Below are 61,946 nucleotides of genomic sequence, written 5' to 3' on the forward strand. Positions count from 1 at the left end.
ATGGTATGTTGTATATACTTAATATGTACTTGAAGAGTGGTCTCTCTCTCTCTCAGTGAGAAGAACCATTGCCCTTCCTATGCTGTATGGAACCCAGTGTCAACAGTCCATATGACACTCCCCTGTAGGGATCCAGCACAGTATGAACGCCAGTTTTAGCCCATCTGTCAGGTTAGGGAACTTAGCAATACTAGACAGACCTTGGGAGCAGATGTTTGTATAAATGAGCCCAGATATAGCCTTCCATCAACCCACTCTTTGCTCAATCCCTTGGAGCAATTTTCTTACAGTAGCAAGAGGAAAAAAGCATGAGGCAGATTGCCATGTTCTTCCAAACCCTGAGATCCTTCTCCCAGGAAAGCCATGGGCAAGTATTCATCTAAGACGAGTGTTTGCATCCTCTGACTGGGTCCATTCAGAGAAGTCCACCAATAGAACTTTTGCTAAAGTGAAGCAATGCCAAGCAAGGAGGTACTCAGAATACTGTCCTGACAAAGGAATTTGGATCACACAGCCACATAATAAGCAGGTCATCTCTTTATGAATTTGAACAAACTCAAATCATGCTTGTATCTTTATGCATATTCACAGCTATTCTATTTTCTTTAGTGCCAACTATAATTGTAACTGGACACCAGACCCTAGTAGGCCCTCAGACCTAAACACAACCAATTCCAGGATGGAAATACCATCCAGGTCTTAAAAATCAGCACATGAACAGCACTACCTGCCAAGAAAGAAAGAAAGAAAGAAAGAAAGAAAGAAAGAAAGAAAGAAAGAAAGAAAGAAAGAAAGAAAGAAAGAAAGAGAAAGAAAGAAAGGAAAGACAAGACAAGACAGACCTAATCCATCAAAGTCCATAATTCTTGTAAAGTCTCTAAGTGTACTAACCTTGCTTTTGGGGTTCTGTAGTTCTGCTTCTGGATAACTGTTCTTCTTAACTGAAGTATGTCAACCCAGGATGTGGTTTTGTGCTTAAAAGCTCACCCTGAGAAAGGCTTGGGGCTACACTGGGACCCCAAACACCCAGTGTGGTTGCTGGCTGACTAAAAGACAGATCTGAGAGTTCCTAGGTCAGCTAGGTACTGCCTGCTGACTCTGGATACCAGAGTTTACAGAAAGAGCAAGGCCACTAAACAGAAGCACAGGAAAGCACCCTAATCAGATTGAGACTGAACCGTAGGCACTGGAGGCTTTCAAAACAGCTCCGAATTCAGCTCCAGTCCTGGAACTTCCAGATATGCCAAAGCCTTTTCATCTGTTTGTCCATAAAACAAAGATATTACAAAGGGGCTCTGATGCAAATATTGGAGCCATGGAAACGCCCTGTGACATACCTGTTGTTTGAACCCAATAGACTTAAGATGTCTCATCTTTCTAAGAGCCATGATGGCTACTGCTAGGCTAATAGTATAAATAAATAAATAAATAAATAAATAAATAAATAAATAAATATGCTAACTCTGGTTCAGGGTCTTACACTCACAGTACTTCACCACTGAGGCCTTTCTCTGAGGATTGCCAGAATATTGGCTGTCTGTTGCCTGTGACACCCAGTACCAGGCTCTTCTTTCAGACCACCCTCCAGACCTGTTTGAGGAACCATCAATCCTGATAACCTCTTGTCTGATGATTCCCTGCAGGTGAATCATCCATGGCTGTCAACTAGATGAAATATAAAACCAGGTATGTGGGAGCTGCAGAGGTTGCTTCCTTTGCTTTGTTTTAGGCCCTCTGTGTTCTATACAGGGATGGATTTCCTCTCATGAGATTATGTTTGGAGGAACCCATACACATACATACTGCTTCCCCAGCTCAGAGACCAGCACTTGGCAAAACTTTCTAGCTATCCCTCTCTGAAGTCACTACAGATCCTCCAGTCCTCTGTAAAGGCTATTCATTGAAGTATCTGAGAGATTGAGCTGAACCCTGAGTCTACCACCAATTTCCCCTTGTTTGAGACCAGTGATACCATCTGGGTCAAGCAAGTAGTCAAAGCGGCATTGGAACCAACCGGGCTCTCCACTCCTACAGCTGTAAAGGTTGCTGGCATTATACCCTGAATACACCATCCCAGGTCAAGATAGTGAAAGCTTTCTTGATGCTAAGTGGTCTGTCTCCAAATCATATACCCATTACAATTAGGGCTTTAACAAGCCCCAGACCCTTCACTCCAACCCTCCCACCTCTACCTCTTCTTGAGTCTGGTGTTTTGGGTAATAGTATCGAATCATGGATCAACCCACTTCTCCCTCAGGCCTGGACCTAGGAACTGAGAAAGACAGTTATAGGGGAGATGAGAGCTAACATGTACCAATAACCCATATTCCATTCTGACCTTTGCTCATGGATGCCCACTGTAAGTGTTTAGTATTAAAAGTTTTCTGACTTAGACAACAGTTAGATTCTCCTGCAGAAATGGTTCTACAAAGTTGAAGAGGCTTAGACTTACTTCTTGTGAGAAAAGGAAGACTATGTATGGCTTTGGAGAAACCTGTTATCTATGCTGATGAGTTAGAAGTAATTTTAAGAAGTCTTGCCATGGTTGGGAAGAACCTCAAAAAGAAAGAAAGACCTAAATCAAATAACTGGTGCCAGTCTCTGTTCTCTTGGCTCCCCTGGCTAACTACTTTGCTATCAGCACTGGCTGGGCCTTTAATTCTTATTCTCATTAAATTAATGGTAGGACCTTACATCTTAAACTATGTGGCCAATTGGCAGTGAGTCCATGATTTGACTCAATCACTAAGACCAGTGAGGAATGTAACTGGCCCCTAGACCTTAATAGGCTCTCAGATCTTAGCACAAAGGACTACATGATGGAAGTATCATTCAAGCCGTAAAAGTCAGCACATAGTCAGCACCACATAGCTAAACAAAACCAAAGACCTAGTCCATCAAAGTCTACAGTTCTAGGAAAGTCTCTAAATGTACTAATCTTGTTTTTTGGCTTCTGTAGTTCTGTTTCTGGCTAACCGTTCTCATTAACTGATGTATGTTACCCAGGGTATGGTTTTGTGCTTGCTCACTATGAGAAAGGCTTGGGCCTATACTGGGATCCCAAACACCCAAGGTAGTCTCCATCTAGCTAATAAAAGCGATTGGCTTAAACTAGCTTCTGAGTAGCTTTCTCTGGTGGGTACCCCATCACACTGCTCAGCAGGCTTTAGAGTAGACAACAGAATCTACTCTAGCTCACTTACAAGGAGACAGATTCAGTGCAGGATATCAGAGAGGAGGTTAGAGAGGTCGGCACCAAACCAGGCCTCCAGGTACAACTCTGAGGAACAAACAGAGCTGGCAAGCTGGCTGCTGCCATTGGGAATGCTCTCGGATCAAAAGGCTATCATCAACCCACAGAAACTCAGAAGAAGGAACACACCCATTTCTGCCATCCAGCTTCCTGGAGACCCACAAGGCCACAACATATGTCACCAAGCCCGAATCTGAGTCTTTAGTAGAATAGAGGCTACATGCAGAGGCCTTGGCTTACTGAGCAAGAGGTCACTCAGAGAGGAAGTTGAGTTATTTTTAAAATAGGCACTTTTCAGTATTTGCCTCAGAATTCATTTTAAATTGTGTGTTTGTGAATACATGTGTGTCTCTGCACACACTTCTAGCATAACTAGCAAAAATGGAAGACAGGAGTGTGTCAAAGTGGGGTCTGGATTTTGTGTTTGTTCTGTTTTCTATAACTCTCTCCCCTGACACCTATCAATTGTTTGCTCATTTTTACTTCCAATCTCTATTCAGTTTTTTGTTTTGTTTTTTTGTTTTTTCCAGACAGGGTTTCTCTGTGTAGCCCTGGCTGTCCTGGAACTCACTCTGTAGACCAGGCTGGCCTCATACTCAGAAATCCACCTGCCTCTGCCTCCCAAGTGCTGGGATTAACCTGCCTTTGCCTCCCAAGTGCTGGGATTAAAGGCGTGCGCCACCACCGCCCGGCCCAATCCCTATTCAAACGGTGCTTTCCCATGAGGTTTTCTACTCCCATTTGGGTTAAGAGCATGTCCCAGTCCCTACCAAGCCCCCTCATCTGTTTCCATACTTCTCTAAGTACTTCTTACCCTCTGACATTATTTCCTGTTGATTGTTCTACCTAAAATTAATCTGAGGACAGGGGCCTTTACCTGCCGGGTTCTCTCACACATCCCCAGTGAATCTTTTAGAGGCCAATGTGTGTCAGGCGCTGAAACAACAGCACTGAGACATGAGCCTTATGTATGCAGAGCATGTAAGGAGCTCATAACTCTTCCTATAAATTCTAGTATTTGTATTACCCCATCCATATTGTGTAAAACAACAAATGTTTATTCATGTCTAATAGGTCTAACTGATTACCTCAGAGATCTTGGGGCTTCCCAAAACACCATCTGTTGCTTCCAGGCTAAAAGGAAATCAAGCTCCTCCTATTCCACAGTGCTGCCATTATAAGGCTCCCAAATTCTCTGCAAAAACAGAGACAGGATGGAAAGTGACCCAGGAGACTATGGGGCCAGCACTGAACATGGCATGCATGCATTCCTTCTATAGTCCATTGGCCAGAGCACCACCACAGTTCCCTGCCTAATTCAGGGGAGGGAGATAATCTAGTTACAGCCCATGAAGCAAAGGCTGCCAGTCTGGACAGCACTATTGCAGTTTAGCCAAGGGAAAATTTCAAGGACATTTTCCAAGAGCATATCATTCCCAGAGAAAGTGTTGACATGTGGAACCAGGAAAATCTGAATTCAAAATTTAGGTCACCCTGAACTATGTGACCTTAGTGGTTATTCGAGCTCTCTGACCTACATTCCAACTCTGACCAACCGAAATTGCTAAGGAGTTCAACTAACTTGAATTCAGAAACTTGTATTGAATGTGTGCGACCTTAAGTGCAATATGTAGAACACAGGGACATTTAGCAAATGCTAACAATTAGGAAGAGGGGAGGGAGGAGACAAAAGGGAACAGAAGCAGTAAAGGAATGAAGCTATGAACATAGACACAATAAAGGTGGGCTAGCAAATACACCTAAAGGCTTTGAATAGACATAGATACTGTGCACAGGCATGAGAGAGCAGGTGTGTCCCAGAAATCACAAGAATTCTAGTAGTGCATTTACATAATAAAATTAGTTTCCTGGAAATCACTCAGTCCAGAAAAATGAGAAACAAAGAAACTCTAATGTGCTCAGGAGCTGTGTCCTGAAAACATAAGAAGCCACCGGCATCGTAAAGCTCGCTATGCATTCAGCTCACTCTACAGACAGCATTTGGGGGTCTGTAGAGCAACAACTCTGGATAGCTAGTGATAGGGAGGGTTGGCTGCAGTCACTGCCATCTAGGTTCGGTGAGCCAGGCCAGAGCCACAGGTGTGCTGGATGAAAGGGTGTGTGTGTGATACTCAGTTCAAAGACAGTTGGCAAAACCGTTAGTGATTAGAAATAAATGAGGGCGTCTAGGATGATACTCCCAGATACTTATTTTGGGCAGCCAGGCAACAATGATACCTTGGATGTGGGGAGCAAAGAAAACCCAAGTGCCCGTTAACCACTTTGCGGGCTCCACAATTGCTCTTCATATTGCTCTTTATTCACCAAAATCTAATGTTCTAAATAGGCTCCCAAGACAATTCCCTGCAGACCATCACTTTGTGATATAATCTTTTCTTTTCCTTCTAAAAGAATTGTGTGTGTTTTTGCAACTCTTGGCCACTGGCACTTTCGAATCAAGCAATGGTTTCCTTGTCTCCACGATCTTTGCAGGTTGTGTTTCTCACAGCCTTCTCTATTGCACGTGCCATCTTCTGTCAGCTCACAGCAATCCACTCCAGATCCCTGCTGAGAATGTTAGGTAAGTATCCAGACAGCAAAGCACAGGCAGAGATAAGCTGTATGAACACCCCCACCCAAAGGTCAGCCCAAAAGCCACAGAAAGGGGAACCCAAGATAAATATAGCATCCATGTTTAGGCAAAGTAGGTTGCGTTATCACACTTCCCAGAGGCATGGAAAAATATCACCTCAAATATTTACATGAGTTTTGGGGAAGAAGAAAGCCTCAGACCAGTGGTTTCTTTTTTCTTCTGGCTTAAATATTAGGATCTCCACTAGAAAAAGAGGTCAGTTGATCTGTACAGGGTCCCTTCCTAAGCATACAGCTATTCAAAAAGCCAGAATTGTATCCAGAAAGCTCCCCAGGAACTTTAAAAGAGAGAATAAGATGACCGTGAAAACTGACTGATATACGACATAAAGACAAAATCCCTGTTCAAAACTCAAGGTGAAACAAGCAGGCAGGAGTGCCAAGACATAAACCTTTGTCTTTCATTTGTGGACTCTTTTTTTTGACATGTTTTATTTGCTAATTAATGTCATGCTAAGAAAAAACACAATTTTAAAATATAAATGTGAAAATTCCTGCTCTCCCTTATATTTTCCAGTGCTGACATTACCTCTTAGTGTAAGAGTGTTCATATATGGGATTGGCAAAATGAGACAGTCCCTAACTGTAGCTTGTAAACATACACACATTTTTCTTATTAGAACAATGGAAACACAGCTTTTTAAAATATATATTTCGCTGGGCAGTGGTGGCGCACTCCTTTAATCCCAGCACTTGGGAGGCAGAGGCAGGCAGATTTCTGAGTTCGAGGCCAGCCTGGTCTACAGAGTGAGTTCCAGGACAGCCAGGGCTACACAGAGAAACCCTGTCTCAAAAAATAAAATATATATTTCATCCATTAACAATGTTTAAATTCTACCAAGGAATAAGAAATAGCTGAAGGTTAAAGCAACCTCTCCTTCCCCTTCCTCCTGATTGACCAGACTGACTGTTGAGCTAACATAAGGAGTAGAAGTGACACAGGAAGGAGTGATCTTCGTGGCGGCACTTCTCAGAATAGCATTGTCTTCTTTATGCAAGAAATGCAAGTTCCATTTTGAGTGGAAAGCACAGCTTCTTGGGGCTGTCAGTCATCCGTGTTATACCAACCTTAAACCTGCTTTGAATCCCAACGCCCTATGGAAGATGTGTCTATCTGGACATCAGAGGACATCTGTACTATCACTTTTCTCACCGGTGTGGTGAAGTCCCAGAAAGGAATAACTTACAGGATTTTAGCTCATGATTCCAGAGGATGCCATTCACTGTGGCAGGGAAGGCACAAGAGGTCCCAGTGTGGCAGTGGAAATGGAGGCAGCCTGCTCACATGTAGACAGATTGGAAAGGAGAAAAGAAAGATGCCAGCACTCTGCCAGCCCTCTTCCTTTGTCTTTTTATTCAGTTGTGTTTCCATTAAGAAAAGTGTGAAACCTTCCAGTAGACTTTTGTTTGTTTGGCTAGCTGGTTTTGTTTTGTTTTTAATGTAGTAGTAGTAGTAGTAGTAGTTGTTGTTGTTGATGATGATGATGATGATGATGATGATGATGATGATGATGGTGATGATGATGATGAGGATGATGAGGATGATGAGGATGATTTTCGAGACAAGTTCTCACTATGTAGCTCCAGCTGTCCTAAAACACACTATGTAGACCAGGCTGGTCTGGAACTCATGGAGATCTGCCTGCCTTTGCCTCCTGAGTGTGTATGGCACTATACCCAGTTATTCAGTAGGTTTTTAATAAATCTTGTTATATTGCTCAAAATCAATTCAAGCTAATTCTCACCCCAGCCCAGCAGCATCCAGCTTACAGGTGCCTCTCTTCCCACCCCACATTCCCCCTGGGGAACTCTGCAAAGCCCTGGTTCAGACCTAGCTTTCCTCCTTCCTTCAAACCCTCTCTGTCCTCTCTTTTGGCCTATTCCTATTTCTTTGTGTCCACCTCCAGTATCAAGGAACCCTTTCTGCTGGGGCTCCAGTGACCACAGTGGGATGGAACTCAGGTGGATGCTTCACAGTATCCTTCCTGTCCTCCATTATGATCCCTCCCAGTTCCACCTTCAACTCTGTAATAACAGTTGTCTCTCCTCCTACCCCAACTCCATTCACTGGAGATTCCCACTCTTATGCAGACCTAGGGTCCTCCTAACCCTTTCAGCTCTGCCTCTCCAGATTATTCTGTGTCTTATTGCAACCTAACCCTTGCAATCTACTTGTAGAACCCCTTCTATACCACACCCACACTCCCGAGGGACCCTGTCTCTAGATGTGAGCAGAATCCCTTTAGATTCTTCCTCAACCCCATCTCAGCATTTCTTCCTAGCACATTGCTGCTATTCCTGTCTGCCATCCCCTGGCCTACAGAAGCACCTATACCATGGAGTCCACATCTACCACACATTCCTAAGATCCAGAGAGGACAACAGAAACAAAGGATCGAAATGCCCATGAACTTGGCAGGATGCTATCCCAGCACTCAGGAGGCAAAAGCAGGCAGATCTCTGTGAGTTCAAGGCCAGTCTAGTCTACATAGTGAGTTCCAGGATGTTCAGAGCTACATAATGAGACCTTGACTCAAAAAAACAAACAAACATCTCCCCTAAAAAATAAAAAAAAAAAAAAAAAAGAACACTCAGCCGGGCGGTGGTGGCGCACGTCTTTAATCCCAGCACTTGGGAGGCAGAGGCAGGCGGATTTCTGAGTTCGAGGCCAGCCTGGTCTACCGAGTGAGTTCCAGGACAGCCAAGGCTATACAGAGAAACCCTGTCTCAAAAAACAAACAAACAAACAAAGAACACTCATACAACGAAGACAAGACCAGATATTAACATCTAGAATCACCTTAATCATCCTAACTCCAGATGCTTAGACTCCAGTGCAAAAACACAAACATTAACTCCCTAGACACTATGCTTCCACTAGAATGCAGTGCACTCACTACAAGAGTAAGCCCTGAGAAATGTAAAATAACTAAAGCATAAGGCAAGGACTTCTAAAAGCAACTATAAGTATGTTCAAGGGCTGTAAAGAGTATAAATTTCCTTAATGAAGTCTGAAAATACAAACAGTGGGATGAAATGATAAAAAACAGTCCATGTCATGAAAGTAGAATTTGACAAAGAAATAGAATCAATGGAAAAAAACCTAAGCTGAAATAAAACTGGAAATGAAAAATTTAGGAAGTCTAACAAAAAACTCAGAGATAAATGTCACCAACAGTACAAGACATGGAAGACAGAATCTCAGGCATAGACAATGAGGCAGAAGAGATGGAAAGTTTAGTCAAGAAAATGTTAAACTAAAAAATCCAGGCACAAATTACCAAGAAAAAAATTATGAATAATAGACATAGAGAAAGGAGAAAAAACCAAGATCAAAGGGACAGAAAATATTTCCAACAAAATCACAAAATAAAATCTCCTGGGCCTGCGGTGGTGGCGCACGCCTTTAATCCCAGCACTTGGGAGGCAGAGACAGGCGGATTTCTGAGTTCGAGGCCAGCCTGGTCTACAGAGTGAGTTCCAGGACAGCCAGGACTACACAGAGAAACCCTGTCTCGAAAAACCAAAATAAATAAATAAATAAATAAATAAATAAATAAATAAATAATAAAAAAAAATCTCTTGGACCTAAAAAAGGAGGTTCTCACCAAAATACAAGAAGCATACAGAATACTAAGTAGACAAGACCAGAAGAAAAATTCCCCATGACACATAATAATCAAAACACCAGACATACACAACAAAGAATATTAAAAGCACCAAAAAAACCTCATCAAAATAACAGTTGATTTCTCAGAGAAAAATTTGAAATATAAAAGAGCTTGGGGCAATGCCTTTCAAGTACTGAAAGACTAAGACAGCCAACCTAAGTAATATACCCAGCAAAAATATCTGCTGTGATTAAAAATTTCTCTACAACATAAATAGCCTATAAAAGATTACATCCTGCAAACCAAACCTAAAGAAAATACAGGAGTCATTATTTCAAGCTGAAGAGATGAATATGCATAACAGAGAGACAGAGGAATGAAATACAAAGATATAATTATTGAAACATAAAAATACCACTGAGAATACAAACAACAATACCAAAAAAGTTAATAACATGAAGCCCACAACTACTATGCACATTTCAGTAGTAATTTCAAATATCAATGGCTTCAAGTCTCCAGCCAAAAGACACACACTGACAGAATGGATTAAGAAACAAAATCCATCTATCTGTTGTCTCATGAAACAACGTTAGTTTAAAAGAGAGATACCAGCTTAGAGAACGTGATGGATAAAAGTTTCCAATCAGAGATGTGTCAAAGGGTGGGAGAGACCCAAAGGCCCACCTACCACAGTGTGGCCTGCCCACAGCTGAAGCCATTACAATGTATAAATATGCAGTAAAGAGATGGGAGAGAAAGAGAAGAGGAAAGATTTGAGCACTATGATCAGAGGCGGAATTGAAGAGGTAAAGGTAGAAAGAACTAGCCTGATGTGAGTAGCCAGCCCTGCCACCTGAGACCAAGGGGAAGTCTTGGCCCATGTTGCTGATGTCTGGTCTGTGGCTGTGCAGCAGCAGGGACTGGGTCTATGTCCATGACTCATATTACCACCAAAGGCCATGCAGACATCCCTGATCTGGGCTGCCTCCTGAAACCATGTTAATGTTCAAGGGCTGTGCAGAAGAGCTGACCCTGCCCTTCACTGGATGAGACACTCTGGAGAGGAAAGGCAGCAGATAACGGAAAGACATCCCATACTACTGGAGTGTAGAATTAACAACGTGAAAATGAACATTTTACCCAAAGCTATTTACAGATTCAAGGCAATTTAAATCCAAATCCCATCTCATTCTTCACACAGAATAAAAAAGGAAAAATGTCCTAAAATTTATATGGAACAATGGAAGACCTCAGACAGAGATAGAAGTAAGTTCCTATTGCTGAAGATATGCTTTTCTTCAGATACAGGGCTTAGAGGCCCTTGACCTGTAACTAACCTGAATGCCCCATCTCTGAGGACTAGCATTCATGGTATGAGAAGGCACCATGTAAACTTCCAAAGGTGGAAGACAACCAACAGTCCTATTCAGCTATGACCAGCATGGCACAATATTCTACGGGTGCAGCACTGGCACACATACGTTGGCAGTAATCAACAGCTCTGTCATTGGACTTGAGACATATTCAACAAGAGAGATATCATGCTTGGTACTGAAAACCTAGCTAACCACTTAATAGAAGTGAGATCATGGTTCTCAAATGAAAATCTCCAACAACTGATTTACTAGTCTGCATAATCCCTCCACTAACCTTGAACTATTTGTCTTTTATACCCAAGGATAAGTGTAGTCTTTACTCCTCATCCAGGAAACTTCTCTTTGGACAGATGGAGAGCTCTACAGAAAACCACAACCAATCAAAATGCAGCATTGTGGAGTCCGATCCCAGTGAATACATCTGCAAAATACTCCCACACCTAAGGCTCAAAGAACATGTCAGAAACTGGGGCAGAAAGATTTTAAGAGCCAGAGGATCGGGGGCTTTGTCATTGATTGTGTTTCCTACTAGTATCAGAAGCTGCACCCATAAAGTCTCACCAACTTGACTACCCAAGCATGATCTGAACAAAGATGACACCAATAGACATGCCAAATTAAATGAAAAAAAGCTCAGAAGGCCTTAATCCTACATAAAGAACTATAGGCAACTGAGTAAAGCTTAGAGCAAAGAGATGGTGCTCCCCAGGGAAGAGCACACTAATTGTCCAGTGCTAAATTATCAGCCCTGAAAACATGCATACGAGTAACATTATAAGGAATAGACAGGCTATATGTAGGAATATACATGTATATACAAATATATACATACATGCAATAACAATAAAGAGAGTATGAATTTAAAGGAGAGTAGGGAGGGGTATGTGGGTGGGTTTTGAGGGAGGAAAGGGAAGAGAGAAATGTTTAAATTATAATATCAAAAATAAACAATAACAAAAAGGACATGTCAAACTTGAGGAAAGATAACTATTTTAAGTGTTGGCACATTTCACAAAATTACTCCAAATTTTAAAACAAAAGAAGAGGTGTAAGCAAAGGAAAAACAGAAAAATTCACAATTATGGTAAGAAATTTTACCACAATTTTCTAAGTAATTGATTGAAAAAACCTAAAAACAGGATATTTGAAATGCCATACATAACAGAAGATAATATGATTGACAATGAAATTTAGCACCAATACTTAATCTATATTGCTCTAAAGAAAATACAAGATATTTAGAAAATCTGGCTTGTGCTAGTTTATAAAGCAAACTTCAATAAATTTATAAACTGAAATTGTAAAATGTGTTCTCAGACCACAGTAGAATTGAACTAGAGATCAATAATAAAAGGAATTTTTTCTAAGAGTTATAAAATATAACAACATGCCATTGACCAGAAAGGAAATCTGAATGAAATTTAAATATTTTGAAGAAAATGAACATAGAACTATGACATGGTGTTCCATGTAGTTATTAACCAAGCTACAGCCTTTGCCTGGTAAAGCAACATGCTACCAGCCCCTCCCAGCTCCCTTTTTTTTCCACCCAGCTTAGTTCCAAGATAGGCTGCCACCAGCCCTAACCTGAGACCTTTGAATCCACAGATAAAAGACAGACACAACTTGTCACATTACGGCTTGCTTCCCATGGCACAATTGCTGGACACAGATAACTCCTACCTGGAAAGGCATGCCTTTACCAATTTATTACCTCCACTTCTCCTCCTGCCCTAAACTTGGTGGCTTGTTCCACCAACCCCTGACAAACATCTTTGGCTACCCACCTATAGAGGAGGCCACAGGCCCTAGCTTCCCCCAAGCCCTTACATGATAGCTGTGTCCTTCTTCTTCCAAAGCATGGCAGAGAAAGCCCCTTTCCTTCCTTGCATCTCCCTTTTCCTCCTGGGACCCATAAGTCCCACTTGTATCCTGCACCCAGCAATTGCACCGACCCCCCTGCCTTCTTTATTGACAAATCAAGAGCCAACTGGGGAAATGATGTTAACAACAGAACCTCCCCTTATAACATGTCAAAACAGATGTTGCAGTTTCAAGCCACACTTAGATGAAATGTATAGCATAAACATATATGTTAGAAAAAATGAATTTAAAAAAACAAAGACAAAAATGTCTCTATATGAAGTTCTTTAAACACAAATTAAATTTTAAAAGGAAGAATTAAGAAAACAACAAAGATCAGATATTAATCAAACAGAAAATAGAAACACAGTATCAAAAACCTACAAAGCCAAAGGTTCTATGAGGGAGCTAATTCAATCCGTGAGTCTCTGCAGAGACAGGTAGGAGGCAAAGGGAGGGTTGACATGATTGATTATCAACTAGGAAAGGAAAGGAGAATCCCTGCTGTGTGTCCTCTGAGATGCTACGGACATAACAGACACTGGGGACACTGCAGGAAAGTATAAACTGTGTTGTGATTTGGAAACACAGTCAAGCAAATTCCAGGAAGTACACAATTTACCAAACCTACACAAAAAGAAATAAGGTATCTGAATAAACCCATATTACTTTCAAAACTCAATTGTAATAAATCATCTTCCTACCTCCACACCAAGAAAATTAAAAGTTAGTTAGCTTAAATAGTAAAATCACCCAAATATTTAAGGGATAAGCAACACTCATTTTATAAAAACTCTTCAAGAGAATACAAAAAAGTCTGATTTATGAGACCACTATCATTTTGATACAGAAATTAATAAAGAAAGAATTGCAGGTTTGTCTTTCTTGTGGACACAAATGCCAAAACCCAAAACCAAACTTGTAAGCCAAGGTTAATAGACATATCACATACAAGCTGAATGTAGAGTTGACCTCACATTTATGATTTGCCAGGTTGACAAAGAAAAAGAGGGAGAGAGAAAGGGAGAGAGAGGGAGAGGGAAAGCCATGTAGTTACAATGTAAATGCAAAGCTGCTGTTAACAAAAACTCAATATCCATTATTTAGGACAAACTCTTAGTGAACTCAAAAACAGAAGTCTATGTACTTAATCTGATGGAAAACATTTATCAAAGTGCTGTGCTCTGGCTGTGAAATGCTTCTCACTGGCCCAGGTCTTCAGACATTTGTCCCCAGTGCTAGCATGTTTCGGAGAGGATGTGGAAACCTTTGATATAGGTGACACGGCTAAGTGAGGTGAGTCACTTGTGGGTCAGATCTTTGAAGACTGTAACCCAAACCCCAGACTGAAGCTCTCTGCTACCCAAACGCACACTATAGTAATCAAGGTCTGCCAGCCAAGCCAAGGCCAACCTGCTTGACCAACAAGACGTGCATCCACTTAACTTCTCCACCATGAATTTACTTCTGTTGGGTGTCTAGTCTCAGCAAGAGAAAGGTTACTGATTTAAAAGCCTCAGGTTGATGAGACGCTCAGGCTGGGAAAATTGACTGATAACATCTGTGGGCTGTTAGTCTGCTGATAGGAACGGATGTCCAGCATCACGAACAGCCCTGGAACTGACCTGCAGGCGAAGCTTCCATCCCAGCCCTGTTCTGCACTATAAAACCCCTGTGCCACTTGCACGCAGTCTCTACTCCCACATAGACTGTGGCTCTTCAGTTATTCTGATTGAGGGACCAGTTCTGCTTCTGGAAATGTCTGTTTCCTTTTTTCTTCTAAGTTTCTTCCACCAATTCCAATCTAATAGTTACTAATAACACTCAACATTCTCTATTGAAGAAAACTATAACTGAACTCAGTACAGAAAAAAGTTTACTCAAGTGAGTGAAGAGTATCTGCCAACAACACTTCCAGAAAACATTATATATAATGGTGGGATATAAGTGCTTTCCCTGTGAGGCCAAGAGGATGCCATTCAACACCAGGCTGAAGTTCAACCTCAGGGTGATAGTCAGAGGAAAAAGGGATTTAAGTATTTAAAAAGTAACAAATAAAATTGGCAGTATTCCCAAGTAATAGAACTGTGCATGCAACAAATTTAAAAGAACCCAGGTCGTAGAATGAATCAAATTTCTGCAAGTTCAATAATGCTGATAAAACTATCCATGGCCTGAGCTCAGTATTTCCATTTTGAACAAACCTCAGGAACGGCATATATAGCTTGATCAGGCTAGCCCTTCTTGTCCTGGAAATACTTTTATTCCTGCCCATTGTGTTAAAGCTTATCTTTAACAACATGTTGGCAGGCAAAGTGCATGGCTTAAGCCTGAAAATGGACCTCCAGACAGAGTTATTAAATTAATAGGCTGGCAAGCCAAGGACAGGTAAGATTCTGTGCAGAGCCTTACCAACCTAATACAGAAGTGCATTGCTTTTGACAATGCATATTCTATGACAGGTAAGGAAGGTATTCTTGTCAGAATGACCTAAGACAGACTCAGTCTTGTTAACAAAATAAAAAAGAGGGAGAGGTGGAGAGCCTTTGGGGCTGCTTGGCAAGAAGCTGAAATGGCCAAGGACAAGGAAAGGGGCTGCTTTGCAGGAATATTTTTTAAGAAAGAAAGAAAGAAAGAAAGAAAGAAAGAAAGAAAGAAAGAAAGAAAGAAAGAAGAAAAAAACAAAATTTCTGCAAGTTTGGCTACATAAAGTGCCCAAATCAGGGCTTCTTAAGCTTTATTTACTTGTTATCCCAGGTAGTAGGTATATAAACTAAATATCCAACATTTATTGGTAATAAATTATAAAAATAAAGAAACTTATTTTTAAACAATTCTTTTATATATATGTTATTTTATCGTTTACTAAAGATGAAAGCAAATTTGAGATAGGTGTGTTCGTTTTACTTGAAGAATTACCTCTTGGCTGAATGTTTATGTGTGTGTGTGTGTGTGTGTGTGTGTGTGTGTGTGTGTGTGTGTGTTCAGTATTTTTCAGAGGCTGTGCATTTTTATTTTTATTTTTATTTTCTGTTTTTTTAAGCCTACAGCACCTGGAATTTCCAGCAGTCTCCCATCCAAGTACTAACCAGGCCCGACCCTCCTTAGCTTCTGAGATCAGACAAGATTAGGCACATTCAAGGTGGTATAGACATAGACTTTTCAGAGCTTGTTAATAATTTTATAATCACCAGTGAGAGGATACTGCTTCACATAACTATGACATCCAAAATGTCAGAAGTATTTTGGTACCACTTCAGAAACTGGAAATCCTGTACTGATTCAAAGCAGAAATTTATTCAACAAATCAGTAACTCAAACAGCCATTTTAAAAATATGTATTGATTTCTGGAGGCCATGTCCATACACAGGGGGACCAGCAGGGGTTGCTGCCATCCTTCCACTCTGTGGGTTTCAGAAATCAAATTCAGCTCTTTAGACTGACCATAAACACCTCTCTACAGAGCCATTTGACAGTCTCTTTAAAGAGCTTTTTAAAAAAATAAATCAAACTTCCCAACATAGTACAATCCAAGTATGTGCTAATCTGACACATGCTGAGGAGGCTGGTAGGAAAATGCTCAGTCTTTGTTTTCTATAATTAAACCATTATACGTACAGTAAGAATACTGAACTTAAAATACATAAAAAGTCTGAGCTTCAGGGAGAGCTTGCTGGTGCTGGATGGAGTGGTGGCATACACACAGGTTATATGTTCAGTACCAAGGCCACCAGGAAGCCCCATCATAAAACAAGGGTGACCACTGCCAGAAATGCTCTGTATCTGTCACGTTTGTTTTATTTTGAGTTGATTTGGAGTCAGCATACATTCAAAAACATTTTGCTGTTGCCAAAGTTCTCACAATGCCCACAAACAGTTTCATGATCCTGTCTGAAGCTGTGGTGCAAATTCTATGCACTAAATATAAATAAACATGTTCACTTATGATACACACAAAAATTAGCTATAATGACATTTTAGATATCTGGAGACAAGCTGAGAATATCCTCATGACCTTTGGAGTATACAAAGTTTATGAATGGGGTTGTGAAAATCCCTAGCCATGGACTGAAAGACTGTGTAATGGTTTGTACATGCTCAGCTCAGGAGTAGGTGTGTCACTGTGGGTGTGGACTTTAAAACTCTCATCCTAGTTGCCTGGAAGCCAATATTCTGCTAGCAGCCTTCAGATGAAAATGTAGAACTCTCAGCAATCCACTCACATAGTAATTTAAAGGGGGAAAACAGCAGAGAAAGACAAAATGAAATGTCTATTTCCCCCTTAATTTCTCAAATGCAACTGGTAATTGTGTGCATTCTCTAGGGGAAAATGGTACCCTTAGAGTTTTTCATATACACATACATTCCATTTCTTACCTCTGCTCCATAAAGGATGCTCTATGAATTCCAACCCACACCTGGCTTTCTCTCTCCCAGCAGCTGAGATGGTCTTGCCCTTTTACGTATGTGTAGCTTCACTTCACCATTAATGATGTTATCGTAACCATCCCACAACCATGATCATGTATGATACTTACGTGCTCAGACGGTGATGAATGACAGCCATTTTTTTTTATAGAACCATTTTCCTTAAGGTAATTTCCCCAACGCCAAAATGTGGTGTTGAGAGCATGTGATTTTTTTAAAACCCCAAAGGTTTCACTTTGGCAGTAGGGCAGGAAACTAATTAACAGTTAAATACCTGCACTCCTACTTCCTTCTTCTGATTCAAGACACACTCAACTGTTTTAGAAGAGCAGTTTCCCAGATTTCTCCTTGAAGCTGTGACTGGCTACAGTACAGCCAAGAGCAAGAGGAAAGGGCTACCTGTGAGCAAATGCCTGCCTCAGTCTCACCCTGTGTGGCGTTCATGCAGCTGTGGCTGACTCTACTGGTTGTGCGTGAGTAAATGGCTCAATATGGGGATAGAGTGGGTCGGGCAGCATCCCTCTCCACTGTGGGCCTGGCTCCCTCTTGAGTTTCAGCTCCTCCGTTTCCCCATGTGAGGCTGTGTTCCCCAACTTTACAGTACAGCTCAGAATGTCCTCTCCTGTGCCCAAAGAAAGTAGTTACAGGTTGAAAAAAAATCCTTCAATGGACAGAGGAAGAAACTGTAACAATGGCAATAAAGTTTCACTTGCTTTTTTTTTTTTCTTTAACAAATACTTTATGAAGCACAGAAAGTGAATCGTACTTGCTTGTTCGAACTCTTATTCAAATGAGAAGTATATTCTAATCCCTTGTGGACAGGCTAGACCCTGGTCTTGTGTCTACAATGACAAGGGATCTACATAGAGGACCTGCACATTAGTGAGAGCCAGGAGCAGGACTGGGTGCCTTAAGAACAGGTAGGGAAATCAGGAAGGAGAGGTGCCTAGAGCAGACTTGTCGCTGCCCATAGATATGCGTGCATTCCTGTCAGTTCATGCCTACAAAGGGTTTGCTTTTGACTAAGTTTTAAATATTAGAATTAAATGTGGGTCCATCTATTGAAAAAATTCTTAGAGCCATTTATGCACAGTATTATACACAACGCTGAGGACAGTGGGCCCTTTTGTGCCACAAAGGTCAGCTACAGAAGAGCACTCAGAAAAGCCAGTGCACAAGAAACAGCTGGGAAACACAATTCTAGTAAAAAAAAAAAAAATCCCAGTGGATGACACAGACAGATAATTATCTACATACAAGTCAGCTGATAAATAGCTCCTGAAACTCAGGGACTAAGCAGCAGATGGGGCAAGGCCCATCAGAAACAGAAGCATATCCAAACATGGCACCTAAGAATGCAGGAGAGAGGAGAAAAGAGGAAGGGAGGGGAGGACAGGACAGGACAGGACAGGACAGGACAGGACAGGACAGGACAGGACAGGACAGGTGTCCACATGGTGCACTGTAGGCTAAGGTTAGAGTTTGGATTCAAATCTGTTACCACCTACTAGCCACTTAACTAGCTTCCTTTTTTTCTTTATTGAAAACAGGTTCTTTTCTCACATATATTCTGATCATGGTTTCCCTCCCTCTACTCTTTCCACTTCCTCCCTACCTCCCCTATCATGTGAATCTACTCTCTTTCTGACTCATTAGAAAAAATGGGCTTCTGAGAGATAATAACAAAAAATATAACAAATAAGATAATACAAAAACTATCACATCGAAGTTGAACAAAACAAACCAATGGAAGAAAAGAGTCTAAGAATGGCGTAAGAATGAGACCCCGCTGTTCTCATGCTTAGGAGTCTCATTAAAAACACCAACCTGGAAGACTTAATATATACTCAGAGGACCTGGTGCAGATCCATGCAGGCCCTGCGCTTGCTGCTTCAGTCTGTGAGTTCCAATGACCTCTGCTTATGTTGGTTTAGAGATCCTTGTTTTCTTGGTGTTCTCCATCCCCACTGGCTCTTACACCCTTTCTGCTTCCTTTCCTGCAGGGTTCCTGAGCTCCCTCTCTCTCTCTCTCTCTCTCTCTCTCTCTCTCTCTCTCTCTCTCTCTCTCTCTCTCTCTCTCTGCATAATGTCAGGCTGTGGGTCTCTGGTTTGTTCCCGTCTACTGCATGAGGAACATCTCTGATGATGGCTGAACAATGTGCTAATCTACCAGTACAACAGAATATCATTAGCAGTCAGTCACTACATTTCTATTTAGTTTTTTAACATTTGTAATATTTGGTTTTCAACCACTGAGCTCTCTAGTCTCTGGCTCTTGGTCACTCAAGCAGTGCCGGGTATGGGTTCCATCTCAGAGTGAACCTTAAGTCCAATCACTTACTGGTCGGTTACTCCCACAAGTTTTGTGCCACCGTTGCCCTAGCATATCTTGCCATCGAGACACTGTTGTAGATCAGAAGGTTTGTGGCTGGACTAATTCATGTTTCTTCTTTTGGTAGTGTGCAGAGTATCTTCCTATACCAAAGACACAAGAATAGGAATAAGGGCTCTGTGTAGGCACCAACTCAACTTCTCCATGTTCAGTGAGTTATATAGGTCATCAATGGGGCCTTGCTGCCAGTTTGTGAAGAGAAAACTATAGTCTTGTCAATGGTCTGGCTTGTTTGAGGATTCCCATGAGTCCTCTTTGACCAACAACTCCATTAGATGTTACCCAGTTCCAGTAGTGGAAGCTTTGCTTGGTGACAAGAGATGGCCCATGGGGCTCTGTCTCCCCATTGTTTGGTGCTTTCATTTAGACCTCCTCCATATATGTATATATTTTAGGAAGTTCCTACTGTATTGTTTCCATACTACCCCTCAAATACCCCTTTATTTTAGCTGTTTTTCCCTATGTTCCCTCACTCAACTCCCTCCTCTCCCTCCCCATGTGATCCTCCCATTCTAGTCTCTCTCCATCCATCCATAATTATACATTCTATTTCTCTTTCCTAATGAGATCTATCTGTTCCCTCTAGTCTCTTATCCTCTATTCCAACCCTCTGTGGTTCTAGAGATTATAACTTGGTTATCATTGACTTAACAGCTAATATCCACGTATTAGTGACTACATACCATGCATGTCTTTCTGGATCTGGGTTACCTCACTCAGGATGATCTTTTCTAGTTCCATCCATTTGACTGCAAATCCATAATGTGATTTTTCTGTTTTGGTTTGGTTTTGGTTTTTTTGTTTTTAGATGCTGAGTAATATTCCATTGTGTAAATGTATCACATTTTCTCTATTCATTCTTCTGTTGAGAGATATCTAGATTGTTTTCTGGCTATTATGAATATAGTAGCAGTGAACATAGTTGAGTATCTTTGTGGTACACTTAAGGGTACTTTGGATATGCCCAAGAGGAGTATAACTGGATCTTACGGTAGATCAATCTCATCTTCCTAAGGAACTGCCACACTGATTTCCATTGTGGCTGTACGAGTTTGTACTCCCACCAGCAGTGGAGGAGGAGTCTTCTGCTTATTTAAGATCCTCGACAGCATAAACTGCCACTTGAGTTATTGATCTTAGCCATTCTGACAGGCATAAGATGAAATCTCAAAGTAGTTTTGATTTTCATTTCTTCATTGGCTAAGGATGTTCAACAATTAAGTTTAACCAGCCTTCTTATCTATAATATGGAACTTAAATTAGAGTGTTTCTGACAAGACTACATGGGATGACATGTAAATGCATACCAACTAGAAACCCCCAAATACAAAAGTCATAGTAACCGTGATATGTAGGTAACAGTGACTAATTATTTGGTTTCAATTTAAAAAGAAAAACGGATTTAAACTGCTCTTCTATCATTTCCAATAGACAGGGATGAGGTGTCCCTCACTCACAGCTGGATTTTTATTGTATTTTCCAACCTTTCTCTGGATAATTTATAAATTAATAACCTGCGGAGCTCTGCCTGCTTTCTTTCGTCATCACTCATTTCTCCAACCTGACCTATTTCTACGATTATAACCCTAGGGTTTTGTCTTTCTGGGTTTTGGGAAGGGTTTTGTTTTTAAATGATTCATTACTCAAGAAAGCTTACAACTCTCCCATTGCTGAGCAGGCCTCACAGTCTAGAGCAGGCTTTATGAACGAGCAGCAAGCACACACAATTCAGATAATCCTGGATAAACATATTGAAAGAAGTTAACCTTTGCCATCACCATGCTGGGGTATTTCCTGTCTTCTCCATGGAAGACTCTCTCTGCCAGAATACTCTGTCTCAAGTTCTGACTTCACCACACTCCTTGGACTCTTTCTATAGTTCCCACGTGGCTTCTATAAGAAAAGAATGGCCCTGCAGTCTTCCCCAACCATGTCTCTCCCAGAACTCCTCACCCTCCAGAGCTGCTCAGTCCACCTCAGGATACCAATGTCATTCCTTTACTCCTGTGACCTTCTTGACTTGACCACCCTCTCTGTGTTCTCATGCCAGGCGCAGTGCCAGCCTTCACGTGCATGATTCCTGTGTTCTTGGTCATAATTTCTTTCAAGTATTGTCCATGGTATACCCACCTCCTCAGCAAACACACACACACACACACACACATTGAGCTGGCTAGCCTATGTGTCTTTTTATTGTTACTTACTTTCCTCCAGAATTATACTTTTTTTATCGGACAGTAACATTTTAAAATTTATCTTTAAAGTTCATGGGAATGTCTTCACAAATATAAACATTTGACAAACAATTGTCAACATTTTTATAAATGAATTCTTAATGACAAGTAGTAAAATGGGTACAGAAACATTATCTTTTCAAATAGGAAAAAAGTCCTTACTCAGTGCTCTTATCTTTAACTCTTAGTGTGTGTGTGTGTTTGTTTGTTTTCCAGCCCCTGTCGATGGACAACATGGTGAGTCCTTCCTTCTGCTTTGGGAGTTCTTGGTAAGAGTTTCTCCCCGACATCAAACATTTACTACTCAGGCCAACAGGGACTTGAAAGTGACGTCCATATCCCCCAACCTGTCCCCCATTCCCCCCACCCCGCCCCCATCTCTCCCACCCCACCCCCCATCTCCCCTGGGCACCTTTCCAAACCAGAGCAACTTCATGTTGCCCTCCAGCACTTCCTGGGTTACATGTTGAATGCACAGGCTGGCTGGGTCTTTCTGAGACCCTGAATTCTATTGACAATGGACCTCACTTAGCAATGAAAAATCATCTTTGTCTCTGCTGGTAAATGTGAAGGGCTCAGGATGGAATCCTGTCTAATCCTTCAACTAGGCAAACTGTAAAACATTAGAGATGCCAAGAGTAACACTGTTTCCTTTGCTGTCTTAAGAGTAAAATTCCCCAGGAAGTGCAGGAGGAGTAAGAGAGTATGCAGTGTAGAGGAATACTAGAACAAGGTGAATAAATATGTATGCACACACATACACGCATTTGTATATAGCACAGAACTTATTACATGTGCTTTAAAATAGTAACAGAGGCTAAATCACACCTGAGACGCTGAAAACTCCTAAGTCACACAGTCAGAGTAGGTCTTAGAATAGCTGTCTTTCACTAGAGTGAGGTGACTAATGATTTATTCCATCCACAAGGCAGAGCGCCTTAGTAGGCCCCAATCTGGCATTCAGAGTCTGGATGGTTCCTGGAGCTGCTGGTCCCCAGTCCATGATGAAAGTTTGGAATACTGGCTCTGCTGTCAGGGATGGACACAGCCAGCAGCTACAAGGCAGATCGACTCAGAGGGAGGGCCAGGAGAGCAAGGGCAAGATAATCTTCCTTCTGAAAAGAACTTTTTTTTTTTTTTTTTTGCAAATTTTATTCTCCTCTGTTTTCCCATACACATCACTCCTTTGCTTTCTTTTCCTCCTCTTCTTCTCTCCCTTTCCTCCTTCCTGTCTCCTCCTCTTCTTTCTCCTTTTTCTCTCCCATAAAATTGAATTTGTACTTCTCATATATTCTTGATTGTGTGAAATCCAAACCCTTAGTCTCATCACAGAAGACTAGAAGAAAACCACAATGCTAGTCTACATGTTAACCTTAAATGTATTCTTCTCAATTAAACTAGCTCTTTTGAATACTAATATGAAAGAAGTTTGTGGTTTCTTTATTGTGGAAATGGCATATGTCATTTTTTTAAAGTCTTGAAACCATAGAAGAAAGTGTTTCTTTAAAGGTTTGTCCATTCACAATTCAGGCAACCAGTTATTAAGAACTCTGTGCCAAATTCCTCGCTGTGTATTATGATAGTGACAACATAAAATAATGAAACAGAACTCTCTTTACTCTAAAAAAAAAATGCCTGTAAATAAAAAGTAGACATAATCAGAGTTCATGGTGGCCACTATCATAAACATAACTCTTAAGTGTACATGAGAAAGACCCGAGAATGAAAATAACCTAACCTGCATATAGAATACAATATATTTTCTAGGCTAACAATTATGGTACATAAAAGTAGACATTTTTAGAGGCTTCTTCCTTAGTTAAAAAGGAATAACTAAGAGAATTTTAAGAAACGAATATTATGATGAACTGGGGAATGTCTGATACAAATGAAAAATATTAAGTGAATGTTCTGACTCTGGACATATACAATTTTTCTGTGTTAGCTTTAGTTTTTGCTTTCTCAAGAAAATCAATAAAGGTTTAAGCTGGATGTGTTTTGGCCAACTTTGAGATTTATTTATAAAACATAATGTGAAACTCTACAACAAAACACAAAGTAAAATGTTATGAAAACTTTCCAAGAATGAGATAGCATAAATCTGTCTAAAATACAAATGAAACCAAAGATGTGGACTGAATAAAAGGGGAGGAAAAAACCAAAAAAACAAAATTGGGAGGTCAGAATCATTGGGCAATCGACAGGAAACAACTAATGAGTGTGGATTATTAGGTTTTCCCCTCTGGGCTTCTCCTCAGAGTCTCTTTGTGGAAAGTCTTCCATGTAGAAAAGATGATTCCTTCCCCTGCTTAGAGTATTATATTTTACCAATATATAAATACATCTCTGTATTTTTATCAGCAGCATTTTATTTTGTCCTGGAATAGATGGAGCCATAGTGTCTAATTTTTAATATGCTCATCTCTTTACTTGTCAGGTATTATCTCTTCTAACAAATCACAAGCTTCCTGAAATCACGAACGATGGATGCCTAATTTAGCAATGTGTTCCACTATGTCGCCTTATGATCAAATAACTGCCCAAATACTTGGTAAATCAAAAATGAGTATTGAGCACGTGAGAGACTTTAAAAGGTTAGTCCAGTCTAGTGCCTGGTATGAGTAGGGTTAGTAGTTAACTTTAGAATCAAGTGTAATCCTCAAACTACCAACTTATTCTTCTGCCTACAAAAGATGATACTTTTGCACTCCCTGTAGAGACGCCTATATAATCACACAGAAATTCTTGAAGTAGACTGGCAATGCTAGCCTCTTCTTTGTTCTCTTAATCAAAAGAGCAACTGACTTGCAAATTAGAAAAAAAAAATAAGACATCTCTCTATTTAAAATTTAAAATTGTACCACAGACCCTTCTTGTAAAGGAGAGACAGATGCAACAGTCCAGCGGAACGGCAAACACAGTGCTGCTCTTCACCATGAAATACTGAGGCTGGGATCAAGTAACAACAAAAGTCGATAGCAGACACATGTGGGAGAAGTTTAGACAGGCTCAAACTGTCATTCGTAAGTCTAAGACACAGTGGTCAGCTTTGAATGGTCATTACTCAACTCTACAGTTGGAAGCCCAGGTTTCCATTTGCCTTTATCTCACTGAACAATCTATCCCACCTTCATAATGCCATTTTCTTTTAGTTTTTGTTTTTTTATTGGATATTTTATTTACATTTCAGATGTTATCCCCTTACCCCATTTCTCCCCCACCCAGGAACCTCCATCCAATCCCCCCTCCTCCTGCTTCTATGAGGATGTGCCCCCAACCATCCCCCCACTCCCACCTCCCCACCCTCGAGTTCTCCCACACATGGCATCCAACCTTCATGGGACCAAGAATCTCCTCTCCCACCTATGCTAGACAAGGCCATCCTCCCCTACATATACAGCTGGAGCCATGGGTCTTTCCCTATGTGCTCCCAGGCTGGTGGTTTAGACGCTGGGAGATCTCATTGGTTGGTATTGTAGCTCTCCTCATGGGGCCACAAACACTTACAGCTCCTTCAGCTCCTTCTCCCTAACTCCTCCATTGGGAAACCCTTGATCAGTTCAATAGTTAGCTGTGAGCATCTGCATCTGAATATGTCAGACTATGACAGACCTCTAAGAAGACAGCTATATCAGGGTCCTGTCAGCATGCACTTCCTGCCATCCACATCAGCATCTACTTTTGGTGACTGCACATGGGATGGATACCCAGGTGGAATGGACTCCAGATGGCCCCTCCTTCAGTTTCTGTCCCACACTTTGTCTCCATATTTGCTCCCTTGAGTATTTTGTTACTCCTTCTAAGAAAAACCAAAGAACCCACACTTGGTCTTCCTTCTTCATGAGCTTCATGTGGTCTGTGAGTTGAATCTTGGGAATTTCAAGCTTCTGGGCTAATAACCAATTATCAGTGAGTAAATACCATGTGTGTTCTTTTGTGATTGGGTTACCTCACTCAGGATGATAATTTCTAGTTCCATCCTTTACCTAAGAATTTCTCTACTTCATTGTTTTTAATAGCTGAGTAATATTCCATTGTGTAAATGTACCACATTTTTTGTATCCATGCCTCTGTTGAAGGATATCTGGGTTCTTTCCAGCTTCTGACTATTATTATAAATAAGGCTGCTATGAACATAGTGGAGCATATGTCCTTGTTATATGTTGGAGGTCTTCTAGGTATATGCCTAGGAGTGGTATAGCTGGGTCCTCAGGTAATGCTATGTCCAATTTTCTGAGGAACTGCCAGACTGATTTCCAGAGTGCTTGCACCATCTTGCAATCCTACCAACAATGGAAGAGTGTTCCTCTTTCTCCACATCCTCGCCAGCATCTACTATCACCTGAGTTTTTGATCTTAGCCATTCTGACTGGTGTGAGGTGGAATCTCAGGGTTGTTTTGATTTGCATTTCCCTGATGACCAAGGATGATGAACATTTCTTTAGGTGCTTCTCGGCCATTCAAGTTTCCTCAGTTGAGAATTCTTTGTTTAGCTTTGTACCCCATTTTTAATAGGATTATTTGGTTGTCTGGAGTCTAATTTCTTGAGTTCTTTGTATGTATTGGATAGTAACCCTCTATCAGATGTGGGATTGGTAAAGATCTTTTCCCAATCTGTTGGTTGCCGTTTTGTCCTATTGACAGTGTCCTTTGCCTTACAGAAAATTTGCAATTTTATGAGGTCCCATTTGTCAATTCTTGATCTTACAGCATAAACCATTGATGTTCTGTTCAGGAACTTTTCCCCCATGCCTAGGTATTCGAGGGTCTTCCCCACTTTCCCTTCTATTAGTTTCAGTGTATCTGGTTTAATGTGAAGGTCCTTTATCCACTTGGACTTGAGCTTTGTACAAGGAGATAAGAATGGATCATTTGCATTCTTCTACATGTTGTCCTCCAGTTGAACCAGCACCGTTTGTTGAAAATGCTGTCCTTTATCCACTGAACAGTTTTAGCTCCTTTGTCAAAGATCAAGTGACCTAGGTGTGTGGGTTCATTTCTGGGTCTTCAATTCTATTCCATTGATCTACTTCCCTGTTTCTGTAACAATACCATGCAGTTTTTATCACTATTGCTCTGTAGTACAGTTTGAGGTCAGGGACAGTGATTCCCCCAGAACTTCTTTTATTGTTGAGAATAGTTTTTGCTATTCTGGGTTTTTTGTTATTCCAAATGAATTTGAGAATTTCTCTTTCTAACTCTGTGAAGAATTGAGTTGGGATTTTAATGGGGATTGCACTGAATCTGTAGATTGCTTTTGGCAAGATGTCCATCTTTACTATATTAATCCTGCCAATCAATGAGCATGGGAGATCTTTCTGATCTTCTGAGATCTTCTTCGGTTTCTTTCTTCAAAAACTTGAAGTTCTTGTCATACAGATCTTCACTTGCTTGGTTAGATGCACACCAAGGTATTTTATATTATTTGTGACTATTGTGAAGGGTGTCACTTCCCTAATTCTTTCTCAGTCTGTTTATCTTTCAAGTAGAGGAAGGCTACTGATTTGTTTGAGTTGATTTTATAACCAGCCACTTTGCTGAAGTTTTTATCTGGTTTAGGAGTTCTCTGGTGGAAGTTTTGGGGTCACTTAAATATGCTATAATATCACCTGAAAATAGAAATATTTTGACTTCTTCCTTTCCTATTGGTATCCCTTTGACTTCTTTTTGTTGTCTAATTGTCCTAGCTAGGACTTCCAGTACTATATTGAATAGGTAGGGAGAGAGTGGGTAGCCTTGTCTAGTCCCTGATTTTAGAGGGATTGCTTCAAGTTTCTTTTCATTTATTTTGATGTTGGCTACTAGTTTGCTGTATATTGCTTTTACTATGTTTAGGTATGGGCCTTGAATTCCTGGTCTTTCCAAGACTTTTACCATGAAGGGATGTTGAATTTTGTTAAATGCGTTCTCAGCATCTAGTGAGATGATAATGTGGTTTTTTTTCTTTGAGTTTGTTTATATAGTGGATTACATTGATGGATTTCTGAATATTGAGCCATCCCTGCATTCCTGGGATAAAGCCTACTTGATCATGATGGATGATTGTTTTGATGTGTTCTTGGATTCGGTTTTTGAGAATTTTATTGAGTATTTTTGCAAAGATATTCATTAGGGAGATTGGTCTGAAGTTCTCTTTTTTTGTTGCATCTTTGTGAGGTTTAGATAGGAGCGTGATCGTGGCTTCATAGAACAAATTGGGTAGTGTTCCTTCTGTTTCTATTTTGTTGAATAGTTTGAAGAGAAGTGGTATTAGGTCTTCCTTTAAGGTCTGATAGAATTCTATACTAAAACCATCTGATCCTGGTCTCTTTTTTTGGTGGGGAGACTTTTAATGACTGCTGCTATTTCTTTATGGGTTATGGGATTATTTAGATGGTCTATCTGCTCCTGATTTACCTTTAGTACCTGGTATCTGTCTAGGAAATTGTCCATTTCATCCAGATTTTCCAGTTTTGTTGAGTATAAGCTTTTGTAGTAGGATCTGATGATTTTTTGAATTTCCTCAGTTTCTGTTGTTATGTCTTCCTTTTCTAATTTTATTAATTTGAATACTGTCTCTGTGCCCTCTGGTTAGTCTGGCTAAGGGTTTATCTGTCTTGTTGATTTTCTCAAAGAACCAGCTCCTGGTTTTGTTGATACTTTGTATAGTTCTTTTTGTTTCTACTTGGTTGATTTCAGCTCCAAGTTTGATTATTTCCTGCTGTCTAATTCTCTTGGGTGTATTTGGTTCTTTTTGTTCTAGAGCTCTCAGGTGTGCTGTCAAGTTGCTAGTGTATGCTCTCTCCAGTTTCTTTTTGTAGACACTTAGAGCTATGAGTTTTCTCCTTAGCACCGCTTTTATAGTGTCCCATAAGTTTTGGTATATCAAGCCTTCATTTTCATTAAATTCTAAAAAGTCTTTAATTTCTTTATTTCTTCCTTGACCAAGTCATCATTAAGTAGAGAATTGTTCAGTTTCCATGTGTTTGTGGACTTTCCATTGTTTTTCTTATTATTGAAGACCAGCCTTAGTCCATGGTGATCTGATAGGATGCAAGGGATTTTTTTCAATATTTTTGTATATGTTTAGGCCTGCTTTGTGACCAATTATATGGTCTATTTTGGAGAAGGTACCATGAGGTGCTGAGAAAAGGGTATATTCTTTTGTTTTAGGATGAAATGTTCTATAGATATCTATTAAATCCATTTGATTCATAACTTCCATTAATTCCACTGTGTCTCTGTTTAGTTTCTATTTCCATGATCTATCCGTTGCTGAGAGTGGGATGTTGAAATGCCCCACTATTATTGTGTGAGGTACAATGTGTGCTTTGAGTTTTAGTAAAGTTTCTTTTATGAATGTGGGTGCCCTTGCATTTGAAGCATAGATGTTCAGAATTGAGAGTTCATCTTGGTAGATTTTTCCTTTTCAAGAATGAAGTGTCCCTCCTTATCTTTTTTGATAACTTTTGGTTGAAAGTCGATTTTATTCTAAATTAGAATGGCTACTCCAGCTTGTTTCTTGGGACCATTTGCTTGGAAAATTATTTTCCAGCCCTTTACTCTGAGGTAGTGTCTGTCTTTGCCACTGAGGTGCATTTCCTGTATGCAGCAAAATTCTGGGTCCTGTTTACATATCCAGCCTGTAACTCTATGTCTTTTTATTAGGGAATTGAGTCCATTGATGTTAAGAGATATTAAGGAAAAGTGATTATTTCTTTCTGTTATTTTAGTTATTAGAGGTATAATTATGTTTGTGTAACTATCTTCTTTTGGGGTTGTTGGAAGATTACTTTCTTGCTTTTTCAATTTTGTAGTTTCTCTCCTTGTGTTGGAGTTTTCCATCTATTATCCTTTGTAGGGATGGATTTGTGGGGAGATATTGTGTAAATTTGGTTTTATCATGGAATATCTTGGTTTCTCTATCTATAGTGATTGAGAGTTTTGCTGGGTATAGTAATCTGGTCTGGCATTTGTGTTCTCTTAGGGTCTGTATGATATCAGTCCAGGATCTTCTGACTTTTATAGTCTCTGGTGAGAAGTCTGGTGTAATTCTAATAGGCCTGCCTTTATATGTTACTTGGCCTTTTCCCCTTACAGCTTTTAGTATTTTTTCTTTGTTTTGTGCATTTGATGTTTTGATTATTATGTGACAGGAGGTATTTCTTTTCTGGTCCAGTCTATTTGGAGTTCTGTAGGCTTCTTGTATGTTCATCAGCATCTCTTTCTTTAGGTTAGGAAAGTTTTCCTCTATAATTTTGTTGAAGATATTTACTGGCCCTTTAAGTTAGGAATCTTCACTTTCATCTATACCTATTATCCTTAGGTTTGCTCTTCTCATTGTGTCCTGGATTTCATGAATGTTTTGGGTTAGGAGCTTTTTGCATTTTGCATTCTCTTTGACAGTTGTGTCAATGTTTTGGTATCTTCTGCACATGAGATTCTCTCTTCTATCTCTTGTCTTCCATTGGTGATGCTTGCATCTATGACTCCTGATCTCTTTCCTAGGTTTTCTATCTCCAGGGTAGATTTCTTTTAGATTTCTTTATTGTTTCTACTTCCATTTTTAGATTCTGGATGGTTTTTTTTTAATTATTTCACCTGTTTGGTTGTGTTTTCTTGCAATTCTTTAAGGGATTTTTGTGTTTCCTCTTTAAGGGCTTCCACCTGTTTACCTGTGTTCTCCAGTATTTCTTTTTTTTTTTTTTAATATGGACTCAGTATGGAATTATTATTCTTTAAGGAGTATGTGTTCTTTTATTTTTTTTAAGATTTTATTTATTTATTTTATATAGGTGAGTACACTGTAGTTGTCTTCAGACACACCAGAAGAGGGCATCGAATCCCATTATAGATGGTTGTGAGCCACCATGTGGTTGCTGGGAATTGAACTCAGGACCTTTGGAAGAGCAGTCAGTGCTCTTAACCACTGAGTTATCTCTCCAGCCCCCTCCTGTATTTCTTTAAGGAAGTTGTTTATGTCCTTCTTGAAGTCCTCTATCATCCTCATGAGAACTGATTTTAATTCTGAGTCCTGTTGATGGGGTGTCAAGGGCTTGCTATGGTGGGAGAACTGGGTTCTGATGATGCCAAGTAACCTTGGTTTCTGTTGCTTATATTCTTGTGCTTGCCTTTTGCCAACTGGTTAACTCTAGTGCTACCTGCACTCAGTCTCTGACTGGAGATTGTCTTTCCAGTTATCTTGCTTGTGTCAGAACTCCTCAGAGTCCAGATGTCTCTGTGATCCTGTGATTCTGTGATTCTGTGATCCTGTGATTCTGTGATCCTGTGATCCTGTGATCCTGTGATCCTGTGATCCTGTGATCCTGTGATCCTGGATGGAAGAGCTCCTGGGACTCAAGCTTCCTCTGGGATCCTAAAATCCTGCTGCTCTGAGTGCAGTGGTTCCTCCACTGCTCTGAGTGCAGTGGTTCCTCCGCTGCTCTAAGTGCAGTGGTTCCACACTGGGCAGTGGTGGCTCATGCCTCTAATCCCAGCACTTGGGAGGCAGAGGCAGGCAGATCTCTATGAGTTCAAGGCTGGCCTGATCTACAAAATGTTCCAGGGCAGCTGGGGCGAAGCTAAATTCCACACCACCAGTATAATCTGAAAAACCCTTTTTTTATCTGGGCTGCTACCCAAGAGTGCTACCCATAATCAAAATGGATCTTCTTACAGCAATCAAGACAATCCAGACAGCTCTCCAGGTAAAGTTCCCTACTCAGGAGATTCTAATTTGTGGCAGGTTAACATTAAAGCAAAGAGGAATTAGCACACATTTGTCTCAGTCCTTCCTCATTTCCGATTTCCTGGGTCAGAGTGGTCTTGGATAGTTGAGGATCCAAAGTAGTACCAGGAAGCCTCCCCCTTCTTCCCATAGCTAGCCACCCAGTCATGTGAATGTCTAGTTCCCCTAGGGACCAGCAGGTGACTGTCCATTTCTTATTCTGACACAAATAATGATGGTGGATTTTCTAGTTGTTTATATCATCCTCTACGAAACAAAGCAGTTAAGTGCATTGATCTCTCAAGCTTTTCTAGTGTAAAGCCTGATGATAAAATTATTTATTATCTTAGGGAAAATGCAAAATTGTGATTTTAACAATTCCGAAATTCTTTGAGGGTTTATGAATGACAAGATGGCAAAGGAAGAAGAAATTATTTTATCTAGGACCTATTCTCAGAGCAGGCTTACTAACCACACAGTGTTACAGTGAGTCCTGCTGGAACTGCCTCCAGAAATTGTCTTGCTCCTTGCCATCCCTGGGGAATCACTCTTCCCTGTGGGTGGTGAGTGCTCCTGGATGACATGCAGTCTTCAGCCTTCAATGAGCCCCTGGGTGGGTGAGGGCAGGGGTGGGGCACACATGGGGACAAGGTGACACAGGAGGACATGAGGGGATGGACATGAGACAAGGGAGGGGGAAGAAACACTGTGCTCTTGGGAACTGTCCAAAGCCAGCTCTCTCTCTCTTTCTCTCTCTCTCTCTCTCTCTCTCTCTCTCTCTCTCTCTCTCTCTCTCCCCAACCCCACAGGGCTCTTCTAGATTGGAAACTGTGGGGACCTCTGTTACAGACTCATTTTCTCTTCCTCAGAAACTGCACCCCGATCCGTGGTGTCCCTTCAGCCTCCATGGACCACTTTCTTTCGAGGAGAGACAGTCATTCTGACTTGTAATGGATTTGGATTACCCCAGAAAACAAAATGGTACCAGAAAAACAAAACACTGAGGCAAACCCAAGGTGTTTTGGTGGATAAAGCACCTACTTTACCAGTCCGTGTGTCTGGAGAGTATTGGTGCCAAGCCGACAGCTTACCTCCAAGCATGCCCGTGAACTTAGTCTTTTATGAAGAAGGTGAGACAGAAGTGAAAGAACTGAAGCTTCAGATACCATTTCTGTCCAATTTTCCCTGTAGATTATATTACTACTTAACACAAACAACTCATGAACAAGCCATTCTATTTTATACAACGGTTACAGAGAGATTAAAAATTCCTATAGAGAACCAGATATGGCACAGAATTAGCTTAAATTTAAACATAAAAATTAATAAAATTTAAACATTCTGAGGTAAAGTCTACTCAGCCTAGTAGTCAGTGACTTCAGCTAGTGCATACAGAAGGTCATAACTGTCAGTAACAGCTAACTGAGTTCTAAATACACTCACTCCGATCCCTGTGGTCCTTAAAGTCTAGCGTGAATCAGAAAGCTTGGGCAGCTTTGTGACCACACAGAGACTTGGGAGCCACCCTGTATTTATGGACTCAAATCTTGAAATTATTGAGCCCCAAGAATATGTAGTGTTTATAAACTGCTCATGTAAATGAAATTTGAGAAGCAATTTATTTGAATGCTTCTTGAATCCATTTTGTTTATTAAGAATAGTGTCATAAGGACTTGTGCTTGTTCGTGCACACCAACACGCCTCTGTGTGTGTGTGTGTGTGTGTGTGTGTGTGTGTGAATGTTAGATAGATAGAAATAAATGGATTGATTTTTATGGGTACACAAAGAGAGGAAGGGGGAGAAAAGGTAGGAAGGCAAGATGGAGGGGGAGAAAAGGAAGGAGGCATATTTTCTTTTGGTCTTGAAGCCCTCTGTTTTAAAGTTGAAGTAGTATCAGCCTTCTGAAAAAAGCCTTTGATTTTGTGAGCAAGAAAACACACTATTAACTAGGAAAGGAAAAAAGTAATGCTCTTTGACCTCATGATTCCCTTGAACATTTCCTACCAAAGCTCATAAATCTACACACCCCAAAATAAAGGGCACTCAATTGAACAGGAGACCTCATTAAATGATCTTGAGAGTATTGAGAGAAAATTGTGGCTTCTGAAAATTTAGCTGCAGTGATGGTTCAACTAGAGGGTGCACTGGTGAAACGAGAGGTGAGCCTGCAAGTAGATATGAGTCATTAAAATCCCCTAAGAGGGAAAGACATACAGAAACTCTGGTATACCAACATGGGAGAAGGAACTCAAAGATTGTTCACAATGATGCGGGGAGCTTTTTAACTTACCTTCTGCTGTCCAGGATTTCTCAAAGTACAGGTGTTTATTTTAAGCTCAGAAAGAGAATTAATGCTTTCTCCACTCCCACTTCCTTAAAAAGTAAAGCCGACTTAGAACGGCAATGATAAGGAGAACCAGGAAAGTGAACCAAGTGGTAGGTCTGGTGTGTTCCAAGTGGTGGGTCTGGTATGTTCCAAGTGGTGGGCCTGGTGTGTTCACAGCTTTCCTGATACTGCGAGCTCCACCTCCTGTGTTCGAAGGAGACTCTGTGGTTCTGAGGTGCCATGGAAAGGAACACATAGCCCCAAAGACCCTGACATTTTACAAGAATGATCAAGCTCTGGAATTATCTCGTCCAAGTTCTGAGCTCTATATTCGTCATGTAAATCTGCAGGACAACGATGAATACAAATGCACTCACAAGAAGCCGTGGTCTTGGGGAAACATCATTTCTTCCAATATGGTCAAAGTTCAAGTCCAAGGTATGACTTTAATTATTCTGGACAGGTTAATCAGAGGCAGGCTGCCTATGGTTGTAAAGGTAGAATAGGAAGAAAGGGTGGGCTGCCAGTCCATTGAACAGAAGCACAAACAGTCTTTGGGTGGAAGGACGTTGATAATCAAAAGCAGCATCTCCCTCTAGCCAGCACCTGGGGAGTGGTACCACTCCATACATTGGCCCTAAGGATGAAAGTGGGTTTTCTGCAGAGTACTTACCTGCTCAGTGAACAATTGTGATCCTTTCTAGAGTTATTCCCACACCCTGTGCTGATGGTCAGACCTCCTCAACCCATAGATGGAAGCCCAGTGACCCTGACCTGTCAGACCCAGCTCCCTGCACAGAGGTCAGATGTCCAGCTCCAGTTCTGTTTCTTCAGAAACTACCAGGCTCTGGGGTCAGGCTGCAGCAGCTCCTCAGAGTTTCACATTCCTGCCATATGGACTGAAGATTCAATGTGGTACCAGTGCAAGGCAGAAACAAAGAATTCCCAAGTTGGAAAACAAAGTATCGAGTTCAAAATTCCAGTGCAGAGTAAGTATCATTCTGAGATTTTTCAAGGCATGGCAGCTATTCAGAAGCATACACCAGTTTGGGTTACTAGTCTCTATAGAAAGTATTATCTCATGCCTGTGGAAGTTGTATGAGAGAAAATATTCAGCTGTTGCAGATATCCCTGATGAGCTTAGAACCAAGAAAGAAAAACAAGACAACAACAAAAAACATGTTCGTTTTTTGTTTTTTTTTTTTTCTTTCGGTGCCTTTAGATAAAAGTATTTCTGGTCTCAGTCTGACATAAGTTTACCTTCCAGTGCTATGGTCCTAAACTGTGGACTATGAGGTGTTGTGTGTAGCTTTTGTTACTCACCATAACTCCAGGAATGGGGCTCGATACCAGCTCCCATCCAGCTTCCCTTGAATCCACAGATAAAACACACACACATACAACAGTTGTTCGTTTTCAACTTGCCTTTTGGGCACAATTGCTAGGCATTATTAAACTCCTGTTGCTAACATGTCCTTATCAATATTTTTAGCTCAGAACCTCCCACCTGCCCTAAATTTTAGTTGCTCTATTAAATCTAGTCCCTGCGAAACATCCCTGACCACTTGCCTGTGGGAGCAGCCTGTGTAGCCACTCCATTTTGAGATCTCACATGACCTATCAACTTTTCTCCATCAGAAGCATGGTGAACTCTGTCTCTCTTCCCTTGCATCTGTCTCTTTCCTCCAGGGACTCAGAAGTCCTGCCTATTTCTTCCACCCAGTAATTGTCCCGTGGGTTTTTTACTGACAGATCAAGAACCAGCTGGGGAACAGGGCAACATCAGAACCATCCCTACAATGGGGTCAGCCCTCAAACTGGGCTGAGTGTTCTGCTCAGCCAAAAAGACAGGTTTCCAGAACACGAGGTGCCTAATGCAGACTGCTTTAGGACAAGTAAGCCAAAAGATGAAGTCTTGGGGAATAAGCAGATCCATCTTGATGCCCTTAGAAATGGTGTTGCACAGACTACCACTTTTTCCTAAGGCTCAAAAATAAGATAGCTTTCTTAAGCGTGGTCGTTAGCCATTGGCTTTGCCTGACTGAATTTGGTCCATCTCACAGGAAATCTAGTTGAGCATAGTAGGTGACACATAGTCTAGAACACCCAGATCCTGGGTGTGGAGGGAAGGGAAGTGAGAGCATTACCTATGAATTTGCTCCCTTTGCTAAGAAACCAATCTGACTGATGAAATTCTATCAGTCGACTCTTCTGTTGTAAGAAATGGGTGCTCCTATGGCTACTGATTTAAAGATGAACAGTTCAGAGAGGAAAGAGAAGGCATTATCCAACAGTCGCATTGCAGTTATTCCTAGCACAGTCTTTCCTTCAACCTAACTGCTGAACCACACACATTCCCATCCTCTATATTTTGTTCTTCAGGACTGGAGAATAATCCAAAAAGGCACTGTCCTAAGACAGTATGCCTAGAACTTGTGGGGAAAAAAAAGGCTTGGGGATCCCGCGGTTCCTCCTGCCATGCTGTGGGTAGTCGGCTGGGAACCGCTCTGGGTTTCTCCAGCTGGAAGTTGGGCCCGGCTGTTCATTAACTAAAAGTCTCTCCCTGGCTCCTCACGGTTCCTCATAGCGGCGCAGCCCTAACACACGAGGAAGCCCTTGGGTTTCCAAAACCGGTTTATTCACATGGCGGATCGTGGACGGATCTGGATGCATACCCCTCAAACCCAGGATCGACCTAAGTTAAAAGGGGAGGGGAGAAGGGGGGAGGGGCTGGGGAGGAATGTTTAATCGGCTCCACCTCTGGCCTTCAGGTACCTCATTAGTATGTAAATCTCTCTAGGGCCTGTTAGCGCCCTCCACTTGTGTACATGACTGAAGGGTGGAGGTGGAATGGAGATTAGACCTTGTGTTAGGCCCAACAAGAACTGTTCCCAGGATGGACAATCCTTCCTTGTGAGTCGATCCTGGACTTACTCTCTTTGCTCGTCTGACAGGTACACTAGAGAAGTTAAGAGGTGACAACTCAAGGCCAGCTTATTACTCATGACAGTAGTTCATTTCCAGTCAAACGCTACTGGCACTGTACTCAAGACCACCATGTTTGATGCCAAGTCTCCTGTTTCCCTCCTCCACTTTTCCTCAGTGTTGAGCCCTGGGTAACAGCTCTGGGATTATCAGGATAAGGTGGGCGTAAGGTCAAGTTGGGCAGAAAATCCTGTAGTCCTGCTCCACATCCTTGACAAGGCCCTCAGGAATGTGGGGCCTTGTCTGCTGGCAGAAAACAGTCTCCACTGTCTTCTCACTTCCCAGAGACAAGCCTAACGTTACTCTAGGGCCCTTCCCACATGGTAAAACAGGTTTTGTCTTTCTACCCCTCACCCATGAGCATGCCATTGCCAAAAGTCCCACACGTCATTCTTATTCATTTAGGAGCTTTTGCGGACTTCCAAACACGCATCGTCCCAGCCTCACAGTCGGTGTTTGAAGGGCAGTTGCTGTTACTCAACTGCTCAATAAAAGGAGTCCCAGGACCCCTCAAATTCTCCTGGTATAAAAGGGAAATGCCGAATAAAGAAACAAAGATTCTTAAGTCCTCAGAAGCAGAACTCAAGATCTCCAAAGTGAACATCGGTGACGCCGGGGAGTATTACTGTGAGGCTAACAACAGCCGCCGAAGTTTTGTCAGCAAGGCAGTTCCCATCACCGTAAAAGGTGTGTGTTGCCAGGTATCATCTGAGGAATGGATTTCCCACATTGCACATGGAGACTCTTAAGGAGGACTTGAGACAGTCAAGTAGACGTAGATGTTGTCAGTTACCAATAATTCCATGTTCTGAACAACCTGCCAAGCATTAGGAAAGACTTAGAAATAGACAGAACAAGCTGAGGGCAGTGGGAATTCTCAGAACATCAGGTGGAGGAAAATGCTCAGTGATTAGGAACACACCCTTTGCAAATTACAAATTCTCCTCGGTTAGAATGAAATGGCTCTTATGAAGGAGGACCAGATGGGATGCTAGTAGTGTGTCTGGGGAAATGCCTCCTGGCATCTTACTGTAACCTGATTCTCAGGGACCCACCCTGGCCACACTACGTGTCTTCAAACCCCAGTAGGTCGCTTACTCCCACCCTTGGTCTCCTACAGTGAGATGCTATGGAGAATGCAGTAGAGCTTCACCAAGAGGCTGAAGGCCTCTGCCTCTGGCTCAACATCTGTCTGTTAGTTTTAACATGAGACTGAAATCCTAAGGCTCTTGAACCTCAACACATCTCTCTGTTCTCTGAGCACTTGCAAAATTATTCCCATGTCCAGGCAATGGAGCAAGGAGAAGCTATTGTCCATCAGAAGTAAGCAACTGCCAGAAGTCATATACAGGGTCAGGTTGCATACTCCTAACAGGCTACAGTTACCATCCATAGAGGCTCCTCCTGCTCAGCTTCTAATACTCTGATAGAATGGATGGTTCTGAGTACCTGGAAGAAGGTAGTACTGGAGGAGAGCATCCTGCAAGAGTACATTAAATTTAGAAGGTTAAAGATCCTGGAGCAAAGCACTGAAGCTACCCTAAGTAGAGAAATGGAGAACAGAGACTGACACAGAGGCTTAAAACTCTGGAGAGGAAGTGGGTCACAAAGGACCAAAGAGCTGACTGAGGAAAGGGTGTCAGTCCTGTGGCAGTAGAATACAAACTTCTCCCCTGAAGGTACCATCTCTGTAAAGTGGAGGAGAGTTGGCTAACAAGGGGAGTCAGGAGGGACAAGGCAAATTGGAAAGAAACAAATAAAAGACCAACATGGAAGTCAGGAGATTGTTGGTGTCCAGTCTGGGTGATTGAGCTATCCCAAGATCTGGTAGAATGGAGACCAAGCATTTGCATTAGAACAAAATGGAAGTAACTGTCAACCCACTTTCTCTCCTCCAGTTCCAGTATCTCAACCAGTTCTCAACCTAAGCACCGGCAGGACCCGGGCCCATGAGGGAGACTTGATGACACTTCATTGTCAATCCCAGAGGGGCTCTCCATACATCCTGTATGAGTTTTACTATGAGAATGTCTCCCTGGGGAACAGCTCTACACTCTCCGGAGGAGGAGCATCCTTCAATTTCTCTATGAGCACAGAGCGATCTGGAAACTACTACTGCACAGCAGACAATGGCCTGGGAGCCCAGCGCAGTGAGGCTATGTGGATCTCTGTCTTGGGTAAGTCCTGGGTTCCTGCTGATACCCACTGCTATACAGATTTCCCTCTCACCAAACCCCTTTGAAAGTTTGCCCCCAACCTTTATTTCCTACCATAATCACCACAGCCCTGTTCTAGGCTCGCTCCCTTCTCAGCCAAACTCATTGTCTGTGCTTATCCATCCCTTGATAGGCTCAGAAACGCCATAGCCTTTAATAAATGTGTGTGGTCATCTCATGCTGTCTCCTTGTGCCCTCTCTCTTTTGCCCCTGTTTCTTGGTTCTCCTTTCTTGCTTCTCCTGCCCTCCTCTCATGGCCCAGTTCACTCTGATGGCCATATGCAGCCCACTACTTTCTCTGCTTTGAACTCTTCCAGATGTCTTTGGCTGTACTCTCTCTCATAACTACAATCAATCAATTCTCCTCAGCTACACCTTAGATCAGTCATATCCTCATTTCGTTCAATATACAGATCATGGTTGGTCATTATCAAGGCCACTAGTTAACATCACAATGGAGCCACTTACTGAACAAATGTGCTTGTTATTTCACATGAATCTTTGTTTAGAAGAAAGTAAAAATCCAGCTGCTTTTTTGTTTTGTTTTTCAAAGCAATGTAACAGCATTGTAGGAAAATACTGAGTCTGATACATCAGCGATACATCAGACATGAATCTTTTGTATCACAAGGAAAAAGAGGCCCAGGAGTTCTGGGTAGGTAAGAATTTTTTGTAAGGCTGTCTTGAGAGTGAAGAAAATAAGAAAGACAGCATAGGCAATTCAGGGAAGAACTAGAAGATTTCTCACAATAGGATATATTTCTCAAAATAGGATTGTTGGGTTTTTGAGGGGTTTTCTTTTTGTAAAGTCTGAGGATATGAAAGCTTACATTATGAGGATCTAAGAAAGTGTTTTAGAGTTTAAGTTAGGTGTGTAAATGCAAGTTATAAAGATTAGAGGATGTAAAAGCTTAAAGAGTGGTAAGAAAGTGAGTTATGGTATATAAAAGGAATAAAAATGCTTCAGATTTCTTTCCCTTGATAAGCTACTGTTGTATTAAGACTTCAAAATTTCAGAATTTTGACATTGATCAACGGAGTTCTGATATTATCACAGACACAAGCTCAGGATTTTAAGTTTCTTTTGGTTGTCTTCAAGTAAAGATTTAAAAGTGCTTCTCATTGTACTAACTGTATACACACACACACATCCAGTCTTCTGGATACAGGGAAGAAGCCCCTCTTTCGTGGTTTGTAGTCATCTGAAAATTAAGATCAAGCAATCTTTTGACTTTCTGCTCCATGGAAGGTTTCTCTTTTCCCTGAGCTCCCCTTAAAAAGTGTTAACCCAAAAAACTGTTTCCCAAGCTTCTACTGTGACACAAAGGTGTGAGTATGAGTCTCAGTATAGGTTACAAACAATGATAATGCTAACACGTCTAAAACTTATCTCTTTTTGGAAACTTAAAATCAAAAGACTGTAGTAAGTTCCAGGGAAGTGACTTGAATCCACCTCTCATGGGTCAAATGAACTCCAGCTAAATACCCAGGCCAATCAGCAGCCTAAGGTTCCCCACCCATTGCCTATTCCAGAGGCCGGGGTCCCTCATCCTTTCCCTGGTTTGGGGATTCCCTTCCCTCAACTACCAGGACCATGGGCATAAAAGCCTCAAATGTGCACAAGAAAAAAATCCCCCCAAACTCCTTAACTTTATCCTCCCTCTCTCTCTCTCTCTCTCTCTCTCTCTCTCTCTCTCTCTCTCTCTCTGTGTGTGTGTGTGTGTGTGTGTGTGTGTGTGTGTGTATTCTAGCAGATTTCCAATCAATTAAAGACTGCAAGCTGCTCCAACCACTACCTTTACGTCCATAGCCCCAGATGGTCTTGCAGAGCCTAGACACAACCTGCTCTTCCCAGACTCGACCAGTATTCCAGTTTTTTGGGTCCCAGTAATTATGCCTCAACGTCAGTACTGAAGTGCCACTTAGTGACCCACCTGTTCCACTCTTGACCCACTCCAGTCCAGCTTCATGCCTTTCTATTGTTTGATGAAGATCAAATCTTTAGCAGGGCCAGCCCTGACTGAATCTCCAGCCTTCTACTTCATCACAGTTACTGGGCCCATCAGACTGCTGTCCTGCCCTCTGCAGCAATTCAAACGGACCAGCCAACTCGCCTGTCCTCACTCACTGCACACACTGCCAGCCTCATAACCTATACATAGTCCTTCCGTATTGCATCTGGCCCCTTTCCACTGCAGGTTCTGGCCATGTTCTCTCAAGCCCACCTTTTCTCTTCTAGCAATCCTCATCTTTCAGATTCCCAGTTTTCAGGTGTGTCTTCATTTTCAGATTCCGCAAACATGTTTGTGTTTATGTGTCAGGTACACACTTTTCATCACCGGTAAATGTGCTTCACCACACAGTGCCCACCATGGCTGACCAGGAAAGCGCTTCTCAAAGACAAGTCCTTGAGCTGATGGCTCTCTAAATCATTGTTTTTAAGTGATTCCTAATTGGTGCAGGAGAGCCAGGCTTTAAAGAGCACCTCAGAACTTAGAATTGTCCGCTGGCTGCTCCTTCTCTCTGGCCACAATCTATCTTGACCCTCGCCTTTCCTTGTGACAAGCTTTCTCATGAACAAATGAGCCATCGTCTGTGCCACATCTGTCACTACTAAACCTTGATACTCCTGGTCACAAAGGTTCTTCTCCTCCCCAACACCAAAACATCAGATTCAAGACTCAAAGCCACTCAAAACTGCCCACCCTTTCCTGGGTTTATGCTTGGGTATCCTCTGCCCCACAGACATGACAAAGAACAGAAGCATTCCTGTGGCCGCCGGAATCACTGTGGGACTGCTCATCACGGCTGTTGGAGTGTTTCTGTTTTATTGCTGGTTCTCTAGAAAAGCAGGTGGGTGGCTCCCTAATCATATCCTTCCTGTCTCTGTTCCTGCATGCTCACACTGACTGTGTGACCATCCCTAGGCTCTCTAGAGATCCTCCTCTTCCATCACATGATCCCTTGCCTTTCCCTCTGGGTCCCTCAGAAGTCCTGTTTACCAAATACAAAGTTGTTCCACTAGCTACATGAGTGCAGCATACCTTGATGAGATGCCATTTCTCCAACCTCAGAAAGGCAAAGGCTCTCCTCTGTGTGTTCATAAGATTCGTCAAGGAAGGAAAACAAGAAAAAGGCTCTAAGAAATTGAAGTCAGAACAGAAACCAAATGAGATTTGGTAAATTACTGGTCTTTAAAATGTGTAGTATTTTTATAGATGATCAAGTCCATTCTCCTGTCTAAGACTATTGAACTATCTATAATCATTAAAGACCACTGTCTTTGAAAGTCCAGGTTAAAGGAGGATGGACTGAGGTTGAGGGAGGATGGACTGAGGTTGAGGGAGGATGGACTGAGGAGGCTCCCTTTACTTGGGGCCAACAGGAAATTTTCAGTTGTTTTTTCTCTCTCCCCCTCCATCGGCATAGCAAAGATTAAGATCTCAGTAATGAAAGTTCCTGGCAGTCTCCATGTGAGCCCCATCTAAGCTGCCATCTAGTCCCCATGAAGACCCCTCTTCCTGAAATCTAATGCATTCCTTTACAGGGGGAGAGCCTGCCTCTGATGACTCCAGGTAAGAACTTCATTTTTCTGGAAGTAATGTAAACACCCATAGGACAGAAAATTTAAATCAAATCTCAAATCTTATTAGCTTATTATCACAAGACCACAATTTCTACACATGTTGATGAGATGGGTTGTATCCAATTGATGCTGCCCCTCCCTTGGGATGCCTCAAGCCAATTCCCAGAACCTCCCCCTTAGCTACAGGGAGCTAAGCCTCCTTCTCATATCAAGTTGTAATTGATTTTCATTTATTAAATCACTTTCTTTGTATTACTATGAGCTTGGGTGTCTAAATGACCACTTTGACAGTTACCAGGGAAACGAGTTCCCTTTGGAGATTCTTATTCTCATTAATAAAAGAATTTAGAAAAGACCTAAGAAGAAGGCTCAATACAAATTTTACTAGAATTTAATTAAAAAATAGACAAGTTAGATGAAAATCCTGCCGATGCTAATGAGGAAAGATGAAAAAGTCATGCCTTTGAAGTCAGGAGGCATAGGACAGAAATAGTTTATTTAAAAAGGAAGCATCACTCTCAGGAACGGAACTGGACTAGCCAGTCAAGAAAAGAGTCCCAAAACCAGCCATCCATGTGGTTCATGATATTTATAGCATCCCCTCCCTCCCATTTGTAAGCTCTGAGCTTCATTTCACACATGTTCTCTGCCTTAGATGATGCCAAGGTGTGGAAAGGCTTCCAGTCTTCCTCTGCAAACTGGCTTCCTTCTTGTTAATCATGAATGTACTTTTTAGTTCCTTTTCTCATATCACATAGACATTGAATCCACCCATATCTTGAGATGACATAGCTTAATTAGCCTAGACATCTTTAGGCATGCTCTACCTAATCAAAATCTGTTGCAATGACAACCAAGAGCATGGAGCACCTACCTCACACACCTAGAGGAGTAGCTCTGCCAAGGAGTAGGATCTGTGAAGAGACTGCCACCATGCCACCATCTTGCATCCTGAAGGCTTGCTTTAAAAGTCACTCCACAGCTCACAGACTGCCATCGAGCCTCCTATAGTGGCTTCGTCCAAACCACAAAAGTTCCTTGGGGTCTTTGTTTCTCTAAGATTAGTGACTCTGAAAGGGGCCTCAGGCCTGTTTTAAATCTTGGCTCTTCCCCTTTTCTAGTTTAGTGGCGATGGTAAGCCACTTCACTTTATAGAATAGTCATTGCTTACACATATAAAATGGGAGCAAAACAGAACTAAATACTTCTAAGTATTGTTAGCACGGTGCCTCTTACATACCATGGGGATTTAACCTAGAAACAGAAATAATGCCGGTTGAAAACTTCTTAGGAGGGATCACAATTCCCCTCATTTTACCGGGAAACATCAGTGCTTCTATATCTTCCAGGAGTCCTTCAGATTCAGAACCCCAGGAGCCCACCTATTACAACGTACCAGCCTGTATAGAACTGCAGCCAGTGTACAGCAATGGTGAGGACAAGAGCCCTATGGTCTCTGGTTTGGCAGAAATCACAAGATACATACTGGAGCAGGGTCAAGAAGACAATAAAGCCTGGAGGGCTATAATCTTTCTAGAGAACAAACTGGCCAGGGGATGGGGTAGCTGAGAAGAGAAGGAAGCACCTTATCCTTCTCTGAAATCTCACCTTCTTCCTAAGTAGACCCTAAAGAAAACGTGATTTACACAGAAGTACGGAGAACTCAACCGAGACGGAAACATGCAGGTAATAGTGGGGGTGCAGGGGGAACCTCTCTATTCCTCACTACTGCTCAGCCTTCACTTCTCAGCAGGTCTGGGCCAGCCAGGCACAGAGCATCTCTTCACTAGGACGCTAGGATTCCTTAACTTGCACCTACATTGTTTGGAGTTAATCCAAAGCCACCATGTAGTGATACTAGCTCCTCCGTTGTCTATGGGTGAACTCAAGATAACCCAAGTTACAAAGCCATGGCAGAGTCCCCTCTGAGCATCTGTGTCTGCACCTCTAAGGTGGAATATGGCTGCCATCCCTACTTTCCTAGTTTGGATGGCTAAAACATGGGGTAGGCAGTAGGTAGGAAAACATAGAACCCTGAAAAAACAAACTTTTTTTTTTTTACAGTTCAGGAGTCTGAAAGCCCAAGATCAAGATGCCAGATGGCTGAGAAAAACTAGGACATGTCTCCTCCAAGGTATGCTTGTGGAAAAGGTTTATTGCAGATATAAGAGAGTGAATAGCCAGAGAGATCTGGAAGAGTCCAGACTGAATGTGGCCAACAGACTGAACTGGGCCATGGGGTGGTGGGGCAAGTAGACCAAGAGAGATCCTGAACAGAGCAAGCCATGGGGATTGGTGGCCAGTCTCTGCTTTGATATGTTAAATGGGCACCTTAGTTAGCCATTTGTCCTGAGTTTCTTTAAGACTTAACATTCCAGCCTTCTTGCTAATGATAAAGGATGATGTAATCTCTTCTATAACTGCTTTCTGCTGAAATTAGGGTGTCATCAGGGCCCCAGAAGACTGGAAAATTGATGAAAGCTAGGAAGGAAGGGATGGGGGCAGGCTGGGGAAGATCTGTTTTACTTGCTGCCCAGGTTCTGAGGGACCACCTGGGGCTAGGGAAGTGGGGGCTGCTTTGGAGCAGTCTGGCATGTAGGTTCCAAGGAACACCTGGGGCTGGCACATTGCAGGCAGTATTGCAGCAGTCTGCAGCTGTCTGGAACCTGCTGGGACAGATATAGATGGACAGAATGTAAAGTTAAGAAGTTTAGGAGACACTTTTTATTTTAGGTGTGTACTTGGGATTGGGAGCAGCCCCAAAACCAGGGGTAGGCAGAAGGTGGAAAATCTTAGGTTGCTGATTGACCAGAGTAATTGTCTGGAGTCCATTTGAAATGTGACAGGTGGATACAAGTCATGACTTCCTGAAGCTTACAGGAATTGTTTTAAGTTTACAAAATGCTAAGTGTTTTAGACATATTAGCATTCCCGCCATTTGCAATCTTTACTGAAATCCACATTATAGAAAAAAGCAATGGCCTCCTGCCTTTGAGTCAGAGTAAAAGCTTGGGGACCTCAAGGTATGATTCTGAGTTAAAAGCATTAACACTGTTCCTATATATCCCGAGGCCTGGATATATGGATTGGACAGAGATGTGTTCAGCATGATTGAGAAGGTTGTTAAGCCTATGCTTAGAAGATGGTTTCGAGCTTGTGACTGTAATAGCAGCAGTGCTTCATCAGGCTAGATTAATAGCTTGTCAGAACTCCATTGATTAATGTTAAAACTGTGAACTTTAGAAGTCTTTATATAACAATAGCATAGAGAGGAAAAAATCAGAGATGATTGTCATTACTTTAAATTACTGTCTTATACCTCTACAACTTGCACTTACACGCCTTAAATTACTTTCTTAGACCTTCACAACTCAATATTTCATGTTACCACAACTTGCGTTTACAAACTTTCCTACAAATTACTTTCTTAGGCCTTTAAAACTTATATAAACGTTGGAGTTTTTCTTTTCAGCTAATCATTTACCATGAGACGCGAATGGTTGATTATTGAGAGCAGTCACTGCAAAGCAAGAGCCTTTAAATAAAGGAACTGTAAAGTTAATTAAAACCTGTTGTATTTCTCTATCAGCGTGGTAAACTGTGACTTTGTCTCTGAGACAGAGACCTAGTAGCTCTAGAAAAGTGAGTTCTTACATATAAAAAAAATTGAAATGGCAGCTTGCAGCCTTGGGGAGAGGAGCTGGGTGCCTGCCGCTGTTAACATAAAGCTATAATATCAATATCATCAGAGAGAGATCTGAAAAGGATAAATTATAGCAGGAAGTGCAATCCAAATGTACGTATCAAGTAAAATGGCAGAGAATGACTGCCATCTGGACGGTTGTCCTAGGCTCCTGGTCTCTGTGGCTTCACTGAGGGCAGAGGTAGCCCGTCTTTGGTTGTCGCACAGGACAGACAGACAGACAGTATATCGTTTGCTGTTGCACAGGACAACATTGGCCTTCGGCTGCCAGACCCAGAAAGTCTGAGAGATTTTTCTGTGGAGGAACTTGGGAAAACTGACCCACGTTGGCAAGGCAGAGTAGAGCAGTCAACTCAACAGTGTCCATAATTTGTGCAGAGCACTGGTGGTAGGTAAGGCATGGGCAGTTTCAACCAGTGGTTAGTGCTACACCAATCCAGGTGAAGTAGTCATATCCCATCATCTTCTTTTGAGATCTTAGGGTTGCCTCTAGGAACTTGCAGTTCTGTCTGTCGTGGAAATATTTTTCAATTAAATATTTTAAATGCCTCATTCAGCAGATCTCTGTAGAAGTTTAAGTGCTGGTCCTTCCTCCCAGCCCCATGCTCCCCAAAATTAGACTCAGATTTAAAATATATTTACAAATACCCTGGCCACACAGTTAGGTCTGTAGTTAGATCTGCTTTGAGTAAATCATAACTAAAATAACCCAATTATTTTAACCTACATTCTACCAAGTGGCTGGTTACCTGAGCTCAGGTACTACAAGTCTGTCTCCACACCTCTTCCTGGGCAGCTCTCCCCAAGCCTTGCTCTATCCCAGAATTCTCTCTCCTCCTGGATATCTCACCTCCTATCCTGCCTAAGCTATAGACCTTCAGATTTATTATTGACAGGTGCCATATCCATCCATATAAAAGATATCCTCTCTACAGATCTCTGAAGATCTGTATAGATATCTACAGATCTCTGAAGAGTCTGGGAACCCTTATCTGTTGTGTATTCATGAGTTAAACAAAATTTACTTGTTTCTTATTTTTAGTTACCAAGCTTAGGCTTAACCTTAAGAACATATATTGAATACTAAATAAGGCTTGTCCCTGTAAACGAATTACGCTTGTACTTCCCATGGCTTGTGTGTGTAGTTTTAGTACACTAAAGAGTGTGATCATTTATAGGGTGGCTGAGCACTAACTTCCATGTCTTAGTTGCCGTTAACTGTTTACAAGTTGGTAGCTTGATAACATCGGGATTTTACAACTGTCTCTGCTAAGTCTGAGCCTTAAAACTTTGTGTTGAAGATTTGATTGAAGATTCTTTAGCATCAAAATAAAACTTTAAGCCATAAGTGTATTCCATAGAGGGACTGACTGACAACTTTACAAAACCATAAATACAATTCATAGAGAGGCCGGAAACATTTTTGTTTGTTTGTTGTTTGTCTTATCCTTTCACAGTGCATCATTAGAGAATATCAGTTTCTTGTAAGACGCTGTTTATCCAAGTAACTAAACTTAGAAAAGTCAGTAAAGACACAGAGGCTAGACGTCTGTTACAGTTAACCTGTGTAGACCTTAGGAATGTATAAACCTTATTTATTGAGCATATGTTGTTCATTATTTAAACGTTCTAGAAGCCTGACGTTGGGCAAAGTTAGCAAAGACATGAGTGGTTAGATATACATCCCTGAAACAGTTTCTTCACCGGAGTAGACTTTATAACCTTAGGAACTTATTATCACATAAAGACTAATCCGAATATTTACAGGCCCTGCTGTGCCTCCTTTGTTTGAAAGGGAGATACAATGAGGCCTCAGTAGGACTGAGAAGTTGTATAATTGTTGCTTTATACCACGTGGTCACCTTAACCACGATGGTGGTGAAATTACAAGAACTCTTTTTTAACCTTGGTAAAGATAGGCTGCCAGACATGTGGTTGCGACTTCAAACCATCTATTTTCTAGTAGATATATTTCTTAAACAAGAGCTGAATCTAAGTTACATATACAGAATATTCTAAACAAGAGTTGAGTCACAAATCTAGAATGTTGTATTAACATTACCCAGGTATATATATATTTTTTAATTATAAGCCTTTCTGTTACAAGTGTTAAGCTAAAATTTGTTACAGATTTTTAACCATACCCAATGAACTTACAAACCCTTACACTTAGTTTGCAGCAAGAGATTTTTTTTTTTGAGAGGAGAGAAATTGTAGGAATAAAGGTTGTTTATGAATGGAAAGTATAAAAATCTTAGAGATAAGAGACTTTTTGAAGTGTAGAGCAAAGAAAGTTTAGATATAAGAGATATGGAGATTTGTGTTTGTTTGTTTGTTTGTTTGTTTGTTTGTTTGTTGTACAGCAGTATAAGCTGTTACCATAGGACAGAATTTAAAATCAAGCATGCCATACTGATTGAGCAGTACTGAGGCCAAGCCATTTATAGAAAAACAGCAAGGCTTTAATAAAATCCTTGAGTCTGAGGAATAGAAGAGAAAGGGTCACAGGCCCAGAAGGGCTTAAGGAAGCTGCAGAACTTCCCGGAGGTTCTTGAGAGACAAGGGACAGGATCTCAGGAGCCCAGGAAGGCTTGTGGAAGAAGATTCAGGACTGCAGCTCCTAGAGGAAGGTGAGGAAGCTCTGGGAAGGAGCTGGGAGCAGGTAGCTCACCAGGGAAAATGTATCTATTTGTTTCTTTGTTACATCTAACTATTTGTCTCTTTGCTGATACATAGCCAGGCTTCTGTAAATAAATACTGTTCCATTCTAGGATGTAACTAACTTTCTGCCATCTTTGATAAAGGTGGGGGAAAGAGGCAGAGCTGCTGTTTATCATCAAAGGAAGTTGGGACTGGAACTCAAGCAGGTCAGGAAGCAGGAGCTGATGAAGCGGCCATGGAGGGATGTTACTTACTGGCTTGCTTTCCCTGGCTTGCTCAGCTTGCTTTCTTATAGAACCCAAGACTGCCAGCCCAGGGATGGCACCATCCACAATAAGCCCTCCCACCCTGGATCACTAACTGAAGAAATGCCTTACAGCTGGATCTCATGGAGGCATTTCCTCAAGGGAGGCTCCTTTCTCTGTGAAAACTCCAGCTTATGTCAAGTTGACAGACACACAAAACCAGCCAGTACAATTACTTTAAAGATTTACAACAGTAAAGAGTTAAGGGCCACTACCTTAAAGAAAAGTTTAGCTTTGTTTTGCTACTATGATTAAGTTACAATGTAACCTCTTTGTTTGCTAGGTACAATCTAGAACAAATAATTAAAAACAGACAAAACTTGTCTAACTTAGATATGCTTAATGGATACTAGCTCTCAATCTTGTCAGAGATCTGCTAAATATTAAATGTTTAAGCTTGCTATGACAGAGACTCCCAAATCGTAACAGTGACCCCTGCCCCAAGGTCTCCAAGAAGATTTGGGCACAGCAACAAAGGACTCTGCCTGGATTGTGGTCTGATAACCACTGAGAAAGACTGCTCCATTGCCTTGCCTGCTGCCAGGGCTCGGCCTGTACAGAGGACACTCAGAGAATTAAATGTCTCATATTGCCCAAGACAAGGTGAGTCATTTCTCCCATGTTCCTCCTCCACAAAAAAAAAAAAAAAAAAAAAAAAAAAAAAAAAAAAGCCTCTCATCTTCTGGGCCTGATGGCCAGACCGACTCTGCCCAAATTTTGATGGAGACCACAGGGATCTGGGACAACTGTTTAGTAGTGGACTATAGACTATCCTCTGTCATTTTAATATCATCTAGACTATAATTAATTCTTCCCAGATTTCTGATTACATTAACAGCTATACTAACTGCTGCTTGACAGCTAGAAAACAACTAACTCCTTACCCCAAGGTAATCCACCAGCATATTACTCATTAGTCAATTTGTTAACTAGCTAAGACTACCAGATCTCACATCAAAAAGGTGGACAGGTTTGCCTTGTTCACAGGCTTCATGATAGAAGATACACAAGTTTCACATGTAACCTTTCAGATATAATCCTCCTCTACTTATCTAAAGAAACTCAGTTTACAATGACTACTCCCTAGTGACTAGCTTTATGTCTCATGGTAAATAATTAAATAAATGGCTTAAATTATAAAGATCTAAATGAGGGTCTAGAAAGGTGTTTTGTGGTTGGTGAGCATAAGACATGAAGATTAGAGGACAGACAAACTTAGACGGTGATAAAAATTGATTTAAGATGCAAAGAGCTTCAGATTCCTCCCCCTTGCTATGCCACAGTTATATTGAGACTTCAAAGGTTCAAAATGGAGTTCTGATAAATTAGCCTAACTCTAATAAAACATTCCACTATACAACCCACTCTGATTATCATAAGCTCAAATTTCAAGTTTGCTTTGATTGTCCTTTAACTACAGACTTAAGGTGTTTCTCATGCTAAATCTATATGATAACTATCACAGTCACAAGGCCAAAGTTTCCTTTGATTGTCTTTTAAATGTAAACTTAAAAATGTTTCTTACTATGCCAAATTAATGTACATCTAGAAAGAGGGAAAAAATTCTTTCTTGCCCCTTCTACTCCACAAAAGGTTTTTGTTTTCCCTAAGCTCACTTTAAAGACTGTTCACATGTTAACAAATTTGTCTCTTTTATAAACCTATAACCTCCAGGAAACTCACTCAAATTACCTCTCATGGACCAAATAGACTCCATGTAGGTAACTATACCTCCCAATCAGTAGCCTAAGTTCCTACCTCTTACCTATTCCAGAGAGTGGGGTTCTTCCCCTGTTCCCTGGTTTTGGGGCTCTCTTCACCTCAACCATCAAAACCTAAGGGTTTCAAATGTACACCTAAGAAAAAGGTTGTCTCCCAAACCTACTTAACTTTATTCTGCCTTGTGTGTGTGTGTGTGTGTGTGTGTGTGTGTGTGTGTGTGTGTGTGTGTATCTTGCCAAGTGCAGGCATTTACTCAAATTCTACATTCAGGACAGCTCCAGAGAAGCAACCTGCAGCTGCTTCAGTGTACTCTCACCGGTGCTTCTCCTGGGCCTGCACTTTCCTGCCGGCAGGTGGTCCCACATCCCTGGACAGCAAGGAAACGGCCAACTCTCCTAAGACTGGACCAACATCCCCATCCCCATTTTCTTAGGTATCCCAGAGACATGACACCCCTAAGTCAGCAGGAAGTAACTAAAGATCACAAAGACCCTATGCCTGCTTCACCATCACCTATTTCTAGTTTCTCACTTGTTAATGAAAACAAAATGGAGAAATGCTAGCATTTGTTCTAGGCTCCTCCCAACAATTACCTAGCAACAGCCAGGTATGAGCCTGGCTTGCTATAAAAGGACTGTTTCGGCATTCTCTTTCTCTCTCTTTCTTTCTCTCTCTCTCTCTCTCTCTCTCTCTCTCTCTCTCTCTCTCTCTCTTTCTCTCTCCTTTCTTTCTCTTCAGACTCCTTCTCCCTCTCTAGCCCCTCCCTCCACCCCTTCTCTGCTTCTCCACCTGTTCCCAGCTGGCCATTTTTCTTTTTTCGTTTCTCTCTCTCTCTCTCTCTCTCTCTCTCTCTCTCTCTCTCTCTCTCTCCTCTGTCCCCTCCTTTCTCTGCCTCTACTTCCTTCTCAAACCCCCTTCTTATGTCCCAAAATAAACCTTATTTTATACTAGATCTGTTGTATGGCTGGTACCTTGTTGGGAGTGCCTCAGCATGGGCCCACTAAGGCACCCCCTCCTGTTGCATCATACCATGTTTTACAAAACAAACATATCAGTCAATGCTCTTAATGGCTGAGCCATCGCTCCCCCCTTTAATGCTGCCTGTATGTACATGGATGTGACATCATCTGCTGGAGCATGGGTAGCCTCTCGGGATCAGTGTCCCTGAAGAATACCGACTCTCATCCCCCAGCAGCCGTCAAATGCTAATAACAGTGGTAAAGTTTTTTGATTTTGTTTTCATAGGTTCTCTTTACATAGCCCTGGCTGCCCTAGAACTTGCTATGTAGACCAGGCTGGCCTCAAACTCACTGATACCCACCTGCCTCTGACTCTTGAGACCTGGGATTAAAGGGTACTTCACTGCCCTAGCCTGTTAGGTTTCTAATGGGAACTCCTTTGTGGCATGCAAACAGACAGATGTCTTCTTTCTATGCTCTTGATGGTGACAAGATCATCATTTTCGTGCCTCAGAGGAGCACTAACTACATCACGGACATTACCCTACAGGCCCCACTCCGAAAGCACCACACCGCAAGCCAGAACCTAAAAGGATGAATCTAGAAACAAACAAAAGTGTTCAATCCATAAAACCTTCCATTCAACATTAATTTTCTATCAGTACTGTAACAAACTGCCCCAAACAGCAGCGTTAACCAGTACGAATGGAGACTCACAGCTCTACAGATCAGTGTGATCTGGACGGACACTGTGCCTCTCTGGAGCTGAGGGCCAGCCATGTCTGCTTCCTGTCTGCTTTAGTTTTTAGAAGTCACCTGCTTTGGGGGAGTGACATCTCCTGCCTCCTTCATCCTTCATCCTCATTACTGATTGTGTTACAGCTCTTACCGTTCTTCACAGTCAGGCCTTGCTCTCAACACTGCAGGGAAAGCATCTGAGTTTAAGCACTCATACGAATGCAATAATTCACGTAATTAGACTCCCACCATTAAGGATTCCTTTCTCACATGAATGACCCACAATTTAGAGGCTCATATTCTCCACCCGGGATCGCCTCTTCACAGGCTGCAGGGCCAGAGTATGGACTCCAGGTTGTCACACCAGGCACTACACTGTCTTACAGAGCCATGGTGACCATGACCTGAGGACATAGACATGGGGATGCTGTATCGCAGGGGCATGATGAACAGCTGTGACAATGGCTGCACGCTGGCAGTCTCCCTCTAACATGCATAAATCTCTACTTCTACAGGTGGCTTCCATGAGGGAGCCTGGCTCTTTTCTACCAGGACTGGAAAAGGGGGATCAAGTTCTTGAGCAGACTTTTCTTTATAGAAAGTGCTGTGTGGCTTTATCCACTGTATTTCCCAGTCTGGGTTTCCAACTTTTACCTAAAGTCTTTTCTTCTGTGATACGTTTGAGGTCATTTAACCTACAGCCCGTTAGGTAAGCATCATTATTCCTGTTTTGTAGATGATAAAACTGAGACATAGAGCCCTTCAGTTATTGGCCTGGGGTCATATAACTAATAAATCACCAAAAAGAGTGTTTCCAAGATCAAATTCGGAAGTTTCAGGAAGCCTTGGTGCTCAGGCAACAGAATTACATACACACTCAACAGTTTTAATATACTAGGTTCATTTCTAAGGCCTATACATTAAAACATATTTTCTCCCTTAAAACCACACCTGCGTATATGACTGCAGCATATATGAAGACAGTGAAAGAGGACAAAGATACTACTGTCCACACTGGGAAGATGACAGGCATTATACAGACACAGATATATACACAGCACACATGTACCTGCATGTAAATGCATACGTCTTCACAGTAATTCTAGAAGCAAATAGTGAGCTGGTTCCCATCATACATATGAGAAACAGAGGCCAGAGAAGCTGAGTGTTGTGGCCTTAGCCATAGTGGTGGCAAGGCAGACCCAGGGCTCAGGCATGGCACCTCTGCCTCTCTACAATGTGAGGCACTAATCTAAGATCAAACAACTAACAGAATAGAAATCAAGTGTCCTTCCCTTGCCAGCCCCTGGCAGCATGGTGAGGTGCTGTTGGGGAGGCTGGCCAGGGAAAGGATGGAGGGCAGAGGGTGAGCTCACTATACAGGACACAGACACCTCTAAGCAGCACCCATATCGTAATTCTCCATTTCTTTGTACAGTGGCCTCTGAACTCAGGGTCCCCACAGATACAGTGAGTGTTCTGATACCTGTGACTTCCCTTGAGAGCCTGCTTGCTCTGCCATTACCCTAATGCTTCATCCTCCAGGTATCTTGTCATCTATGCTCAGATGAAGCTGACAAGAACCACAGTCCCCAGGCTCCAGAAATTGGCCACCTCAGCACCTCATAGATGAATCCACAGATCTCCCAACTCCTGACTCAGCGGGTGAACCCTAGCATTCTCCTTGGGAGAGAGGGTGCTCTGTGGTGAGGCTTAAGTGCATACTGCACTCTTTGTGCCAAGTGGCCAGGACTCAGGGCCCTACTGAGCTCCCACCTATTCCTAGAGGAAGTCATATCTCCTGGCTTCCTCAGTGACCTTTAGTTTTGATGGCTTGTTGTTCCTCTAGATTAGGACTGCTCAACTGTAGCGCAAAGTCCTGTTCTTGGGGAGCATGGTGTCAGCCTGGTGGCCCTCTGTACTGTCTTCCAAGCAGGAAGGACACACTCTTTGGACAGTGGTCTCGTGATGAACTCCTTATGGCACAGCTGCATTTGCTCTCTTCTACTTGTCTGGAAGTTAAGGTCAGCACCTGGTATGAAAGTCAAGATCAGGAACACCACGAACCCCATAGTGCATCTCCAGTTGAAGAAAGTACTGTGCAAATGAAGTAAACCATGAGGAAGAGGGCACTATGGGATCCCATACGATCAGCAAGGAACTCAGAAGCACAGTGCTTTTTCCAAAGTGAGAATGAGAGAAAATCTGAGTAAGAAAGACTGTTTGCCAAGAGTTAGGACTTCAGCTCTCCATGTCCTCATGATCACCCAAGGATGTGATGGACATGCAGGTGCTCACCCTTGGCCTGGGTAGAACCTGAGATTCTGCCTCTCTAATAAGCTACCAGATGGTACTGATCCTTTATTCCAGGGATTATGCTGAGAGCTGAGGCCCCAAAGTCTTGGCAGAGACTAGTCAAGCAGATCTGGCTACCCTCTGCCAAACTCCACAGGGATATTTACAGGGATCACACTCAGTGCCCTGAGCCATTCTTTAGCCAAAAGCACTGTGGTGGTTTAAGTAAAAATGGCCCCCATAAGCTCACATATTTAAATGCTTGGTCATCAGGGAATGGCACTGCTTGAGAAGGATTAGAAGGTAGGTGTGGCCTTACAGGAGGAAGTGTGTCACTGGGGAGTGGATTTGGGGGTTTCAAAAGCTCAAGTCAGGTCCAGTGAATCTCTCTCTCTCTCTCTCTCTCTCTCTCTCTCTCTCTCTCTCTCTCTTGCTGGATGTAGAACTCTCGGCTCCTTCTCCACCACCATGTATGCCTGCATGCTGCCCTGCTCCTCACCATGATGGTAATGGACTAACCCTTTGAATTATTAGTCAGCCCCAGTTAAATGTTTTTTTTTTTTTTTTCCCCTAAGAGTTGCTGTGGTCATGGTGACTCTTCACAGCAATAGAACATTAAGAACACTGACCACTGAACTAACCAAGCACCCTCAGGGTATCTTGGGTTTTGTCAACTACTCTGGCAGGGAAATATACCAGCTTTGTTTGTCTCCTCGGGCCTCATACTGTGAATAATTTATGAATAAATATGCCCTCTCCATTTGGATGGCTCTCTCCATTCCTGAGGTAGTATTCACCTTTTATTATGCCTGTCACACCTTCTCTTGATCTCTAACCCTGTTTTAACCATTAGTCTCTAAAGAAACAGAACCAAAAAAAATGTGAGTTTGTGGGAGAAGAGGTGAAAACAGGGAGACTGAAAGAAAGGTGTGAGGTACATAATCTGATTCCATAAAAGGAGTTGGGGACTGTCACAATAGTCTGAGGGGTTAAAGAGATTTTGAGAGAGTGTAGGTAGATTTAAAATAAAATAAAAAAAAACATATTATTCACCTCAGGCAAAGGGTGCTAGACAAGCTCCTAGGCACAGGCAGGTATACATGGCCTGCACACAAGCAGGTGGTACACAGGACTCAGGATGTACATACTTACTCAGGTAAGTACATAGGTTTACCAACAAACACAGAGGCTGCCTGTCAAAGGTAGAAGCTGAGGTCTCTGGCTTCTCACCACAAGGCCATTTTTATACAGAATCCATACAAAAGTGGCAATCTGACCTGAAGAGTTACATAACAGATTATATCACTGTTTGGTTCCCAGAGTGCCCAGTGTCAGCCATGCTTTGAGTGACTCATATTACATATCCATATCACCACCATGTTTTCTAAATAGGAACTAATCACCTCTGTTCCCTACAAAGGGTAGAGGAAAGACGGAGAAAAGAGTCTATGGAGACAGGCATGTCACAAGATCTATAGTCAGCAAATTAAAACCACAGCAGGGCCATTTTTCAGTGTTAATTTGAAGCCAGTGTTAATTTGAATTTGTGTCCAATTCAAGCCATCAACCAGAGGAGCCCCTCCTTGCCTGGGGCGGTAATGCCTTTTCTATTTAAGCCTTCAGCTAATGGGATGTGCACTGATGCAGTATTCTGAACATGTCCCTCACATTCTCAGAAACTGGAACTTTAGCTGGACCACACAACCAGTTAATAATAAGCCTTGGAGTCACTTGAGACTTAACACTGCTACACTACTGTACACTCAAACAGTTTAACCTGCCGTTAAGAGAGCAATGTACCAATCAACCTCATTCGCCTTGGGCTCCCCATGCAATACACTTCTACAACGTAACGGAATGCATAGCTACAACCTTATGTACTCTCCCATGTCCCCGATCCAGAGTCATGCATGTGTATCATTTGCTGGAAGCTCCAAATACAGAAACTGAAAGCAACTTCCATAAAGGTTAAATGCAATCATTTATGGATATTGATTGATAAACAATAATGTTTGTTTTCTGGCTCAGTTTGGCTCAGTTGGAGCCAGTGATTTAATCCCTTGTAGAATTCGGTTAAGTTTTGCCAAGTACTCCATTCCTTCCCTGTATGATGCTTTCTATGCTGTTAAATAGATAAACAGTGAAGCTGTTTGCTACGGACAAGCAGATACCACATCTAGAGGCACATAATTCATACAACAGACAGACATAGGGATAGACACACAGAGACACAGGGACAAAGATTCCTAAGACAGCCTTCATGCAGGTGCAGATTCAAACTCATGTAACAGGCTGAGGATGGAAGAAACAGACGGCATGAAGTAGAGAAATTAGATCTGAACCCATTCTTGCTAAAACAGGTTCAATTGGTTAGAGGTTACTGTGGGGGGGGGGGGGGAGGAGACACAGCTGCTATGGAGATTTCAGAGCCCTCCTGGGAGCAAGAGAGAATCAGGAGACGTCCTGCTCTCTCTGGCTCCTTAGTTCTGCTTTTTCTGACTATTTTTTTCTGTCCTTGGCATGCCAATCTGTCCATGTGTGTCAATTGTCTGTCTTTGTTTTGTTGTTTGAATGATTGTTGTTCTATGTTTCACGTTCAAAAGAAAAAAAATGGTTAAAACTGCTTGCTATCTACTCCTCAATTTAGTTTAAAACCTGCTTTAAAGACAGTTTCAATTTATACAACAGAGGCTGATAGATAAATTGTCCTGCTCTGGGACTGGGAGTAGGGCACACCAGGAGCCCTGACAGGAGTTAGGGGGGCCAAAAGTTTTTTGGCATCTATTGTAAAGGGGCTGAGAGTCATTTTTCTGGTTCGACAAGTGAAAGGGTCTTTTCTCTTAAAATTACAGCTGGAAAAGGTAAGAAAAACTTGTTTGGATAAAATCTATAAGTTGTGCATTTATTTGATTTTTATTCTTGACTGGTTTTAAAAGTATAAATATGTTTTATATGCCTGTAAGTTATTGGCTATGATTAAAAATGTATAATTTTGGTAATAAAAAGCTAGATTAAAACTGGTAATTCAGAGTTAGAGTCATTCAAAGCCAGATGTATAAAAGAAATCTCAGTAAGAATTTTATATGAGATCAAACAAGGCCCTGATGAACACTTTCTTTTTGTTACACAATTGGCTTATTAGTTTATCTCTCTAAAGGAGTTTTAATACAAGCTCATACAGTGAGCTTTAAAATTTTAGGGAGTGCTTGTTGCTCCAGAAAACATTCAAAGACAATATCTTCTCAATATTTGAGACTTCAGTTATATTCCTAAATAAATTGTGACACAGAAAATTTAAATAAGAAAAGATAGTTTAATTACTTTAAATTATTTTCAAACGCTTCTAGGGGATGCTAATTGGCTAAGCTCACCACAAGAGGACTTAAGCATATATAAACCCTAATTTCCCTCAACAATTAACTGATAAAAGAAGAGTAATTTTGCAGAAAGTAGAGGAAGCTGTTATTAATAGATATAGTATATAGACAGGCTTTCTAGCTGCAACTGCTTTAACAGGAGAAACAACTAAAAATGTAATTAGTTATTGCCTACATTATTTTTTTTATGGTTGGTGTCTTATATCAGATTAAGATAGATAAAACTGGCTATTATGGTCAAAAAGTTGAGATGTTTTGTCAACAATCTAATTTTATCCATATTACTGGGATTCTTTATAATCCTCAAAGACCAGATATTATGGGACTTTAAAATAATATTTTCATAACTCTTTGAGTGTGGGAGGAGCAGCTACTGGCACTTCTGCCCTGGTTTTATAAAGAATTCTAAAAAATTGGCCTTTAAAAACAAAAGAAGAAGCGTTATACCCCCCAGAAGGGGTCTCCCAGAAATACTCTCCATCATGCCTTGTTTGTTCTCAATTTTCTAAATCTGGATGCTCATGGCAAATCTGCTGCTGATTGCCTCTGGCATACTGAGGTCAATAAAAAAAATATGCCACAGTTATGTGAAAGGATCCTCTTACCTTTAAATGGAACAGCCCGGACCCAGTTCTTATATGGGGCCAAGAATTGATATGCCTGTTTAATACCAAAAACGACACAGCTAAATGGCTGCCAGAAAGATTAGAGAAACAAATAGATACCTCCACAAAGCCAGGCCCAATTATAGATAAGATGAATAACAATTGACATCCAGAGAAGAGAAATCTCCCTAAGAATTCCCTTCTTTTTCCTTTCCAGGTAAAAATGAATCACCCATGTGTTTACGGTTGGAGGTTCTAATCCTGATGCTGGCCTCTGGACTTGCACTACTCAAAACTTTGACGGGCCATTGACAAGGACATCGAACAGATAGAGATCACTAATCTAGAGAAATCCCTCATTTCGATGTCTGAAGTGGTCCTCCAAAAAACAAGGACTTGATTTACTCCTTTACAGCAGGAAGGGTTGTGTGCAACTCTTAAAGAAAAATGTTGCTTTTACATAGACAAGACAGAGATGGTCAAAGAGAGCATTAAAAAGGTTAGAGAAGGCCTTGAGAAAAGACAAAACAATGGATAGGTAATTTGGCAACAAAAACTATCTAGGTATATTATTATAGGTTAGCTGTGGAGGACGACAAGACTCAAGATGACATTATTATTCCATCCACGGTGTTCCCAAAAACCCATCTCCACCCAACCTAAAAGAGGGAACTTCTGCCCCTAGACCAGAGAGGGGCCACCCAGAAACCCCTCTGACTGGCAATCTAAATTCTTGCTTAGTCTGCGAGGCAAAGCACAGCAAGAGAATATAAAATAAAAATTAAAAATATCTTTCTGGATTCCCTGAGGGACAAGCCTGACTGCATGTCCAAAGTATCCCTTCTCCAGGAAAAAGACATCAGGATGGGTATGGCCCCCATGCCTCACTGGACAACACCAGGAGGACTGGAGCCATTACAAGGTTCCCTTTAATTACTGGAGGTCAGGCCTCTATCCCAGCATTGGCAAAAACTAGAATCTCCAAGATCCCTCTATTCTGAGAGAGAGAGGGAGATGTTGGGAACTACCCTGCTTAAACATTAACTCCTTACAAAGTCTTGGCCTCTGTGGGAAAGCACTAAGAACAAATAATCATAGATCTTGTAGACAGGTAGCCTTGGTGGGAAAATACTAGCTTAGATAAGAACAAATGACCAATAGATCTTGTAGACATTTTGGTGGGAAAGTACTAGTCTAGGTAAGAACAAATGATCAATAGGTCAATAGATCAACAGGTACATCGTGACCTATTCCACCCTGCTTCCAGGGTTATATACACATAGAAACAGGATATGCGGAGGAGAATGACGTAGGGTCTTCTTTGTTTCTGGGGAGCACAGGTTCTTCAAAACAGGATATTGGCTGGGTGAAAAGTTCACAGAAGAAGCAGAACATCTGTACTCACCCTGAGAACACCTGTGCTCCCCAGAAACAAAGAAGACCCTACGTCATCCTCCTCCGCATATCCTGTTTCTATGTGTATATAACCCTGTATGGGAAAAATAAAAATTTGACAGCTTGATCAGACTTCTTGACTTGCTGTCCATTCTTTGCATGCCCTTGTTCCCCCAGTTCTCTCTTCCAGGTTCTCTGATCCTAGTTCACCACCCCGCAGACTGAGGCACTCTGCTTCTTTCTTCTCTCTCTCTCTCTTTAATTTTCTTTCTTTCTTTCTTTTTTTCTTTCTTTCTCTCTTTCTTTCTTTCTTCCTTTTTTTTTTTTGTTGTTGGTTTTTTGAGACAGGGTTTCTCTGTGTAGCCCTGGCTGTCCTGGAACTCACTCTGTAGACCAGGCTGGCCTCGAGAACTCAGAAATCTGCCTGCCTCTGCCTCGCAAGTGCTGGGACTAAAGGCATGCGCCACCACTGCCCGGCCTCTCTCTTTTTTTAATAGTTTGCCAAGTGATGAGTTGTTTAATTTTCATGAGCATGAGTATTCACTGGAGGGGTTTTTTTGCTGTGAATTTTAAGTTTTATTACATTATATTCAGATAAGAACAAAGAGTGACTTTAAAGATTTTGAATTTGTAATATTTTTTGTGTATTTCAGGATGTGGTCTACTTTAGAGACGTATCCATGTGCTGCTGAGTAGAATGTGTAATCTTTGATGTTTGGGTAGAATGTTCTGTAGATATTGTTAAGTCCATTTGATGTCTGATATCAATTAACTCTGATGTTTCTCAGGCTTTAGTTTTGTTTGATTTGTTTTTCTTGGGGTTTTTTTGTTTTGTTTTATTTGTTTTTTGTTTTGTTTTGTTTTGTTTTTGTCCAGATGTCCTATCTATTGGGAAAAGTGGAATGTTGAAATCACGTACTTTTAATTGATGTAGGACACTATGATAAAGCCAAACTTTTAAATTATAGACATAGATAAAGAGAAAAAAAAAATCCCAAGTGAACGACATAGACCAGATCTTCAACAAGATCATAGAAAAAAAAAAAAAAAAAAAACAAGGAAGGGCACACTCATACAAATACAAGAAGCACACGGAACACCAAATACACAAGACCACAAAGGAAAATCTCCACAGCATATCATAGTTAATTTGTGCCTTTAAATGCCTTAGTACATTTTTTAAAAAATTGGGCTCCCCTGATTTTGGTACATGTATGTTTAGAATACTATTTTCTTCTTATATAACTGTTCCCTTGATTAGAATAATTTATCTTTTCTGGTTAGTTTTAATTTGAAGTATATTATGTCAGTAATGCCTGCTTGCTTTCTGATCCCATTTGACTGGAATGCTTTTGTCTTTCCCTTTTCTCCAAGGCAGTACCTATCCTTAAAGCAAGAGAGAAGATATTGGCTTGATTCTTCATACTGTTATTATTGCAATGAGTAGGACATGTGAACTTCGTTAGTTCAAGTTTCTTATGGACTGAAAATGTTGGGGTGGAAGGGAAGATGTGGATGCAGGTTTGATCTAGATGTTGGAAATGGCTTAGTGG

The 61,946-nt window shown here is 41.6% G+C and overlaps 1 protein-coding gene and 1 pseudogene across 1 annotated transcript; one reads left to right on the forward strand and one right to left on the reverse strand.

The window, feature by feature from the left end:
• Positions 1-15,799: 15,799 nt before the first annotated feature.
• LOC117707925 (5S ribosomal RNA) lies at positions 15,800-15,917 on the reverse strand (annotated as a pseudogene).
• Positions 15,918-32,519: 16,602 nt separating this feature from the next.
• Positions 32,520-51,953, forward strand: LOC117707646 (Fc receptor-like protein 5). Its single transcript, XM_076932626.1, has 11 exons — positions 32,520-32,649; positions 34,024-34,284; positions 34,551-34,835; positions 37,237-37,518; positions 38,730-39,008; positions 41,793-41,900; positions 42,595-42,622; positions 43,983-44,065; positions 44,257-44,319; positions 44,698-44,767; positions 51,295-51,953. Exons 1-10 carry the CDS (start codon positions 32,619-32,621, stop codon positions 44,748-44,750), a joined length of 1,473 nt encoding a protein of 490 aa, XP_076788741.1. The 5' UTR covers positions 32,520-32,618; the 3' UTR covers positions 44,751-44,767; positions 51,295-51,953.
• The last annotated feature ends 9,993 nt before the right edge of the window (positions 51,954-61,946 follow it).

The sequence above is a fragment of the Arvicanthis niloticus genome, chromosome 4 (assembly GCF_011762505.2).
Source record: "Arvicanthis niloticus isolate mArvNil1 chromosome 4, mArvNil1.pat.X, whole genome shotgun sequence".
NCBI classification, from domain to species: domain Eukaryota; kingdom Metazoa; phylum Chordata; class Mammalia; order Rodentia; family Muridae; genus Arvicanthis; species Arvicanthis niloticus.

Bases quoted from the DNA above. Each gene is read 5' to 3' on its own strand.
- LOC117707646 (XM_076932626.1), top strand. From the start codon at position 32,619: ATGCCCGTGAACTTAGTCTTTTATGAAGAAG. The intron at 32,650-34,023 runs GTGAGACAGAAG...GTGTGTTCACAG, and splicing joins CTTAGTCTTTTATGAAGAAG to CTTTCCTGATACTGCGAGCT. The intron at 42,623-43,982 runs GTAAGAACTTCA...TATATCTTCCAG, and splicing joins CCTGCCTCTGATGACTCCAG to GAGTCCTTCAGATTCAGAAC.